The sequence below is a fragment of the Apus apus genome, chromosome 5 (genome assembly GCF_020740795.1).
Source record: "Apus apus isolate bApuApu2 chromosome 5, bApuApu2.pri.cur, whole genome shotgun sequence".
In the NCBI taxonomy this organism is placed as follows: Eukaryota; Metazoa; Chordata; class Aves; order Apodiformes; family Apodidae; genus Apus; species Apus apus.
In genome coordinates this window covers 49,216,475-49,271,312 of record NC_067286.1, presented here as the reverse complement: position 1 = coordinate 49,271,312, position 54,838 = coordinate 49,216,475, and the positions used below count along the sequence as shown (strand labels likewise).

At 41.6% G+C, this 54,838-nt stretch overlaps 1 protein-coding gene across 1 annotated transcript; it reads left to right on the top strand.

The window, feature by feature from the left end:
* Positions 1-208: 208 nt before the first annotated feature.
* FBLN5 (fibulin 5) lies at positions 209-49,320 on the top strand. Its single transcript, XM_051622111.1, has 11 exons — positions 209-655; positions 2,799-2,853; positions 5,180-5,231; positions 6,401-6,643; positions 34,161-34,283; positions 37,502-37,618; positions 39,008-39,127; positions 41,944-42,066; positions 42,601-42,727; positions 46,556-46,751; positions 48,413-49,320. Exons 1-11 carry the CDS (start codon positions 639-641, stop codon positions 48,572-48,574), a joined length of 1,335 nt encoding a protein of 444 aa, XP_051478071.1. The 5' UTR covers positions 209-638; the 3' UTR covers positions 48,575-49,320.
* Positions 49,321-54,838: the final 5,518 nt, after the last annotated feature.

Sequence of the window (54,838 nt, the reverse complement as noted above, 5' to 3'; positions counted from 1 at the left end):
GCATGATATTGGCATGAAGCAGCGAGTGTTGCATATTCATCGTCCGAGGCACCGGCCAGAGGGCCTCCAAAAACCCTGACTTTTTTTTTTTTTTTTTTTTTTTCTCAGAGCAAGGAAAACAATCCCTTCCCTTCCCTAGTCCCTTGATAAGGGTTTCTGTCCAATAACGGTGCTCTCTGCTCTGAGGCACATTTAACTGTGAAGTTTGCAGCGGGAGAGGCTTTCCTTCAAGCTGTTAGTGTTTTATCCTGGCAGGCTCCTCGAGGTTGTTGTGAGGAGTCTAGCCAGTTGGTGAGCTTTGTAATTTAAACCAGCTGTCCCAGGCTGAGGCCCCCATTTGCATTGTTTAACATACTTAGAAAATGAAGTGTTCATTTTTAACATTCCTCCTCCAATTGGTTTAATGCTGAATTACAGAAGAGAACTAAGCAAAACCAGGTGCTTTCTCTGTATTCTCTCCAGTGACTGAGGAGGTACAGACGGCTCCCGATCTTCTCCATTACTTGCCATTTCATTCTCTGGACTATAAATGACTGAGGAACTGAAGTGCTAGCAGAGGGTAATGCTTGGGAAAACTTTCTAGTTATTCATCAGCACAGACTCTGGGTTTTTTTCACCTTTCCCCAACGGTTTTGGACATGCAAGGATTAAAAAGGTAAGTGGCGTGCATGAAATGTCTTCACTTTCTGAAGGGAAACCTACTTGTGAAAAATATCTGTGGCAGGGATTTGGTGTACCAGTCCACTTGCTAAAGCCATTTGCAAAGAGACAGGATCTCAGTGGTCAGAGGTGGGGAAAGATGATCTGTCTGTTATTAAAGCTGTGCTGTCTCTGACAAGTTCCTTCCTGATCTATGCTTATACTCTGTGTTAGGAACCCCGGCATCCACAGCAGTGCTGAACTGAGACAGCAAATGAACCCACTGGCCACAGGGATTGATTTGAAGCTAATTGGTTTCTATTGCAAAAGCTCCTTACTAGTTTAAAAAATTTTGCCTGGTGGGCAAGCTACTGTGACCCGCTGAATATAGCGTTGATAGGTTGTGCTGCGTGCCTGTTAATAATTCTTGAGGAGATTTGAGATCTAAAGTAAAGAGCAAATTGAGATGGTGGTTGCAGGCAGAACATGTATGAGGCAGTAAGGTCACCCCCCCACGCCAAGGAAAGAATATATCATCCTGTAACAACGGAAACTAAAGACTGTCTGGAAACAGATGAGTGTTGTCTGAGCAGTTTTATAGGGGATTTTGTTAGCAGGCACTGCTCTGCAATAATGTGGAGTGTAGCCCAGTTGCTAGATATGTTAATGTTCAGCTGCAACCTGTTGTATTTCCTTCTAGTGCTGTTCTTGCTGTATGCAAAGTGTGTATGCAGTCTTTATATCAGTGTATGCTTTAAAATCTATTCAGAAAGATTTGAGGGAAAAAAAATGAAGTGCAAGCCTAAATGGATAACATTGTATTTGGAATGCTTTGCATCCAACTTTAAGGAAAAGTCTGTGCAGAATTTGCCTTTACTTGTCACTCAGAAGCTGCCAACAAGCCCGATCTGTCTCCACAACACTACGAACAACCATTTTAGGGTTTATGTTTACTTTTCAGAGCTTGTGCCTCTGTCCTCATTTAAAACAAATTTGTTCAAATGTGTTGGTCACTGTTTGTGAGTTTGTCAAATGCATTTATAGGTCCTGTTCAGCAGCTCAGTTTGCACTGGAAATCAGGCACAGCTCTATGAGAGAAAGTTGGCAGCTTGCTTGGGTAGCAGAACTAAGGCTACCTAAAATATCCCTTGCTTCCTGTGCTGGTTTTGTGGGAATGTATTGTACACAATTGCCATTCAGAACTAGAATTGAAGATAAGCAAGATATGGGTCTAATTGTATTGAGAAGAAATTTATAAGACAGTGGCAAAGCACTGAAATCCATAGCACACAGAAAAAAACAGTTCCTTACTGTCCTTTCCTGGTTATCTGTCTGTTAGTAAAAACTTGGGGGTGGGAGTTTAGTTGACCAGAATTTTCATGTCCCAGATGAGGAATTCCAAGGAGTTCCAGCCATAGATCTCTTTTAGAGAAGGATCCTCTTTTTTCAGTTGCAGTGAGGAGACCTAGCAGGTCCCACTAGATGCTGGGGTGATATAGCTGGGGAAGGCTCTATTGAAGATAGCAGCTTCTAGTAGCTGATAAACTGGCACAATGTGTCTAGTTGCAGAGCAACATACTGCTCAGTACTGAGTAAAGGGACAGAATCTGGGCCTAAGGAAATGGATTAATCTCAAATACAGTCTCCTGGGGATGAAATGCGGTTTAGCGGTTAGAGCAACTGGCTTGGATTCAGGACCTCCTGCACGACATGTCTGCAGCCCTGCCAATGTGTTGCACTGTGAGATTAGGCAGGACCTGTGCTCTGGTTTACCCATCTGTAAAATGTGTATAATGTGCAAGAAAAAAAATTATATTCTCTAAAGAAAGGTGTCAGAGAAGGGCAAAAATACTTACTATTACACACTTGTTCATTAAGCAGCTCTTGCATGAGGTACCATAAAAATAGATTAGATAATAGACATGTTGAGTCTGATTCTGATCAGACTTGCATAAAACCGTAGGAAATTAGTGGCTTAGAGATCTGAATCTGGCCCACACGTTTTATTATTCCCTCTCCAGAGGCCAAATTAGTGTTAGCAAATCTCTGTGGAATACACTGAAGTATCACTAGAAATGAATTTGTCCATGTGTATTTAGTTCTATATAATAAGCCTGGATATCAGAAGGTTTTCAGCCTATTTTCTATGCACTTTACAGGATACTGGCTGCTTTCACACTGGCCGTCTGCCTTTCAAGCCCTGGAAGAGCACAGGTGAGAGGTGCACACAGCCATCTATGTACTGCTTTGTGCTCAAGTGCTATATGGCATGAGGCTTAACTGGCTAGCAGGTGAATTGGAAGCTCTGTGGTCTGGGGTTTACATGAAATGGAAGCTGTGTGGTCTAAGGGTTTAGAGGGGAGGACTTGAAGCCAGCAGGATTCTGGAGTTAAACATGGACTGAGCTTATTGACTCATCACTGCCAGTTCAGCAAAACATCCCTGTAGAAACCTGGACCTCACTGAAGACCTGCTTCTGCCTCTGAACAATTCTGGAAGAGGAAATAAGAAAAGCTGATCCCTGGGAGCAGGCACAGCTCAGTTCTATGGTGGGGAATATATGGATAGGTATTTTCTGTCTTCAGCAGGATCTTGTCTTAGGACTGTTTAATTTTGGACTATGATCCTGAATGACTGCATCATAGTTTTCATTTAAATTTATGCCCAAAACTATTTTTTGTTCAAGAGGCAGGGCTTTTGAGGGTGGATAGAAGTAAAGCAGTCCAGTTCTTGAAATAGCAGAAACATTAGTTCTTTGTGTTCTTGGGCTCCAAGTGGACTTTAAATTAGAAAAACAGTTCCCAAAGGCATGTTAAATTTGAATTCCTAGTTGATAATCCAGATATATTCAGTGTCCAGAGCTGTGTTTCTAAACACCTTTGCCAAAAGACTCTGAAATGTAGTTGTTGTTTTTTCTGTTACATTGAAAATTTCCTGCACGTGGTATGCTTATTGATATTTTTGTGAACATTTAATCTGTATGGGAAATGCTTTTGATGCCCCTGGAGAATTTTTGAAATGTCTTTAAGAGTTTGTTTTTATAATTTAAAAAATATTGTTTCCATTGCTATTTTTATAAAAACATCTTGCACCGTAAATCGATTTTGGAAGTCTAAGTAGAAGGCAACTTGAAACCAAGATGACAGCAACAAAATATTTCTGAAGATATTGAAACTGGTCATTTCAACACTATTGGAATATTTTCTAGAATAAAGTTCCAGAAAGTTGTTGAAACCAGTTTTGCAATAGTTTCAGTGCTTCTGAATCATTGTTTATTGTCAAAAAGAAAATAGTTTTTATTAAAATTATCTTCACTTTTCCTGCTAACCTGCCACAGCATAGAAAAAAGAACAAAAAGTAAAGAACGTACAGTCTTTAAAACATGAGACTTTAAAACATTCTCCCATCAGAATATTTTGCCTTTCCACAGCATGATGCCAAAACATCTAAGAATGCCAAAATAAATGAGGGCAGAATTCCTTCGTAGTTGTTTGACAATTCTAGTAGTGGTTTTGTGTATTCATGTGTGCAAGTGGAGGTGTAGTCCAAATAGTGCCATGGCCTGCTCCCACTGACTTACCCATCTCAGCCCTTGCCTCCCATCTGCAGCTTACTACCTTTCCAAACATGAACCAAGCACTCTTCAATTTATTTCTTCCATAAAATCCAGAAGTAAGTGTCTTTGTCATTTAAAACCAACCAAAAAGGAACAATCTTGAGCACAGTCCATCTCTCTGCCCTCTGGTTACTTCAGTGGTTCTTGTTTTCTGGTTATCTCTTGCTTACATTCCTTAGTATAACCTATTAACTGGCAAGATTGTGTGCTTGTGAGAAATCCTTGGCCCATTACTAAATATCCGGATACCCAGTCAAAAACTGGGGAGAACAGGGAATAATTTTAATGGGCTTTGACACAGTGTGGCCAGGACTGTCACTTTTTTAGCACTGCAGAGGGTCACTGATGAGGTGCAGAAGACTCCAGTTTGCAGCCCTGATAAAGACCAGCACCATAGGTTAGGAAGGAACATGTAACCTTAGAAGGCTAGAACATGTGTCATGTAAAGATTTATCCTTTAATATTGAAAATGTTTGGTGTAAAGTAAAAGCCTGCCTTTTATTAAGCTTACTATGTTTTAACTAAGGCTTCAATTCAGTCGGATGGTTAACTTGTTGAGATGTGTGTACTGAATTGTCTGTATGTGGCAGCTTACAGCCTGTTAGAGAAATTACCTAGTATGTTTTAAATGAGCCCCCCTGTTCTGGCAAAAACAAGACCCCCAAATAGAAGAATGCACTTCTGTGTTAACAACTAGTATGGAGCCCATCACCACCTGAGGGAGCTACCTTTTGAGTTCAGGGGCTGGCATATGTTCTGAGGACTCAGGCCCATGTTTGCTGACTGTCCTTTGGGGAAGGGACTTTATTTTGGTGTACTGTAAGTGCTGAACAATAGTACTAAGCATAATAATCCAGATGAGCATTTGACTCTTTAACCCTCTCATTTTACAGTCACTGAGTGTTCTTTGTTTTTTCATTTTAGCAACAATGCACTAATGGGTTTGACCTGGACCGTGCCTCTGGGCAATGCTTAGGTAGGACTTTAATTAAATCTATACATTTAAATTGGGGTTCTTTCAGAAATCCTGATTTTTAAATGAGTTAGCATTGTGCTGCTGCTAGTATGTTTTAGTTGAAGAGCTCTTGCTGTGGGACAAATATGTGTGTTTGTGTATATGTATATACAAAAAATATATGTATGTGTATAAACATCTCTGTGTATTTACACAGCACATGTATATACTGATCTTTGACATTGCTGAGATAATAATAGGCCACCAGTGCTTTTCAAATAGCTGTGATGCATTGAGATGAGTTTGGGAGCCCAATCTAGTTGCCAAATGACAAAGGTTGTTTACTGTCCTCTTTCTCCTCCAGACTATTTAGTATCTTTGTTGGCAGCCTCCACTTGGAGGCTCAGATAAAGCCTACCACTGCTTAGGGTTGAAACTTCAAGCAAATTGTTGAGGCAGTATAGGGAAACACACACTTTGCCCTATAACATCTTTTTATGAATGGCATTCAGCCTCCAGGACAGCATCTTCTGCTTGCAGTAAAGTTACTCAAACAGCAAGGGAAAACCCAGCAACAGATTGCTTGCCCTGTTATAGCAACCTACTGCTTCTGTGCTCTGAGAAGAGAGCGAATGCTCAGTTTGGCTAACTGAGCATCTGTATCTTTCTACATTTAATTTAGCAACTACCTCAATCAGAGCAAGAAAGAGGCCTGAACCAGGTCCCCAGATTGGAACATCCCTAGCTTTTTCTGTGAGAGGGAGCTTGGGAGTTCCAAATCAGGATCCAAGTTTCACAGCTGGACAAACCAAACCACCAGTGTTTGAAATCCTGATCTGCATGTTGTGGTTTGGACAGACCCTCCAGCAGGAATAGGCAGTATTGTGCTGTAGCCATGTGTAAATCGGTGTTTAAACTGAACATTCATAGAATAACAAGGCAGGCTTTCCCCTCTGCCTCTGCTAGTGAAGTAGAAGAAATAGAGCACAGGTTATGTTGAATTTATGGGATGTTTCTTGTTTAAGTGTGCTCTAACTTCAGAGTGAGGCTCCACAAAGAAGGATTAGCTTTTCCTTTAAAAGAGAGTATAATTTTTTTTGTGTGAAGTCTTGAGAAAAACATGCAAACTATGTTTTGATCGGTCCCATTAAGAAACAATCATTCATTTAACTTTTCCAATATCCTTCCAGATATTGATGAATGTCGGACTATTCCTGAGGCCTGCAGAGGAGATATGGTGTGTGTCAACCAGAACGGTGGCTATTTATGCGTACCCCGAACAAACCCAGTGTATCGCTCACCGTATCTGAATCCTTATTCCAATATTTATCCACCGCCCCCAGCACCAGGCCCCATTCCTAACTACCCTACTGCTACCAGGCCTCTGATCTGTCGGTTTGGTTACCAGTTGGATGAAAACAATCAGTGTGCTGGTAAGTAGTAGAAGTTTTTATTCTGTGTTTTTATTTATATTAAAGCTTGTCTGACGTTGGAGAAAGAATTGTCCTACAATTGTCCTTTAATGATTGTATCACTTAAGCCCAGTCTTTTGAAGTTCAGCTGCTTTTTTTAAAGGATATGAGCTCTACATTTCACAGTCATTACTCACTGCAAGCTATGATATGATATGATTTATTCCTATTATTTAATCAGAAAACTCACCTTAATGAGAGCAGTAATGTTTTTTATGAGATAAAGAACCATCTGATGGAAGGTGATTTCTCACTGCATCGCAGGCATGTCTATTGTGATTCTGAATCTGTCCTTGAGAGAGAAAATACATGGCCCTCTGTTTGAAGCATTAGATGGGAACTGAGGTCACCTTGATTTAGTTCTTGGCAGTATGTGACCTTGTTCAGATTTCTGGACTTCAGTCTTCCTCCTTTAAATGGCATAAATAAGAGTTGTTTCCTCCCGTGCTTTGCGTTCCTCACTCAGACTGTGAGCCCTATGGAGCTCCTACATTGCTTATCTGGAGGGTGGTACACAGCTGTCAGCACTTCCATTGCTTTCGTGGCTATTGACTTCAGCTGAGACTGGAACTCCCTTGATTGAGGCCCTGTGCAAACACATGGAGAAAGAATCGCTGCCCCAGCAGAGTGTTGACATTGTTTAACACCTTGGTATTCCCCCGTCTCCAATACAAAAACCAAATAACCCTATGAAAAAAATGTTGTCTTGGTAGTTTTTCTACTTTTGCATCTTTTGCTAGATTTTTATTACACTTACTTAATTTTATACTCTGCTTAACTTGGATATAAGCTGCTCCTGTGTTACTCAGATTTAAGGGAGGTTTAGATTATATCCCTTTGGGTTGCTTGCTTCTGATAATGTCAAATTGTGAAGGAATGGAGAAAAAATTTCTGAACTAAAGCAAGTAAGTTCTACTGGACAAAATATTTCATTTGATGTCGAAGCTGGAATCAGGAGGTCAGGATCAAACTGCTCATTGGCCGCTGCTGAGGGTAGATGGAGTTGTAGCCCACAGGTCTACCACAGAGTTAATCTATAACCACTATTTATTTCTGTGTCTCAGTTTTCCAAATGGTAAATTAAGTTTTCTGTCTGTTATTAAATGTAGCTAACTGTCTGAAGTTTTTATTAATTTTATTTTGGTGTGTGATAGGACTGGTCTTTGACAAGAACAAAATCTCAAATTACAGAGGATAGAAGCTTTCAATAGTGTGTTTTCCTTCTCTGTAGACTAAGGAACTGCATTTATCTCAGAACATTTATTTTTTGAATGCTGCTGCAGAACAACACAAGAGCTAAAACTGACTTGTCTTTTGGGCTGATTCTGCCCTATTGTCTGAAATTTCTGGCAGGACTTAGTTTCAGATGATGCACTTCATTTGCTTCCCTAGTGAGGAGACCATGATGCTTCAAGAGACCTGTGAGACTCTATAGATTTAAATTCAGCTGCTCTGAGATGCATTTTTCTGTATTTAAATCATTGCTGTCATTATGTTCCAAGGTGGGAAAAACATATTTTCTAACCAGTGCTAGCAGTAAGACCTACTGGAAAATTAAAACCAAAACAAAACAACACCCTGTTTTTCTTAATGACAAATTTTGAAATACTGGGATAACAGCTGAGTTTGCTGTATACTATGCAGTGATTTGAAAATTGCAACTAGTACTTCTGATATTAGCAAATTGATCAGCCTTAGTGATTTTATCTACTTTTTTATGGGCTTCCAGGAGTGTTTTCATTTTGCTAACTCTGATGTAGATGGATCAGGAAATGAGGCAGTTAGTGTAAAAATAGGCTGAAGTCAAAGGAGAAACTAAATCCCTGTGTTTGACCCTCTCTGGCCTGCTGCACACAAACTATACTAGTTAAAACAGGTGGATTCTGGAAACTTTTACAGTGGACCTTTCAGCCTGCCAGAGGGCTTATATGTTCCTATCCACACTGGCAGAAATGTGAGAACTAATGCTTTCTTCAGTGAGGGCTGTTCTCTTCTGTCCTTCTAACTTTCAGTTATGGGAATTTAATTGTGAGGGAATGTTTGGTGAATAGAGACATTAACAAGAAGAGGTGGGAGAGGACTGATGGCCATTTGAGTATCACAGTTAGCTGGAAGCATTTTTTGAAAGTCTTAACTCAGGTTTGAATTTGGGCAGATGATGGATCATATTTGTGTTACTGGAAGAAAAACAAAACTTGAAAAAAAGAAGACCTGTTGGAGCAGAAGGGTCTCTGCTGGGGTTAGATGTCATTTTTCATTTACGGAAATCCTCTGGACATATTTCCTGTCTTTATGCAGTATTTATTTTTGTATCCATGTGCCCTGGGATGGAAAGCAGGAGCACCAAGGGAAGTGGTATGAGTATGTCTCACTGTAGTGGTGGTAGGAAAGACTGACCTCCTGTCTCCAGGACTTCAGTTGTAGGGAGTGCAGGGGTAACAAGGGAGATGTGCAGCCTTGTGCTTAAAGGCCTTGGAGATGAGGCACCAGAGAACCTTGATAGGGTCCTCAGAAAACACCAGAATTTCAATGAGTTCATTCAAGAAAGTATGAATTGCATGAGTCATGGCTCTGTCTTTTTACAAGGTAATTGTAAGCATTGCATCAAGTTAACAGTATTTCAGTTGCTCTGTGTTTTCTTGCTTGTCATCATTCACAATACTCTTTGGATATGAAGTCCTTCAAGGGTTGATTCTGCAGTGGAATGGTTGAAAAGAGTAAACTGGAAGCTATTTTGCCCAATAGCTGAGCCACTATGTAACAGTTTAGTTTTGTTGGTGTTCTGGCACTGCTGTCCAGCACCTTCTTATTACTCACAGGTATTTCCATTAGACATTATGTGACTTTTTGCTGTTGACTTCAGGGGGACCAGAGATATTCTAATGCAAATGTTTCTGAGAAATCTCCAGTTTTTAACAGTGTACACATTTTTGTCTGATCAGCTATGGGGTTACAGGTCTGGGCCACATTTTCTATAGTTAGGCCAACAGAAATCTTTACTTTCTCTTTGAATTCCAGTCAAAACAGCTTATTAAACACAGGAACCTTGCCTATGAGATTTGCAGGCTCAGCTTTGAAGCACTGAGCTTGTTCAAGAGACTTCCAAAGTGAAACAGGATAAAAAAATTATCTGAAAACTGCACAAGACTTAACAAGCTTTTATTTTTTTTTTAATTATTTTTTTTTTACACCTCCCCTATTTGTTAGAACTGAGAGAAACATAGGAAGGCTGTGAAAGGGTTGCTTTGTCCCAGCCTGGCATTTGACCTGCCTGCCAAGGCTCCACGTTCCCTGGCTCTCAGAGGAATGTGCACCTCAGGTGGTTCAAGTAACATTCCCTCTCAGAGGGGCTGATACATTCAAACACAGGAAAATAAATAAATTTAAAAAATATTCTTCATCTTTTCAAGCTTTTTGGTCTTGTCCTTTCTGACCTGAATGGTCACAGATAGGGATAGGTGTCCCCCCTGCTTCTCCATCCTCTTCACAACTGAATCTCCAGATCTTGTTCTTTGTGAAAACAAAACCTTTCCTAGCATAAGTCCCTCTCAAAGACACCTGCTGGTGACCAGTTTGCCCACTCCAGTGTCCTCTGCATGGTGCTGTAGCCATTTGTGGCAACAGGCAGAGAAATCTTTTAATTATAATTACTTTTTAAATCTTCTGTGGCTTTGAGTCCTGATACATAGTTTTTTTTACCCCTGGAGTTGCTGAATACTTTATATCTTGTATGTATTAATGTACTGTGTTTTCCACAGCACGAAGTCTGTGTAAACTCATTCCAAAGCAGGTTGGGAATGATTTATAACCACAATTACTGCTGGAATAAAAGACCACATACAGGAAAAGGCAAAGAACATTTTGCACAAGGGCTCTGCTTGAACTGTTTGTCTTCTAATGCTACTTCTCTATAAATACAGAATGGTTAGTCATAATAATGACTTCTTGTTCAAGGAACTTGGTCTAGTAACTGTTGGCAAGATTAAACTGGAGCAAGGGCCCGTGTTCTTGCATTATACATTTGTAAGCTGAGAGCTCTTTCCAATTTCCCTTCGCTCCACCTTGCTGTTTCCTGATTTACAATGATCTTTAAAACATGCCTCAAACACTGATCCTTCTGGGCATTGTGGAAAGAACTCTAATATTTGCCTTCTCTCCCATTAATGCACATGCACAATGGGAGGAGATGATGGGGGTGGGGAGGCATATAAGAGGGTCTAATGGAGGGATCAGAGAAAGTAGAGTGCAAAGGCAGAGAAGCAGATGCTAGGAAAGATACAAGCATAAGGCAGGATGGGTATGACCTAGAGACAGAAAGAAAGGAGGAGGCCAGAGGTGTTAATAAATGTGTGACCCTGACTGGACACCAGGTGCCCACCAAAGCCACTTATCACTGCTCTCCTCATGTTGGCCAGGGGAGAGAAAAATATAATGAAGGGTTCATGTGTTGAGATCAGAGCAGGGAGAAATCACTCAGCAGTTACTGTCACTGGCAAAACAAACTCAATGTGGGGAAATTAGGCTAATTTATTACCAATCAGGTCGGAGTAGGGTAATGAGAAATAAAACTAAATCTGGACACCTTGACCCCACCCATCCCTTCTTCCTGGGCTCAACTTCCTTCCCAAATTCTCTGTCTCCTCCCCACAGTGGCATGGGGGATGGCAAATGGGGGTTGTGGCAAGTTCATCACATGCACTCTCTGCTACTCTTTCCTCCTCAGGGGGAGAACTCCTCACATTCTTCCCCTGCTCCAGTGTGGGATCCCTCCGTGGGAGACAGTCCTCCACAAATGTCTCCAACATGAGTCCTACCCACAGGCCGCAGTTCTTCCCAAACTGCTCTCAGCATGGGTCTCTTCCACAGGGTGCAGTCCTTCAGGAACAGACTGCTGCAGCGTGGATCCCCCACAGGGTCATAAGTCCTGCCAGAAAATCTGCTCCAGGGTGGGCTTCTCTCTCCACAGGGCTACAGGTCCTGCCTGGAGCTTGCTCCATAGTGAGCTTCCCACAGGGCCACGGCCTCTTTCAGACATCCACCTGCTCCTGGGTGGGGTCCTCCATGGGCTTCTGGTGGATAACTCCTCCACCATTAACCTCCTTGGGCTGTGGGGGGACAGCCTGCCTCACCATGGTCTTCAGCACAGGCTCAGGGGAATCTCTGCTCTGCCACCTGGAGCATCTCCTCCTTCACTGACCTTGATGCCTGAAGGGCTGTTTCTCTCACATATTCTCACTTCTCTCTCCAGCCACAGTTGTGCAGTTTCTTCCCACTTCTCAGAAGTGCTGCCACCATCGGCCTTGATCAGCAACTGGTCCCTCTTGGAGCCAGCTGGCTTTGGCTCTGTCAGACATGGGGGGGAAGCTTCTAACAGCTTTTCACAGAAGCCACCCCTGTAGCCCCCACTACCAAAACCTTGTAACACAAATCCAGTACAATTAAAAAAATAAATTAAAAAGAGCATCACCTTTATTTCAAACAAACAAACAAACAAACAAAATAAACAAGCTAAAAAGAAAAAGCACAAAACTAAAGCAAAATGGAAAGATGCTCTTTCCAAGCACTAGAAAGGATTGTTCTACAAGGCCTCATCTGTGCAGCAGTCATTGCTTCACTTTTCTTTGTTTCTCAAAGGCTGCCAGGACCTCCTAAATTTCCCTGCCTACCAGTCCTACATTCGTGGAGTGAAACTCCTTCCTTCAAAACATTACCTTTACACAGATGGGTTTTAGATCATTATAATTTATATTGCAAATATACCTAAACCCCACATCCAAGCCTGCAGTCATACTGACCTGCCCTGTGTGCAACCTCATTCTGAACTGCCTATGCCTAGACAAGTTTTCAAGGAAAATAAAGGAACCAGATGTGGTGTCTGGGAAGAGGGGAGGGTAATGAAGATAAAGGGAACTGAGAGGAGGTGCCCAGGTCTTCTGTCAGGCCAATGCCTGTGTTGGGAATAAAGCCCAAAATTCCTTATCCAATGGCTTTAATAATCATACAGTGAAGTTCAAAGTGAGACAATTTTTAAACTTTACTTCCCTAGTGCACTAAACTGGTTGGAAATCACTGATCACTTTTGTCTGTGCTTCAGCATAGATCAGAGGAGAGGGGAAATCCCAGAACTTTATCAGTATCTCACATTTACTTCAGGAATACTTGTGCTACAAAAGCTTACAGTGGTTATTTGGTCATGTTGTTTTTCAGTCACTCACCATGTACTTATGTTGTGCACATTTCATGTTTTAGCACAATTCAAGATGGTTGACCCTTCTTTGTATAATGTGATGAGACTAGACAAGCCAGGTAAAATAAAGAAGTGGAAAATACAAGCTATGTGCATAAAGACAGAAGACCATATGCCCCATATGCAAGGGAACTAATGGAAGAAGGATTGTTAACATTGCAGGCTACAGGCATACTTAACATAGCCCTGCCCCATAGGATAAAACCACATTGTACAGCTCCAGGCAAACATTTCTGGGCCCCTCAGTTCAAGAAGGACAGGGAACTGCTTGAAAGAGTCCAGCACAGAGCCACAAAGATGATTAAGGGAGTGGAACATCTCCCTTATGAGGAAAGGCTGAGGGAGCTGGGTCTCTTCAGCTTGGAGAAGAGGAGACTGAGGGGTGACCTCATCAATGTCTACAAATACGTAAAGGGCAAGTGTCAGGAGGACAGAGCCAGGCTTTTTTCAGTGATATCTAGTGACAGGACAAGGGGCAGTGGGTGCAAACTGGAGCATAGTAGGTTCCATGTAAACATCAGAAAAAACTTCTTTTCTGTGAGACTGACAGAGCACTGGAACAGGCTGCCCAGAGAGGTTGTGGAGTCTCCTTCTCTCGAGACATTCAAAACCCACCTGGACATGTTCCTGCGTGATGTGCTCTAGGTGATCCTGCTCTGGCAGGGGGCTTGGACTAGATGATCTTTTGAGGTCCCTTCCAATGCCTGTGATTCTGTGTGATTCTGTGTGATAACTATAATTCCTCCAGCCTCAGTGCTTCTGATACAATGGCCTAATCTATTAATAACCCCAACAATCCTAATAAAGGTAATAATGAGCTGACTATAAAATATTAACGAGTAAAAAGATACATCTGAAAACACACAGAGCTACTTCCTCCCTCAGGAAACCAATGCACCAGCACAGAGGACAGGGTGATTCAGCTAGTCCCTACAGTAGAGTCATTCCTACAGAAATCTGGCCACCAATAAGCAAGTCCTCCCCCAGCAGAATTTACCAATAAGAATGAGGGTGGAAATGCTACTTATCACTGAAGTTTATCCATTTGTTGTGGAGGGGTTGGTTTGATAGAAGAGGTGGCTCTATGTGTCTGTAGCAGGGTAAACTGAGCCTTCTGTGGCTTGAATTGTTCCTTCTTCCATTCCTTGCTAAGAGCAGTGTGGGAGGAGTATGGTCTGGTGACACAATCGAGTTCTTCATTGATTTGTGAAACTTCTACTACTCACGACGAAAAGAGTAAAATTGAACCAAGAAATATAACATGCAAGCCAAGAAAGCTGACATGCTATTAAGAAAACTGGGATGTCTGTATACTGGAATGAAAAATAGCAGGCTTCTGGGTATGACAAAGTGTAACAGTAAGTGCAAGTCCATTATTCTGCATGTCAGTGCCTTTCACCCATCACTGACTGACAGTATTAATGTGCAGTGATTTGAGAAGGGAAAATAAAATGAACACAACTGCAATATAGTCACGACTGAACTTGATTGAACTACAGTCATCCTGGGTAGATGGCTGCATAAGTCAGCTGGAGAACAAAAACATCTCTTAGACCTATGATTATGGTCCCCATTGAGTTTGGCGAATATTTTGGGATCTTGCAGCGGAAGTTCTTGCAGTGAATTTATTAGGATTAAGTTAATCTGTCTTGAGCCTAAGCCACTGACCATAGGTGACTCATGGTCAGGGATTTTGGTACGATATTGTCCTCCTGCAAGACTCCTGATATTATTATAAGGATTCCTTAGGTATTGTGGGGGAAGAATAGAAGGCTGGTCAGAAGATCATAGAATCACAGAATGGTGTGGTTGGAAGTGACCTTAAAGATCATCTAGTTCCGACCCCCTCCATGGGCAGGGACACCTCCCACCAGACCAGGTTGTTCAAAGCCCCATCCAACCTGGCCTTGAACACTTTCAGGGATGGGGCATCTGCAACCTCCCTGGGCAACCTGTTCCAGTGTCTCCCCAACCTTACACACATAAGATTACCTTATGATTAAAAACTGTGGCAGCCAGGAGTGTTTGAATTTGCTTCCAACTTCAGCTTGAACAAAACTAATTCTGTGAAAGTGTCATCACTTGCTTATTGGGGATGATTACAGTTTTCTGGGTTCTTCTGTACTGAGGTTGGGAGCCAGGAGGGAAGCACAGTGGCATACAAAGGGGGACAGCTGGATGAGAATGTGTCACATTACAAAACATAGCTGCTTTGTAAACAGAGCAAGGACACAAGCATAGAAGGAACACAAGCATAGGAAGGACAATGTCCTGTCTTGTTAGATGTGCAAGGACCAGTTCAGACACAGGAAGACTGAAATCTCTGTAGACAGTGAACTCTTTAGCTCACGGTGTCTTTCCGTTTTCCCTCTTCCTTGGAGTTGTATGATACTTTGGTATACAAGGTGGCAAGAACCCAGTAATGTCATCTTCCTTGTGCTTTGGAGACCTCAGAGGAAATTGGTATGCAAGGGAGAGAGGTTTAACTGATACACTGGATTTTGGTTGGTTTAATGGCTTCTGTTAAACTTGGTCTCAGAACTTGGCATTATTGGTCTCTGAGCCAGACAATAGGTAAAATTCAGTTGTCACCAAGAGCTAATTGGCAGGAGGTTATATGTGACTCACTTTAGAGGAGCAGCAATGGTGCCCAGCCTGCCAGATCCTCAGGCAAGTGCTGACCAGGGCAGGGCTGTCACCCCAGCTGTTAATCTCTGAATGATTCCTTAGACTGACCGATAACAGTGGGTTTATATGCAGGGCTTTGTGGCTGCCTCGCCTTTATTACATCTTACTTCCAGGGATTTCAGCAGTGCCAGATCAGTTAAAGCCACTATGTATGGGTTAGCCCTGCCTGCTCTGGACAGATTTCATGAGCTTTCCTTTGTGGGATAGCTGTCATGAAAGGCAGTCCCACCAATGAGACAATTACAAGGTTTAAAAAAAAATTAAGTCACTTAATGGTGCTGAAAGATTGACAGACTTCATGAGTACCCTTCCCTAATCCATTGGCTCTGTAACTTGTTCTCTCATCTTCCTATGGGTGTCTGGTTTCAGCTGCGAATGATAGACCATGCCTAGCCTTCTGCTGGGAGCCTCAGGGATGCTGGATATATGAGTGACACCTTCTTTACCTCCCTAATGTGCAGAGTTCAGTACATGATAGAGGGTCCTTTTTTTACCTGGAAGGCTTATTTATTTTCAGTGCCCTTAATAGCACCAGCACTCTACCCAGGCCTCTGTTAATCTTTGCTTGTGTTTGTGGCACCCACAGTGCCTAGAGGTGGCACTGTTCTCAATGACTTCAAAGTCACCGTTTTTCTTGGCCTTTCCCTTATATTTTTTGGGTCAGCTTTGTTTCTTTTTGCTTGGTTCCAGTCTGAAATTGGCCCTGGTTATATGTCACAATCAAAATGTTAAGCCAAAATATATATAAAATATGAATTGGCTCCTTTACCAATATAAATCAACCAGATGGTCTGTATGTTTTGCCAGACTCTAGAGGCAGGAGTAATGTGCTGGCATTGCTCCTTTGTCTTGTCTGTAGGACACCAGACCCGTGACAGAATTGACAGGCAGAAATGTAAGTGCTGCCTGATGTTGTGTGGAGTTTAACATGATCTTACCCCTTCACCTGTTGGTTGACTGGCTTCCCATTTTAGTATTTCAATTAGATGAGAGAATTTTTCAAGGCAAATAAAGTTACCAGAGGGTGAATGGGAGTGACACCTCACCAGTCCATTTTGAGGGAATGGTTTCACTGTTCTGTCTCCTGGGGATGACAAGATGCACTGAAATTCATCTGCAGTTTTAACACCAGCAAAACTCTCTGGTTTTAGTTCTTTTCAACTATAACTCATGGTTGCAGGTGCCCTGTGGTATAAGGCTGTGCTGAAGTGTGAGGAGAAGGATGGTCCAGATTATAGTGCAGTAATATAAGTGACAGGGCAGCTGAGACAAAGGCCCAGGTCCCTAATGCTTGGTTAGATCCCTTGCTCTCAATGGCCTTCATCCTTTGTGGAAACTTAGTGTGTAAATGCCCATTGATCTGGCCTACATTCTTTGCCATAGGTGACCAGTGTGACTTCATACCTCTTTGCTTAATATTATTTTCAGAATTGACTTTTTTTGTGATGCCAAGAGCAGTGCAGTATGGGGCAGTTTCTGGCAGTGGTACTGAGACTTGTCATCCCAGAACAGAAAGGGAATAGTCCTTCAAGACGTTCTGCTGAGAAAGGACCCAACCTACTGACATGAAGTGTAAATACTTTACTACAAAATAAAACTGTAGATAAGTGTATGGAAATTTCAGTATAGAACAACTGTAAATTGGGGGCATTATTGAGGTTGACTGATTAAAAGAGTTGAGTATATTTTAAAGCTTAGGGTAAGATGACAGTGATTGGAACTGTAAATGTCAAAGAAACAGAAGCTGTGTATGGTGAGTGGTACAAAAGAATGACTTTTCCTGAATAGGCTACAATTTGCTGAAATTAAGGACAATTACTTTTAGACTGATCATAGCAAAGCTCTTTATGACAGTGCAGTGTATCAGGTTGTACAAGAATACACAGGGTATGTTGTAGTGGATGAATAGTACAAAATGTGTCAGCAGAAGGAAGCCTTTAAAAACTGCGTGGAACAACCATTAGCAAGAAAGAGTCTTGCATGAGTTGGGGGTGAGACAGATGTTACCAGGTGTCTTTAAAGTTGCTGTGTGTTTGGTACATTTCCAGCTTCCAGAGTGCACAGAGGCACTGAAGAAAACTGTTTGCTTTATCTAACCCTACAGAGAAAGGTTCATAGCATGGCTAAGATCCTCCATCCATTAAATAACAGTTACTGTCCCAGTGGTGGAGCAATGCAAAGCTGAGGTAGCTTAAATGGGTAGCCTGACATCCCCTTTCCATAGAAGGAATCTTGGAGCAGTGCAGAGTCAGTTTGCCAGACTGCCACTCCTTACTCCTGGAGCAGGGAGAGGAGATGGGGACTGAAAGCTACAGCACACTGCTCATTTCCTGGTATCACAACCCCTGTGGGGAATCCCAAACCAGGCAGAGGCTGGAGCAGCCTTGGATCATGCTCATATATTTCAAAGGCAGACTGCAGAAATATATACAACACTTGTTGCCAGCAAATCACTAAGCACTGCATCTGGAACTTTAATTCAGAAGCAGATTGAAATTATTTTAATTAAAAACAGGGCTGACTTTCTGATGGAATAGTCCCTAAATGCAATATATTACCTACATAACATAATACAGGTTTTACAAAACCTTTTCTTCAAATAGCACAGATTTAATGGGGAAGATGCTTCCTAAAGTTGGCATTCTACAGTATTTTGGGAAGTCTGCATTAAACCAACTGATACCTCTTTTATCTCCATATTCCCAAGGCAATTTTGAAAACTCAAGGGTAGATACTATATCAGAGAGGTATGACATAGATGTGTTCTGCATGGACTGGAGGATACCTGTACATGTAATTAGCAGCTATAAATTAATGGCCCAGCAGGTCGTGCCTTCTGAAGCTGATAAGGGATGTATATCATAACAAGTACAAAATACCATCACACCAAAAATCGGCCCCACCAAGCCTGACCTTGAATGTCTCCAGCGATGGGGCCTCCACCACTTCTCTGGGCAACCTGTTCCAATGATCCACCACCTTCATGTTAAAGAACTTTTTCCTAATGTCCAACCTATTGCCAGGAAATATTACCACTGTGATGAACTGCACTGATAATAAGGTTTATGACTAATCTCTAAATACAAGCATTCTAAATATTTTCTCTGAGCCACCTCCAGGAGAGAGTCCATTGTGCTGTGGATTCCTGTTGCCTTCACAGACACCCAGTACTCCCAACCATACTGGCTCCCTGGTGTAAGACAGACATGGGCATATGTAAGGGTATCCAGCAAAGGACCATGATGGTGGTTAGAAGGTGGGAGCACATAATGTGCAAGGTTGAGAGTAGTGGGTCTGCTCTGCCTTAAGAAGATGAGGCTGGTGAGGGTAATTGTGTTGCTTGCTGTCTTCAACTACTTAATGCGAGTGCATGGAGCAGATGAAGGCAGATTAATCTCAGAGGTACGCATGGATAGGGATGGGCAAAAGCTGCAACACCAAAGATTCCTGTGAAGGTGGTCAAACACTGTAACAGAGGCAAATACAGTTTGTGGCTAAGGGATGAGAAATTAAAACTTCAGCTGATGAAGATCCTGAGCAATCTAACTGGATTGCCCATGCTTTGAGTGGAGGCTTGGACTAAATTATTTCCAGAGGTGAACTCCAATATGCCTTGTGCAATGGTTCTAAGATTGCACTGCCTGAAGTGCAGGAGCCTGTGTCTGATACTGGTTCTAGCCTTTAATTTATCTAAGATTTCCGTAAAATGAAAGTGATATTCTCTTTGTCACATAGACTTTGAGTTTTAGCATTGGTTTTAAAGTGCTGTAAGATCTTTGGGTGGAAACTGATATAGTAAAGTAGAAACAGTAGTCAGAAGTGTTATTCTCAGCTTTTCAGTGAAATGAATCTTGAGTTTCATGGAGTTTGAGTTCAGTTAAGACCATCCATACAAATCAACACATCTGTTTTACGCCATGATCAGTACAGGGGAAGAAGATCTGCCTTTATCTCAATTGATTTATTAATTAGGCAATGGCCAGGATTCCTGAAAGTGTTAGATAACTTTTATTAGAAATCACATCTATTCCTGCCTGGGAGTTTCACAGCCATGCAGAACTTGTCATGGTCCTGCTCAAAACCAACTATCATTTGGGCTAAATGAAACACGACTCTGCCTCTAAAGACTCAGAAGATGTGCTTTGAGGGTTTGTTTTCTCAGAATTTCACAAATCTTGAAAGTTTCTGTCTTAATTTATGCATTAAAGGTAATTGAATGGGTTTTAAAAGAGAGAGAGAGAGGGAAAAAGACCTTTGAGCTGAAACACTCCTTTGTCCAGGGAGCCACAAAGTGAGAGTAAGCAGAGCCAGAGAATTGCCAGTAGGCATCCAGATCACACAAGCTAATTGGAACAAAGTAAACCTCCCATAACCACACAGTTTTCATTTATCCAGGCAGGTTTGCAACACAGTTGGCTGGTGGCAATTTTTGGAACATTGCAAGTAAATGTGGCTCAACCATGAAACAGTAAATGCCAAATCTGAGTTAAAGTCAGTTATTTGATCAGGGATTATAGGCAATTTCCAATGATCACCACCACAGAAATAAATAAATAGATGACTTGCTATGTATACACCAAAAGGGGAATGTTGCCCAACATGCATAGCTTTTTGCTATTAACAGTAATGAGGACACAGCTGTATGAGCCTGGAAGCCAGTATTTGCTGAAGATAATTCTCAAAGATTTTTCTTCTCCTCTGGCTTTTGTCCACTACTCATTCTTTGCTTATAAAAGAGCCCAAAAGGCCCTAACATTTATACAAGAATTACCTTAGCTTTGTGGCACTTTGGAGATTGTTATAAAGCATGCTGACACATGGACGGATTTGAAACTCAGATGAAATATGAAAAACAACTTTCTCCCCTGATAAGCTCCCCAATATCCTTAGTGCCAAGCATAACACTCTCTTTGTAGTCAATCACGACAGCTTCTAGAGCAGCTGGCAAGGGTTGCTGCCACGAGCAGAGATCTGAAGCTCTCCCTCCCTAAGAAGGACTTCTAACTCTCATTGTCTGCAGAGCTTGTGGCTGCGCCTGGGCAGACTAGTGATGTGACTGTGGAGTCACATATAACTGCTCAGCTCTACAGAGCATCTAAAGCAAATACGAAACTGTCTCAGCGTCCTGACACATTTTGCAAGGGCCATTGGTGTGCCCAGGCTCATTTTTTTCATTTTATCAGCTAGGTTCAAGGAATAAGGTCTTGGATGCCTGGAGAAAGAGAAAGCACTGTAGTCCTCATTGCATGTGTGTTTGACTCAGTTTAAGGGATGATTCAAATGACATGAGGTAATCTACAGCCATGCTACCTCTGGCTGGAGCCTTCTTCTATGCCCAAGCCAAGCAGCTTTGAATCCAGTCCATTCCTGAATGAGATGCTGGTGATGATTGCTGAAGCTTCATGAGAGGTTAATTAGTAATGAAACTCATTTTACTATTCCACTTCCCCATAATGGAAAGCCCTTGTTTATATATATGTATAGAGTCCTCTTTGTTCTTATATATTAAAGATTTCAAGGTATCCAGTGAGAGTTACTAGAACATCCAGACTGAATACTTTCTGGTGGTATGTACGTATCACCTACCTAGAATCTCTTTTATATTTTCAGGTCTCAAATTTTTCCCTCCCACAATTGTTTGTACAACATGTTTGAGCAATGGTTAAAGCTTTTGTCATGTTGCATGTCAAAATTGGCTGCATTTTAATGGAGGAAGTAACTCTTCCAAGAAGAGTTTGTTTGTCCTGCAGGTGAATATTTGCATCCCTTTGTTTTCATTGTGCCTTTAATTTTTGGATCCATTTGGATCAATTTCTTCTGCCATATTAAAAGTAGGACTGTTCTCCTTTTTACTAGTTACTGTGGTCTATTCACAGACTCAGACCTATTTAGCCTGCCAAAACACTTGGAAAAGGACCTCTTAATGACTCAGTTAAAATGTACGGTCAAGAAGTTCACTTATTAGAGGAAATGTAAACTGACCACCAATTGGCTAAACCAGCTGGCTGGACTATTTGTGCTAGTGATTTCTCAAAGCTCCCTGGGGAGCAAAAGTGGGAATAGCAGTTCTCTTCTTTTAGTTCTCTCATGCCCTGTACCCTAGCAGAAAAGTCTTTGAAAAAATTAATTGGAGGAGAAGCCAATACAATTTCACAGACATGTTTAAAGTCTTTATAAATAGTGCTTTAAACTCCTATATTTTTAATACATTCATTCTTACAGGGTCTTATTAAGTGAACCCATAGAACTGCAGAGAAAATACACAATTCAGCCATTGAAAATTCACTTTTTCTCTGTTAATCATTCTACTTCACTTCTTTGAAATTTTGTGTCTTCTTGAGAGGTTCCTGCATGAGACTATTTCATATGATGCAGCAAAGGGAGGACTGTAAGGACCTTTTGCTAAAAGTATGGTTTAATTTCTTTCTTCCTGGCTCTCACTGCACATCTTCATTTCCATTGCAATATACAGTGTCACCCAAAGGACCTCCCAGCAGCTGGGAGTATTTTCAGTAAGTGCTCACTGGCTCCTTTCACCACCTTACCAGGATAAGATGATGGTATGATACCAGTGTAGCATATGATCATACAAAATAAGTCATTCTGAGAAATGGGTAATACAACAATAATGCTCCATTTATGCAGCTAAAAATGTTTCTTGCTGATGAAGATGAAACCATATTGAGCAGCAACTGCTTGGTACCTCCTAATTCAGTAGGTCTGATGCCGTCAGTGAGATGCTAACACAACTCTGTTGTACTCCAGCGGAGTACTTGGGTCATTCTTGTTCTGCTGTACCTCAGCTACTTGGAGTAGCACGAGTACAGTGAAAAAATAACTGAGATCCCCAAATCATATGCACTGACCATGGATTTCATAGGTTCTGCAGAACCTGCATGAGGAAATCATGACTCCAGAGAGTCATGATGCTCTAGTTATGCTCCAGTCCATGGAGTTCCATGTTTAAACAAAGCCTTTAACTGAAATCAGTAGTTTGTCTCATTTCTGATCTCAGAATTAGCATGGAGGCTGTGCCTTTGTGCACAGGCTCTCATGGGACATTCGGAAGTGTCCACAAAACTGCATGTGACCTTGTACCAACAAGGAGCTCTGGAAATGGGTGGGATTGAAGAGCTATGGCCATGTGGGTGATGCCAAGTGTATGAACTGCACACAGATGTGTTCTGAGCAGAAGAGGAAGAGGCTGGTGCCTCTTTTGTCCCCTTGCTGTAGGCTTACCTGCATGACTATCATATAAATATCAATCAAAAAGGCAGGACTAGAACTGTGCTTAGAGAGCACAGTCTTTTCACAGTTTAGCTGTTTTTTATCATCTTTGAGTAATGCTGAAAGTGTGCTAGCTAAGGAAAGGCTTGGATAGCTGGCAGGAGACCTAGAACCTGTGACACTTGTTGAGCAATTTTCATACCAGGCAGAAGGAGCAGCATTACAGATTAATGCCTCACACTCCTTAGTATCCACTTCCAGGCTGACCATCTATATGAAAAAAACACTTTAATCCTTGCTTAGCAATCAACCAATAACATAATGCACATGGGATGCAGATAAAAAAATAATTCAGCAATCAATGGCCAGTCCTCAGACACGGAAATATGCAATTAAACAGGTGTTTGGGGAGTTCATCTTGGACTGTATCCAAGCTCAGCAGGGTCAGTTGTCCTTGGAAAAAAACACTGACCCCACACAGCAGCAGTTTGAATTTGGCTTCAGTCTGCACTTTAGGAATGTGGCATTGTTATTTCTCCCCTTTTCTTATCAAAAGTAATTACCTTGAGAAAAAAAAAAAAATTGAGAAAACATGTGATTTCACTGAGTAAAAATCTACTACTGAGGAAATTATTTCTTAGTGTCCAAATAAGGAGTGGGGGAGAAGCTTGGAGAGAGTGCTCTGGTCCAAGTAATCTTGGAACTGAAACCCATGTTACTGAGCTCGGATGTTTAGTCCTGGCCTGCAATTATTCCTATAAAAAATTGACATCCAATCTTTGTATTATTTTAAAATGGAGCTCTGAGAGTTATAAATGATTGAAGGAGCATCAGTGTTTGAGCAGACATTCTGGAACAGGTACGCAGCCTTGAGCCTCTCTGCAAGAACTTCGCAACTTGAGAGCAGGGTGAGCAGGGTTGTGATGGTTCAACAGCAAAATTAAAATACAAAGAGCGTAACATAAGGAAGTAGAGCCCCCCAGATCACCCACACCTCCTAGTAGAAGGGGTAAGACTTTCCATGGACAAGTTTGTTCGCTCTGCAAGACCTGTGCTCTCACAACTGTCAAATTATTCCCCAGCCTTACTGTGTTGTACCCCATGGTGCTAATGGCCCTCAAATAATCATAATGGCAAAAGCATACCCACTTTTGTCAGTGCTTGGTCAACAGAAGGAAACACACACATTGCTACTACTATGACCCACAGAAATTTGTGGCACAATTATCAGAATTCATTACTTAAGAAAGGAAGTCATGCATGCTAAGTATGTTCCAAATAGAACAAAATGTAACAGTCCATCTGCGAAACAGCGCACAATGCCAAAAGCATATCGTCTTGGAAATCTGCTTTCCACATTGGCTTCTCACTTGCATACAGAGTCCAAGCAAAGTTTCTCTTCTAATAGCCAAAGTCTCTGAGAATGTGGTTTCTAGCTCAGAGGTGATAAGTCCACATCCTTCCACAGCTCTCTGCTAGGGGCATTATCACCTTGACAGCCAGCAGGGAAAGGAGCTGTCATGGAGGGAATGGAATGGTCACACTATCTTGAGCATGAACCACACCTGTGGAGGGATAAGCACAGTCTTGGATCGGACCACTTTCAACTCCAGTGGATGGACTTAAGAAGACCATAGTCTCCCTTGTTGCTGTAGTGGCAGGTGCAAATCATCTCCTTGGGATGGAGCTTCTTTGGTAAGCTTTCCACATGCGTTTACTCTGTTGTGTGGTACTACATGCTCATAAATATCGAAATTGAACTCATCAATGTATTTGTTTAACTGTCTGGGTTGGTTTTGGTTTTTTTGTTGTTTTGTTGTTTTTCCATTCAAAAGTAGCATTTTGTCAAGACAGCTTTTTTCCTGGAGGACTCTGATATTGTCTCTGATGAGCTGCTCTTAAAGACTCCCTACAAGAAAGACACTGAGCTGCGGGAGCATGTTGAGAGAAGGGCAACGAAGCTGTTGCAGGGTCTAGAGCACAAGTCTGATGAGAAGAGGCTGAGGGAACTGGGGTTGTTTAGCCTGAAAAAAAGTAGGCTGAGGGGAGACCTTACCACTCTTTACAACTACCTGAAAGGAGGTTGTAGTAAGCTAGGAGCTGGTTTCTTCTGCCAAGTAACAAGCAGTAGGACAAAAGGAAATGGCCTCAGGCTGAGCCAGGGGACGTTTAGATTGGATATTAGGAAATATTTATTCACAGGAAGGGTTGTCAAGCACTGGAGCAGACTTCCCAGGGAAGTGGTGGAGTGACCATACTTGGAGGTATTTAAAAGACATGTAGATGTGGTGCTTAGAGGCTGGGCAAAGAGTTGGACTTGATGATCTTCAAGGTATTTTCTGATAAGAATGGCTCTATGATTCTATGACCTTGTTTCCTTCTGCATTCTTTAATTCATTTATGCACAAAGTCCTGTTTTTCTGAGCAGAATAAAAACAGTGTCTTTACTTAAATCTTTTTGAACCTCAACTTCCAATGGGCAGGTGCTTCCAGTTCCTCAGCACCTCTGCTTCTTTTCCTTGTATCTGCTGGTTTTCTCCCTTGGCTTTCCACCTCTTAAAGTCACTTAGCTGGTCAAACAATCTCCTGTTTCCTGCATGTCCCCTTCCCCTAACCTGCAATTTACTCCTCTCTGGGCTCTTTAATTCCATAGATGGTCTGTGGTAGTAACTTGAATTCTTCCTCTTTATCTTGTTTCATGCTTCGTAACGATGCAATCTTTTTACATGTCCTGAAAGGAAGGTGGCTTGTATGCCCAACATCTTTAGGCTGATGAGTCAACATCTTCTAACATAAGAATGTTACCAATATTTTCTAAGTTTTCCATGTTTTTCTGTAGTTACTACAAACATTAGAGGTACACTATCTCTCACTAAAAACCGAATTTATTGATAAAAGTGCAAACAAAGTGTGAAAAATTGCACATACGTGCACTTAAATCTTTGCAAGGGAGAAATCACTTACTGAGAACCTCACAAATTCCTGTTCCCATTTTCAGTAGTTTCACTGACCAACATAGATCCCTTAATGGCTTAGGAAGTGAGTAAAGATGTAAAGTAAGCATAAAATCTCACATGTGATGGTTATGGATATAGATAAAAACCACTAAACACTGAATGATGTTAAACCATTCAGTGAAGAGTGCAAGATACTACTTTACCACATACTCTGTCTTTTTTGTGACACAGGCCATAGCACCTTACCCAGCAATTTCAAGCACATCCTTTATTTGCTACAGCATATTTCAAAGAAGAAATACTCTTCAGGTAAAAAGCCCAAAAGTGAGGGATCATCCACCACATACTTCATAATGTTTTTCAGACAGTTAATCCGTAGTACTACTGAAGTTTGTTTCTTATTTTGATTTATCTTGTGAACATTGAATTTCATCCCATTGTCTTTAGCTAGCTTTAGTGATCATCTCTACCTAAAAATGTTATTTCCATGAAGATGTTTACAGGCAAATACACCTTAAAACTTCTCCCAAATATATTATTAGATGGAGCATTAGCTTGTACTGAGACAAATTTTTGTGACTTGGAAATACTCTTTGGAGATTTCCTGAGCTCTTTGCAATATTGCTTTTTGAAGTGCTGATGCCAGAAATGTATTTCAGTAATTATTTTACTAATGCAATATGTCCTGTGTCTACTCAGTGTTGTCATGTTTATGCTGGTCCTTTCAGCAACACTGTGTTAGGAAAAAATTGTGTTCAAGTGACTATCTTTAATAATCTCAGAGTTATTTTCATTATTAATATTTTTTACTCTTGATATACAGCCTTGCATTTGTCTGCCTTGAAATGCACTTTGAAATGTGTCCACTATACCTGGCAAGTTACTTTTATGTAAGAGTTCTGTTCACTTTTTCAGTCTTAACTCCACCAGCTTGTTATCCTCTGCATTTCATCCCAAATGTGGAAAACAAGGGACCAAAACCAGATCCTCAGAATCCTGTAGACACCCACAGCATGATTCCACATTTATGATTCTCTGTTGAGATTTCTGGTCTCCTAGCTTTAACCTCTTTTGTTTGAGCAGTCTGGTCTTAATTCAGTAGATTAGAATGTATTTTTATTTTTATGCTGTGATTTCTTGTGATAAAAAAATGCAAGCAGCTTCAGCCCTGCATTCTTTGTGGACATGAGTCAGTGTAAAAAATCACTACATCTTCTGATAAGAATTACCCTCCCTGATGTGATGTGGTGTGCTGCAGTTTGACATCTGTGTTTTCTTTCTGTTTTTATTACTATGCTAGCCCATATGTTGTATGCATGGCTTTTAAATAATTTACATTTTTTTAATTTATGGGCAATTTATTAAAGATGTCACTTACTGTTCTATGATGTGGCTAAATTCTAAATAATCCATGAAGATTACTGCTAGCTTTTACAGATAGTAAAACACAGCCAGTAATTTGCATGCTAAATGCAATTAGTTAATTTATTTATTTTGACATTGTAAGTGGTATCTATCCAGTCACCAGGCATCCTGCCATCCATTAAAAATACAATCTGTACCAATAAAAACAAAGCATCAGCACATCACATCCCACAAAAGGCAGCCAGTCAGCCAGAAATATAAAAACCCCACATTCTCCACCCTTCCAATCCCCAAATGAAACCACATTGCCCCAGCCACCTCACCTCTGTCAAAATGTCAAGTAAACAGAAATCATCCCCCGGGGTGGCTAGACCAAACAACCACAGTCATAATTTTTTCAGGCAGACAAGTCGAACCAAGAGAAAGAAGATGTGGTGAATTTTGGAGTATTTGGGCTCAGGCTTGGAGCAAGGGCTGACAAATATATATGGTGATGCCTCCTACCTATTCTTCCATGAAGTCAGTAAATCAAAGATCTTTAAAGCAGATGGTTCATTTTAGGTGGTATTTTTTAGGAGGCAGAGAGCAGCAGTCTGGATGGACTATGTGTTTGCTCTTGGTATTCAGTTGGGAAGTAAAGCCATGAATTGTTACCATTTCAGGTCAAATTTTAATTTCAGTCTAGACTTCTGCCTGAATATCTTCCCTTGGAACTAGCTGTGGGAGCAGTAATGTGAACACAACTGGAAGGACAGATGGCAAAATACAGATGACTGCTAGTTTAATAGCACACAGCAGCATAATCAAGAGCCAAGACATCCAGAGCCAATATTGGCCGAGCATTCCTAGGCAAGAGAAGCCTTCAACAGGGATCAACCCTGCCATGCCTTGGTTCCCTAGTGGGGTCTTGAGTGCTGAACAGCTATTCTCGCAAAATCAGGAACCTCTAAGGAGTAACCCAGAGTCACTAGTCACTTGGGAAAACTTGGAATTATTCAAAATCATTAGGTCTTACAACAATCTTTAGCATTCTCTTGTTTTCATACGTAATTTCACAACAGTTCCAGTACTGCCTGTAAGAGTAAGAAAAGGGTGGAAGCTAGATAACTTTTCCAGTTTGCCGCTGACTGTCAATGGTTTCAGTAGCTACTGGAAGCTTTGAGGTTCAGTGCATCATTAGTGTAGGACAGTAACTCTGTGAGTAGCATATTAGAAACAAGTTTAGCTGAAAGAGCTTTTGATGCTTCTGAGGTCTCCTAGTAGAACATAATGTTTTCAGAATCATGGTATATCTTTTACTTGAGATCTCATTAGCCAATGTAGAGGCTGCACAAAATTTATGAAAAAGTTGTACATTTAAGTACTTATATAAGATGAGCAGGTTTTATTTGGCTCCATGAGGTACTACAAGTCAGCAACATCGGTGATTCATTTTTGCTTCTGTCTTGTTGAATGATCACAGGCTAGTCCCTTAAATTCTTCATCTTGAATTTCTCAGTTAAAATTCAGGAGCAGTGATATTTATAATGAAGTGGGACATTGCAGGGTTTCATTGAACAGTTTGATTTGTACTGGGATTGGAAGACTTCAAATAAAAATGGTCTAATTGTTGACTGACTCTTTATATAAGAGGACAGGCCCTACCCTGAGTAGTTTTACATGTTACATAGTGAGGCAGACTGACTACGATAGAGATTTTGTTCAAACAAAAGAGCAAGGATGAGTTCCTACAGCACATGAACTACACACTGTGATCACTAACAATCTAGTAAGACTCTGAATAGAGGTGTCGTGGTTTGGGCCCAACACAGCAAAGAAATAGCCCCACAGCCGCTCACTCAACTCCCCCCCCACACACATACTCTGGGATCAGGAGGACAAAGCTCATGGGTCAAGACAAAGGACAAGGAGGGTTCTTCACCAATTAAGGTCCCAGGCAAAACAGACTCAACTTGGGGAAAAAATAATAATTTAATTTCATACTAATCAAACACACACAGGACACAGACATCACACAGATCAGGGCTTGCATATGTTACCCCACCCCTCCCTTCTTCCCGGCCCCAAATCCCTTTGTTCCCGGTTTCTCTCCCTCCTTCCCCCCAGCGGCACAGGGGGACAGGGGATGGGGTTTAGAGTCAGTTCACAGGCTGGTGGTTCCTGCTGCTCCTTCCTCCTCAGGAAGAAGGATTCCTTACAGTCCTTCCCTGCTTCCCCACGGGGTCCCTCCCATGGGAGAGTTCTCCACGAACCCCTACTTCATGAGTCCTTCCCACGAGGTCCAGAGCTGCTCCAGCCTGGGCTTCCCACAGAGTCACGGGTGCTTCGGGAACAAACTCCCCTGGTGCCAGGGTCTTCCAAAGCTGTGCAATCAGAGTCCACAGGCAGCAAATCCTCTGGCCACAAAATCCAAGTCCACTGGCCAAGTTCACCCCTCCTGGCGCCTTCAGGGAATGTTCCACCACGTTCCTGCATGAGTGCAGGGGAACAGCTGCCATCTCGCCATGGGCTGCAGGGAAACTTCTGCTTGGGCACCTTCTTCCCCTTCTTCCTCATCAACCACCAGCACTGCTCTCCTTCTCCAGCTCAGCTCTTCTCCTCCAGCACAGCTCTTCTCCTTTAAGTGCTCTCTGCGCAGGTGTTATGTCAGTTCTTTTGTATGTTAATCGCTGAGGGGCACCTATTGTCCCTCTAGTGGCTCCTTGGCTGGGTTTGGAGCAGGGGGAGCTTCTCAGCTTCTTATCGGAGACACCCCTGGGGCCCTTCCCCTGATACCAAAAAATCCCACCAAACGAAACCAGAACAGGGGGGCAGTGGGATTTCTAGGGTGTCTTCCTAGCTTGCTTCACTTCAGTAACTATTCCGCTCTCCAGCTGATTACACTTTGCTTTGGGGCTCAGTCAAGCCATTGCTGTGTGTCTTTCCATGGCGAGGACTGCAACACAAGTTTGTCGAGTCAGAGGCACTCTTCTAGGCTCCAGGGAACTGCATCTTGGAAACTTCTTAGCCACATACACTACCCTTGTATTGACTAGTCCTTACAATTTTTTATCCTATTAATTCATCTTAATCTGCTTTGAACCTACAAATTTATTCACAATTTAGTATCATGTACATTTAGGACCACTGTTTTACTTTAGTATGGCTCAGGAGCACTTACAAGGGCACAGGTGGTATAAGTTGGCTTTGAAGTGTTATTCCCAGGGCAATACACACCTAGAATCTATGTTTCAATAAAGCTGTGCAGCCAGTATAAGAAATTATTTACACATCATTGAATAGCTGTCAGATTGCTTCCACTTGCAATTTTCCACTCAACCAAAAGTGCCCTGCAAGTGTTCAGATACAGAGTCACAGAATCATAGAATCACAGGGGTTGGAAGGGACCTCTGAAGACCATCCAACCCCCCTGTTGCAGCAGAAACACCTAAGGTAGATCACACAGGACTGCATCCAGATGGGTCTTGAAAGTCTCCAGAGAAGGAGACTCCACAACCTCTCTGGAAAGCCTGTTCCAGTGCTCCGTCACCCTCACACTAAAGAAGTTTTTCCTCATGTTGAGGTGGAACTTCCTGTGTTGTAACTTGGTGCCATTTCCCCTCGCCCTATTACAGAGCATCACTGAAAAGAGAGGGGCCCATTTTTGACATCCACCCTTCAGATATTTAGAGACATCTTACTCTTCTCTTCTCAAGACTAAGCATCCCCAGGTCTCTTAGCCTTTCCTCATATGACAGATGTTCCAGTCTCTTAATCATCCTCATTTCTATGCTGGCATTTAAGTCTCATTAATCCGTTATAGACAATATCTCAAAGTTTTATGGCTAATTTTCTCCCTAGTGGAAGTAGGTTTTGTTTGGTTTGGTTTGTTGGGTTTTTTCCCTATCAAATATCTAGTTTTGACTTTATCAGTCACACCATTTCTCATTGTATGCTGCACTGTGTGAATGGTGTGGGCAAGACATGCTCTGTCTCCCAGTTCTGATATTCTTCAGGAGGATACTTAACCATTAGCCAATTGTTACACCAACATTTTTATCAGTGCAAATATCAGCTTTCACTTAGTGAGTCCAGGTAATGTAAATAACCCCTGGCAGACAGGCTGGGATTATACTACCTGTTTGAACTGAGAAGGCTGCTTGCCAAAAATAATTGATTTGATTGCATCACCTTGGCCTGTCAGTGACATTTCATGGCGAGGGGCAATCTTAGAGAAAGCCAGAGACATGTAATACAGAACTAGTTGTGTGCCCAAGCAAAAAGCTATTAGCAAAGCTCTTTATACTTGCTGGTCACATAAAACTTCATTGATTAAATCAGAGAGGAATTATTTGCCATAAAATATAGGGAGTCAAGGAGTTCTCCATAGAGCACTTCAGGATGACCACGTTTTCTAGGGACAGCAGAATTTTCACAGGCAGCCTCTGCTGTAAAAAAAAAAAAAAAAAAAAAGGCAAAAAGAAAAGGCATTCAAATGGAAATATGTCTAATATAACCAGAAACAGTGAAGACTGAGAGTAAGCAAAGAAATCTGTTTGGTAGACAGCAAAAAAAAAGGATCAATGTCTTACTTTTCATGAGTACTGCTTGTTGTGCTGCTGATCATGGAGCTGCTACTGAGATGACTTGGGAACAAAACCAATCCCATAGCCACCCGTTGCTTTTGGTGAAGGATGCTGTTGTATCCCTGAAAGAAAGATACACCACAGAAGAGTGGAGGATCTGTAGTCTTCAAAAAGCATTGCTACCACATATGGTGGTAAGACCCTGACTCTCATTTTGTCTCCACTGTTCTTCAGCTATTAATATTACTGGAAACAGGGAGCATGGAAAATGAAAATATCTTTTTTAAGTTCAGAATAGGCTAGAAACAGCAGAATTGGCCAGATCCCAAGGTTGCTCTCCTTAAATAATAAAAAGCTGTGACAAATAGAAAGCTTTGTCATTTAAAAAGCATTAATGTATTTTTTATTAAATTTATATTTAGATGAAATCTGTATTCAAACGCTACCAATTGTGTATGATACGCTGGATGAAGGGAAGATCCAGAATTTTTAGCCCTAACAGGAGCATCCACTGAACGACATATTTATGCACCTATATCATAGAAACATAGAATAGTTTGGATTGGAAGGGACCTTTAAAGATCATCTAATCCAACCCCCCTGCAGTGAGCAGGGACATCTTCAACTAGATCGGGTTGCTCAGAGCCCTGTCCAGCCTGACCTTGAATGTTTCCATGGATGGGACATCCACCACCTCTCTGGACAACCTGTGCCAGTGTGTCATTACCCTCATAATATTTTTTTTCATAATATCTTGTCTAAATCTACCCTCTTTTCATTTGCAGCCTTTGTCCCTTGTCCTATCACTACAGGCCCTGCTAAAAAGTTTGTCCCCATCTTTCTTATAGGCTCTCTTTGAGTATTGAAAGGTCACAATAAGGTCTCCTCAGAGCCTTCTCTCCAGGCTGAACAATCTCAACTGTATCAGCCTTTCTTCATAGAAGAGGTGTTCCTTTCCTATATAGTCTAGACTTATTATCTTACTCCTTTCCCTCTTCCTCCACCATTTTGCCAACCTTTTCTCTGGCCAATAAATACATGGGAACTGATTTCCAACAGAGTTAATTACCTCCAATTGCACCATTCTTGTTATTTTACCAGCTTTGACTCACTATAAATTGCTCTTGTACAGATGCTGGCAAGATAAGAACTCTAGACTCTCTCCATATAAATAATATGTATGAATTTATTTGTATGTCTGAACATATTAGATATGCTGCTGTGGTAGACCGGATCAGTTGTTTCATGACTGCTGGGATTTTACAGGTGACTGACTATGCCAGGTGCCTCAGAGGCAGGTACTGAGACATAATTCCTGCCTTCTGCTGTGAGCTTCAGCCCAGTGTGTTTGTGAGATACTTGAAAGTCATGACCCAAGAACGTCTGGATTAATACAAGTCAGGGAGGGATCAAGGGAGTAGCATTGCTTGGATGACATACTAACTCAGCAAAGGCCAGTGCACAGTATGCTGGAATAAAAAATAGTTTAGCTATCAATAAATAAAACATAGAAATCCGGGTTGGCTGAAAGAACGACACAATTTATCTTTTGATATTTCCATTTCTGACATCTAGAGGCAAACCCGACGCCAGAAACATGAGGGAAGAGATTGAGTATGGAGGGATTCAAACTGAACTTATGACTCTGAAAGGCATTTTTAATCAGTAAGGTTTCTGGGTCCTGGCTTATATAAATGTAGGAATGCTATTCACCTCCTTGCAAAAATACAAAAATGAAAAAATAAAAAAAGGGAAAAAAAAAAGCGCACAACAAAAACACCCTAAGGGGTTGTAATAAAAAGCCAAATACATTAAAAACAATAAGGATGGTAAAAAAATAATAATAAAAGAAAATAGTTTTATTGTCAGGAAATTGATTCCAGGGGAAGTATACATTTCTTTGTCAGGTAAAGGTTGATTTTGGTTGAACCCCCTGTCAGAAAAATTACAGTGAGATAATCTGTGTTGGTGGGGGTAGGAGGTAATTAGTTTTATGTCTGAGTTGTGTTTGTAGATCTCTCAAATTCCCACTCATCTCTCACTCAACTGTGGGGTTATGAAACCCTTTCAGCAACGTTTCCCTGGGACTGAACGCTGCCCTGTAGCGTGGAAATCACAGTTCAGTGACAAAGCAGATGTGGAAGTAATAAAAATCTCAAGGTAATTCTGTCCCTTTCTTGAGGAGCTCTGAGAAGCACTAGGTCATCTGCAAAAGGGAGAGACATGATGAGCACCCTCAGTTCTCACTCCCCTCAGATATTTATTCTTAAGACGTTTACTTCAGGTTATGGTCATTCTCTCCACTCCACCACACTTTGTTCCTTACACAGGCCCAGTGTACACATTATGAACGCAAGTCTCTGTACAGCCTGAACAATCTTTTGTTGTTGCTATTTCTAATGTTTTCTTGCTGTATTTCTGTGTTGCAGATGTGGATGAATGCGCTTCGGATTCTCACCAGTGTAACCCCACCCAGATCTGCATAAATACTGAGGGGGGCTATACCTGCTCCTGCACTGAAGGCTACTGGCTGTTAGAAGGCCAGTGTTTAGGTAAAAACCTCACACGATATGGTAGTTGTACACCTGTGTATGCATAGCTGTGAACAGCTGAACTGAAGTCACTGCCCATCTTTTGTCAAGTACACTGTTAAGCCTTCAGCTACATGGAAACTCATGTCTTTCATGTCTGTAAGTGCCAACAGTGTGCTCGGCAGGAGCACTCCCTTTCAGAACAAAAATGTAGATATAAATGCCATATGACTAGCATCCATGTAATACGTGGGATTTTCATATTCCCAGTCTGAAGGATTCCCTCTCATAAAAGATCAGTTACAAGCATGTGTACAAAATTATTTGTCACCAAACAGATTGATCCTTTCCACACCATGACAATGTGGTCCTGAAGGTATTTGATACCAAGAAGCAAACCAGTAAATTCCCAGCTTCAACGAACACTTTTGCTTAGGGGTGAGAAAAAAATTATCTCTGAAATGGGTGGCATTTCAGTAGCTTGCAAGCAGTTCTACTTCAGTTTTATTCTTTTCCTTGAAGTAATGTCCTGTTCATTCTTTTAGCTCAGCCCTGTTGAAAAAAAAAAATCACTCAACAAAGAGCACAGGAAAACCTTCCAGCTTGCCTCTCCCCCAGCCCATTCCCTTCACTTCACATGCCCATGGGATGATGAAGCAGTTGTTAATTTTAGGTACACAGATAGGACCTACGAGATAGGGTACAATGGGTTTTTTTCTCTTTTTTTTTTTTTTAAGTTTGCTCATTATTACTTCTTTTCCCTCAGTGCAGGCTGTTTGCCTGCCAGCTCTGCAGAGCTGGACTATCCTGTCTCAAAAGCTCTGCTGGAAGGAGAACAGGCTTTCCCTGCCCATTCATCTCTGGAGCCTCTCCAGTCATTTTCCAACTTTATTCTCCCAAGTACCAATTCCAGTGAAGGACTGACTCACAGCTGGTTTCCTAACTCCTCCTAACAGCTGCTGCATCACTCACCTGGCAGGGACAGAGCTGAGCCTCCTCCAAGCTGGGATCTGTGCAGCCATAGCCTCTTTGAGGAGTCACTGTCTTGTAGTTCCTGCAGGATATGAAGTTTCCAAGCCCTCTGCACTTTAATCTCTGATAATTCCTCTCATCTTGGGAAAAAAAGCTCATGCCAGGGGTTGTACAGATGTATGTGATGGGGTGGGGGTGAGGGATTCTGCTCTGCATCACCTGTTTTGTTACCCATTTACTTCTCCCAGTTACAGCCCAAATGAAAGGGTTGTGTGCGACATCCAGGATTTGGACATGTATCTAAAGTACTTTCTTATTTGATGGATATACCAGAAAATTGAAATGGCTGCACTGCTGAATTGATTCAAGTATCTGCTTATGCTATTTAAAATAGGCAATAACATCCCAGCATTGCCCACTTTAAATAATAATGGGGCAGATTATTACAAGGCAATGCAAAGAACTAAAAGTTAGAGTTGCTGTGTGTGCCCCACATGTCAAAAAGGTCCCAGTTTTCCATATTTTCCACTGGCTTTGGACAAGTGATTTTTGCTGGCATAAAGCAGTAGTAGAGGGCTGGGTTGGGTTTTAGAGACAGGGCATTTTTTGTGCTCTGTTACTAAATCACAGTCAGAAAAAGCTACACTTCTATCTGTTATTATCCCAGGAAAGTTTATACAGGAGGAGCCAATACAGCAGTATCCACATGACCTATCCCCAAAGAGCATCCCCATAAGAGCCCTTAACTTCAAAATGTAGCACTCTTGAGATAATAGCCTTGCAAAAGCCAAAGCATGTCTTTAAAGTAATGCATTGTGTCAGTGAAATAAGGTATTCATTTGTTTAAAACCCATGTCACTTTTTGCAGGATTCGGGCTAAGCCCAAAGCTCAAGGTGGTGTACATAGCATAACTGACCCCAGCCTTTAGGTTATCTTACTAGTAGGGATAAAACTGAGTGTTAGTGTCCTTGTTATTTTACACTGAGAGAGTATTTCCAAGACTTTTGACATTTTCAGAATGGTTTCCTGAGACTTTCTAGGGCAAAACTTCCCAATGAGGCCAACAACATAAACTTGAATTGCAGGATGTAGCTACTTATACAACAGATTCACAACATTGTTGGTTTTATGGAATTACCACATTGTGTAAATGTACAAGTCGTTCAAGATTGCAGTTTCCCAACACATTCTTAATATTTTACACTAAAACAGGAAGCAGCCAACTTAGCTAACAAATAATTAACTGCTGGAATTCATCCAGATAAGAACATATACATGTGAAAGATAGGGAGAACACTGCAACTCTAACTTTCACATGAGTTGGAACCTGTTGTGGGAGGCATTTGATGAGAATCTCTGTTTTCCTGCTTTGTTCCTTCTGGCAAACTGACTGGAGATAATACCCTTGGTCTTCTACTGCACAAGCTTAACTTCAAAGCTTTGAGATTAGCCATTAAAAAAAACATCAAAAGCCAGTTGATACCAAAGGAAATGTAAAGCCTTGGAAAAGACAACTACTCCAGGTGTTTTGTTCTTGTTCTTAGTGCAGGGGCAAAATTCTTCTAGCCCTTAATACCACTGTATGTATCAGAGGGCATTTTCTTGTGCTTACAACAGTCAGTTGTATGTATTGCTAATGCTACAATTCAGCCCAAACTGCTATTTTATCATTAAATGTACTGTTCATATTTTAGAGTCTATAACTTGTCAGTTAAAAATTCATATACAATGTAAATGTGACTATTTGAAAAAAGCTCTTTAAATAATATCCTCTCTAAAAAAGAAGAAATATTTAGTAACAAATACTTTCTGCTTTTCAAGTGAGTAGGTTTGTTATACGTGGACATAAAAAGGTTTCTATCTTCATTCTGACAAAATTTTGCTACCATGTTGGCTGTGCTCCTGCTGACAGGCTGTGCCAGCTCTCAGGTGTGCTTTGAGGCAGCTGCTTAAAGGGACTGACTCTGGGCTCCCTGATGAGATCACATTAATCTGAATATTACAGCAATGACAGTCAATTCATAGGACTGACCAATACTGACATCTGTCAGCTGTGGATTAAAACACATTGCTACATTCTTCTGGGTAGAGATGTATTTTAACTATAACTCTGAGTCTGAACACTTGAAAGTTTGGCTGTTATACCTGTAACCAGTATGGCTAGGTTAGTCCTATGTGATTAATACTGTTGACTCAATGTGCTTGCTGATTTGTACCTGCATGAGAAAAGGCAGACCTCTCTACTTCACATCTTTCCCACCTACAGATATAGATGAATGTCGCTATGGCTACTGCCAGCAGCTGTGTGCCAACGTGCCCGGGTCCTACTCCTGTACGTGCAACCCAGGCTTTACCCTCAACGATGATGGAAGATCATGTCAAGGTACTGTGCATGGTGAACCAGGAAGTCCTTGGTCCTAACCCAGCAACATCCTTAAACCTTGCTTAGTTTTTAGAATATAAAACACCTTCCCAACACTGCTTGTGAAAATGTTCATAGGTTTGTCAGCCTGAGATTTTTCTGCTGTTTCACTGTACCTTGGAGGGGCACAGGCAAGACATAACCATGTGTCAGGAGAAGCACGTACACGGGCCCAAGCCCCCAAAATACAGAGTTACTCAAGTTACTGAAATCACCAGGAGTTTGGGCACTGGATTTACTTTTAAGATCTGAGGCTGCACGACCCACGTGATACAGAAAAACTGTCAGATCAGTAAATTAGATCTGAGTCTCCCAAGTTCCAGAAGAGGGTCCTGAGCACTAGGCCACATTTCGCTGTGATGTGCTACCTCAAAGTCACAGAATCACAGAATCATTATTGTTGGAAAGGACCTCTGAGATCACCGAGTCCAACAGTCAACACAAAAAAACCCCACAACCTTGGCCACTAGGGCATGTCCTGAAGTACCAAATCTACATGGCTTTTGAATGCCTCCAGGGATGGTGACTCAACCACCTCCCTGGGCAGCCTGTTCCAGTGCCTGACCATTCTTTCAGTGTAGAAATTCTTCCCAATGTCCGATCTAAGCCTCCCCTGCCGCACCTTCAGGCCATGTCCTCTGGTCCTGTCATTATTTACTTGGGAGAAGAGACCAACACCCACCTCCCTACAACCTCCTTTCAGGTAGTTGTAGCCGACAATGAAGTCTCCCCTCAGCGTCCTTTTTTCCAGACTAAACAACCCCAGTTCCCTCAGCTGCTCCTCATTACTTGTTCTTTGGACCCTGCAACACAACCTCTTCATAAAGCCTCTCCCTAGCTAATCGGGTAGCATCTTCCCACATACTGCAGGAAATGGTCTGTGCTAATGATGTTCAGAAGCTGCTAATGTCCTAAAAGCAAAAAAAAAAATAAAAATTGTTTTGTCTTAGCCCTGTGTTTCCACAAGGACTATTCATCATTGCATTTTCTTCCTCAGGAATATCCTGCTGTATTTTGTCTCAGGTCTGTTATGACAAAATCAGTTTAAGGGTTTTTAAATTGCAGGATAAAGGCAGAAGCATTTGTAATAAATATTTCATTCCCACCTTCCATGTTAGTTTTTTTTTTTTTTATTCCCCAAACTCTTGATTTCCACACATGCTGTGTTTCCAACATGCTATTTCCAGGCATCAGCCCGAATCCCAATAAACAACATTGACTTGGTTATATTCTTTCACAACAAATAATTCTGACTGTAGAGCTAATCTCTTTGAAATGCTTTAACAGTTATGAACTGAAAATAGAGTTTGGGAAGAAGTCACTGATGCATTGGGCATTGGTTTCCCATAGATGTGAACGAATGCACAAGTGAAAACCCCTGCACTCAAACCTGCGTCAATACCTATGGCTCCTTCCTCTGCCGCTGTGAGCCTGGCTATGAACTGGAAGCTGATGGAGTTAACTGCAGTGGTAACTGTCTTTAGTTTTGTTTGCTTGCTTGTTTTGTTCTTTGTTGTTTTTCTTTTTTTGTTGTTGTTTGGTTGGTTTTTGTTTGGTTGTTTTTTTTCCTCTCTAATTCTATTAAGTTCTCTTTTCCCAATGTATTGTTTTGTACATGCCTTTTAAAAGTTTTTTGCTTTGGTCCCTGGTTGGCAGCAGGATAGCTGCAATTCATATGATCTTATTTCCAGTTAAAGCACACAGCAAATATCCAGAAAAGCACAATGGAGGAGAACTGCAAATGGTTCTAAATAAGTAAGCTAAATATTCAAAAGCTCCACAATACCAGCAAAGCACAAGAAAACACTTTGTAATACTGAACAGGAAACTTTATTAGCGCAAGTAAAGTACTGATAGTCGAGAACATTCTTCCATGATTGAAGAAATATTTTATATAAGAACACTTTTCCATTTGTCTTTAGAATGCATGTATTCTTCTTGCTCTTCTGACTGCATACTTCTGCCTGAAAACTTCCCCAGTTTCCCCTGTATGGCTCTGGCTTCACTTTGGAAACAATGTATGGTTTCTTAGTACAGCTATTGCTAATCTGTTCAGCACACAGCAGAATAAAGTGTGCTTATGTCACTGTACTTTTTCCCCTCTCTGTCTCTTTTTTTTTTTCTTTTATTGCTTTATTTTGATTGAAGGCAAAACTTATTTCTGTGCTTAATGTTCCCACAGCCCAATAAAATTAAAGAATCCAGCCAATATTTCTTGGAAGGAAAAATGCACTGGAAAATACTTGTTTTTTAATTTACAGTAAACAGATGTAACATACTGTTTCTGAAAGAGAAGACATGTGATATGCAGTATGCATATAGATTAGTGTTTGCAAAGCTGTTCTTCCCTGCAAACCTCCTTATTATAAGGGAAAGAGCAACGACACATCTCTCTAAAGGGTCTCATGCACTTAGTATTTAGAGCTGCAACACCTATGTGAAGTTTTCTGCTTCCTAATGGACTTTCTGCTTCTAAGTTAGGCTCCTGCACCTTTTTATGTGCTCCTGAGCTAGTTGGGGATTTGAACCAATTAAGTTCTATGCAAAGTCACATAAACATTGCCCATACAAAATGGTGACAACAGAAGAGGTGGTGCTTGAGCCTCATTCATGGCTGAGAGTTAAGCCAGCAAAAGAGATTTTCCACCACACAGATTTAGATCAGAAAACATTTTCTTGACAATTATGTCCAAGAAAATGCTTGTCAAAGAAGGTCAAACTTCTCTGGATTAAGTTCTTTCACTTCACAAGCAATCACCAGACATTGCGGAGGCTTGCAAAGAGAATGCCTGGTTAAGAAATTCTTATGAGACACCCAGGATCCAGATGTACTTCAACAGCCACTGGATTAGTCCCTGGCCTAGAAACCAAATTACTTAGAAGATGGGAGGCATCCCTGCCCCAATTCAAGGAGAGAGGCAGAGATTTCAACATGACTTTCCCAACAACAGCATTATTTTCTAACCACAGCCAGAAGTGTTTAGGAACAGCAAAGGTGTGTCTGTCCTATGTGGGCTCAGTAGCAGAAATGTAGGACCCTCAGGGCTCTAAGTCCCTCCAGCACTTAACAGCAGCTGAGAACAAGTTATATGAATTCAGTGTGCTGGAGGTTTGTGCTAGGACACCTCAAAGGCTGGCTGAAATGTCATTCCCTTTACGGAGTGTGCCCTTGGTCCATGTTTTATTAGGAAAGTGTCTTTTTCAGCAAACTTGCTGCGGCAATTCAGACAGTAACAGGACTACACAGATGCACACTTCCTTTCATCTCCTTTTTGATAATACAACCATAAAGCCACTTGAACATTTTTGGACTTCCCATCCATCTGCACAAAACACCAAAAGAGGACAAGTGGACTGAGCCCAATTTAGAAAAAAGGGAAATTCAGTCTGAAGAGTGAAAGTGATTTGCCTGGGAGAGTCAACATAGAGCTGGGTATAAAAACTTGGGAGTTCCTGGCTGGGGCTCTGTCCTTTGTTTCTTTTTCCCCCCAAACAGGGAAATAAGGAAAGTATTAACTGCAGCCTCTCTCAGTCTAGCACCTCTGCATGTGTTTTCCTTTCAGTCAACCATGCCTCCATGTGCAGCTCTGAAGTTCATCTTTCTTGGTTGAGCACAGTTCTGCAGAACACAATGACTGGTCAATTCATGAATGGAAGGGGGAAAGGGCACAATTTCTGCTTTCAATCAGAGATTTGACAGACTGCTTAGTTTCCTCCATATCTGCAGGATGGCTAGGCCTTCCAGTAGGTCTGACTCAAGCTGGGATGAGCTCTGTAGTCTTGCTGGAATGCCTTGGAAATAACTGGCTAGAGGCTAAAAAACATAAAACAACCAGGGCTGGCTGCAGGAGTTCTGCTGGGATCCATGTGGCCCTGGGGAAGGGAAGTTTGCTCTCTAGAAAAAAAGCAAAAGAAAGCAAAAGAAAACCACAGCCAACTCTCTTCTTTCAAATTACAGTTGCGGCTTTGTTGTTGGAGTAGCTCTATCTCTGACGTAAAACAGAACTGAAAATACAGCCAACTGGTGACAGGTATTTGAAAGGAAAAAGAAATATATAAAAGCTACACATTGTGTTTAGCAGCAGGCTTGGTTTCCCAAGAAGCAAAATGTTTAACCAAGAACTTGTTGTATAGCAGTTTGCCAGGTTGCTGCAGAGTCCTAGGGAGCTGGAGGGCTCCAACCTCTAGCTGGGGTGATGGGCAAGTGGTCTGGATAGCCACCTGCCTGTGGGACTGCTCTTTTGACTGTAAAGCCAAAGACACTAAAGTTTGTTTTAACACTGCAGACATGGATGAATGCAGCTTCTCAGAGTTCCTCTGCCAGCATGAATGTGTGAACTCGCCTGGTTCTTACTACTGTAGCTGTCCTTCAGGCTATAACTTGCTTGACGACAGCAGAAGCTGCCAAGGTAAGAACATTCCTACGCTGATTAAAACCTGAGGGGAACAGAAAGCAAAGTCCTGTGTCTGGAAAGAGGTTTTCAAGAATTGAGATGCTCGGTCTTGGCTTTGCACAGAGAATACTTATAGGGGCCAATTATGTAATTCTGGTAAGAATGTCATCACGTCAGTAGTCCCACTGAGGTCAACTGGTGTGTTGGTGTGAGACTTTACTCACCAGGAAACAGTTACAAAGGAAAGCCCTCAGATGCTCTCCTCTCTGCTGCACTTCTCTATAGTTTTCCCATTCTCTAAGGTCAGAGAGCTTAAGCAGCCAAGTATTTCTGGTTTTGCAGCTCTTAGCATATGGGAGCACTCCAATAAGCAGAACTGAATGGAGTAAAAATTGATCTTAAAACGGGCCAGTTATCAAAAGGCAACGTCCCATAGTGCAACAGTGTTATGAATTTTGGGGCAATTCTTTAAGATTTTATAAGTTTATAAGAGTAGTATCTTGCACTTGCTTCCCTGCTTTAGCCTTTCTCTTGTTTCTTGTCTTGTAGATATCAATGAATGTGAAAACAGAAACTTCACCTGCACTCTGCAGCAAACGTGTTTCAATATCCCAGGGGAATATAAATGTTTAGACCCAGTAAGATGCGAGGATCCTTATATCCAGATTAATGAGAAGTGAGTAACATACCCACAGCCACAAAAGCAAAATCAATCTGTGTGAAGCATATCTAGAGTGAACTAAATAAGCTGCATTTTTACAACACAGCCATGAAGTGTGTCTTGAGAGCTATACATACATGCTGTTGCTGCATTTACCATTGGTAAGCATTATAAAATAAGAGTAAATTGCAATTCCTTACCAGGTCACCAGGTGGGATGTGATACGATAGTCAGATGTGTGGGAAGTTAGACTGGAAAAACTCTTTATCCGTGAGTAGAGAAAACAGCAAAGTTTGCAAGGTAATAGGAGACATTTACTTACAGTAGATTACTACTGCCCTGGTTTGGGCCCAACACGGCAGCAAAGAAACAGCCCCACGGCCGCTCACTCAACTCCCCCCACACACACACACTCTGGGATGAGGAGGACAAAGCTCATGGGTCAAGACAAAGGACAAGGAGGGTTCTTCACCGATTAAGGTCCCAGGCAAAACAGACTCAACTTGGGGAAAAAATAATAATTTATTTTCACACTAATCAAACACACACAGGACACAGACATCACACAGATCAGGGCTTGCATATGTTACCCCACCTCTCCCTTCTTCCTGGCTCCAAATCCCTTTGTTCCCAGTTTCTCTCCCTCCTTCCCCCCAGCGGCACAGGGAGACAGGGGATGGGGTTTAGAGTCAGTTCACAGGCTGGTGGTTCCTGCTGCTCCTTCCTCCTCAGGAAGAAGGATTCCTTACAGTCCTTCCCTGCTTCCCCACGGGGTCCCTCCCATGGGAGAGTTCTCCACGAACCCCTACTTCATGAGTCCTTCCCACGAGGTCCGGAGCTGCTCCAGCCTGGGCTTCCCACAGAGTCACGGGCTGCTTTGGGAACAAACTCCCCTGGTGCCGGGGTCTTCCAAAGCTGTGCAATCAGAGTCCACAGGCAGCAAATCCTCTGGCCACAAAATCCAAGTCCACTGGCCAAGTTCACCCCTCCTGGCGCCTTCAGGGAATGTTCCACCACGTTCCTCCATGAGTGCAGGGGAACAGCTGCCATCTTGCCATGGGCTGCAGGGAAACTTCTGCTTGGGCACCTTCTTCCCCTTCTTCCTCACCAACCACCAGCACTGCTCTCCTTCTCCAGCTCAGCTCTTCTCCTCCAGCACAGCTCTTCTCCTTTAGGTGCTCTCTGCGCAGGTGTTATGTCAGTTCTTTTGTATGTTAATCGCTGAGGGGCACCTATTGTCCCTCTAGTGGCTCCTTGGCTGGGTTTGGAGCAGGGGAAGCTTCTCAGCTTCTTATCAGAGCCACCCCTGGGGCCGTTCCCTCGATACCAAAAAATCCCGCCAAACGAAACCAGAACTACATTGCTTAATCTTAAATGCAGCTGTTTATTATATTAATAGTTCCTGTAAATATTAACTAGCTTATGCCTGGGTAGTAATTAAAAACATTAAATAATCATTATAGCAGGATACAAGCAGTTTCTTACTGCCTAAAGGTTAAAAGCGTTAAAAAGCCCACAGACCGATTTGCCCTGTCCAGAAACTGGGTATGTCTGGATGGGGCTGTTAACACTGTTACTGTTTAAATCTGGAATTATTTGAGCAAGCAAAAAAATAAATGCTGCATTTCTAAAAATTGCCTCTTTCTTTTACATTTTTGTAGGTACTTGCCTGGGGCTCCAAATATTTCAGCTCCAGACAAATGTCTATATATTTTAGCCCATAGTATTTACTTTTGCACTAAACCAAATTACTTGGAAGCCTAATTTATGTTATAGAAAAGCAAGAGGTGGAGAATGAACTTCTTTCCATTATAATTGATTCATGTCCTTACATTGATTTCTGAACCAAGTCCAAGGGATGGACTCTGTTATTCCAGTTCTGGGTTTACCTGCATTCAGAGGTGGTAGTTTTAAACTGGAAGTTGAAATATCTGAAGCCTGTATCTAAATTCCCCAGGGCCAACTATAGCATCCTCACAGATCAGCCTGCACCAGAACCCTTGATCTCTGTGCTTTGTGTTTGGTGGCTTTGGCTGGTGTCTAGATGTGACTGAATTTAATTTGTGGCATGTCTAGAAGTGGTCAGTATAAAAGCCAAGTGATTTCCTTGCATCTGTGTTTTCTGTGGAAGAATTGGGTGATTATAACGCCAGGAGCCTTTTTATGGGGTGGGGGACATGCCAGACGTGTCTGAAATTGTTGTCAGCAGTGGATGTTATAGAAAAAACAGGCAAAAAGACCCAACTCTTTTCCAGTAAATTCCCCAACATGGCTTTTATAAGTGGACATTCTGCCTCACAACTTGCTGAAGAAATCAGCAGCATGTGGCTAAGGCACACGAGCTGATGCAGTCTGTTTGGGTTTCCAAAAGCTTCTGAAAAGAATGCCACACAAGGTTATTATGGAAAGTAAGCAGCCATAAATAAGAAAGAAGTCCCTGGCTCAGAAGAATAAGAGGATGAAACAAAAAATAAATAGACTATAGTATTAAAATGTCAGTTTTCACAGTGAAGGTCTGCAGAGGTCTGAGCTGGACCTACTTTGTCCAACATATTTGTAAGAAGCCTTGAAAACAGGATAAAGCATGAGGTTGGCAAAGTCTACAACAGCATCTGAGGACAGTAGAGAAAAGTATAGGGAGAAAAACATTGCAGAAGGATCCTCAATGACTGCAATTGAAGTGTCAGATGAAATTCAGTGTAGATTAATGTAAAGTAAAAAGACAATCCCAAATTCACAAGCACTGATGTGATCATAATCCATCCAAACTGAGATTTGTGGGTTGTTACAGATAGCTCCACGATCTGCAGTACTCACTAGAGGTCAGAAAAGCAATCTGAATTTGGGGTGTTTATAGGTAGAGAACATACTTAGAGCATGTGCCATTGTGTACTCATATCTTCAAGACTGTAGATGGTCACATCTGCAGTTCCTTCCTCTCCTCTCAAAAATAATATAACTGGACAAAGGTTTGTATAGAGCAATGAGGATGAGGATAAGTATGGAATAGCTTCCTTGTGAGAAACAACTAAGTTAGGACTCCTCAGCCATGAACAGGGTAAAATACAAAACCCTGAGCTGTGTAAGTAGGATGAGCTGGGACTGACTGGCCACTCTTCTTTCAACAGAAGAGCTGGGGTCAGCAGATGAAGTCAGCAAGGGCCAGTGCAGGGAGAGGTAAAGGGGGCTGTGGAGCTCCTGTCCACCGGGGCCTATGGTTGCCAGACATTCATGTGGGTACAAGGGGAAGCTGAACAAGCTAATGGATAAGAAGTGCCTTAAGACTAATTAATACACAGAAGACCTTGATTTCAAGAATTCTGAGAGTCACAAACAGTTGGAGGATGTTGCTGGAAGTGTTATATGCTTGGCTTGATATCCTGCTCTTCCACTTCCATTTGATCTTTGGTTTGATCCAGGCTGTATGTTTTAATGTCGTATATAAAAGATGGTTAAACGAAGAATACAACATTTATGTAGCACCAGCAGTGAAATGGGGACAGTTCAGTTTAAATTCCTACCGGAATAAACATGTACAGAGTATTATACACTTGCAGAGTTGCTTTAAAGAAAGTACAGATTTTTGAGTGATCTAAGGAGACAAAGGATACCAAGATATTTTAGCCTAGAAGACAAGAAAAATAAGGCAGGGATACAGGTAAGCCAGAATAGCACAAAGAATACTAAAAGTGAGCAAATTAATTACAGGTTTTGTTGATTTCTTTAGCTGGTTGACTACATTATTTGTTTGTTTATTTATTTATGCAGCTGTATTTGCATATAAAGAATCAAATATTACAGCAATTTGTAATCCCTGATGACAATCCTGTCTCTGACCATTAGCCGCTGCATGTGTCCCGCTGAAAACCCCGGCTGCAGAGATCAGCCATTCACCATCCTGTACAGAGTGATGGATATGGTGTCCGGGCGGTCTGTACCTTCTGACATCTTTCAGATGCAAGCAACAACTCGCTACCCTGGAGCCTACTACATCTTCCAAATCAAATCAGGGAATGAGGGCAGAGAATTCTACATGCGGGTAAGGTCTGGTGCTTGTTGAGACAGACCCGAAAGTGTCTTCTTGTTAGCTGAATATCCTTCAGACAGTAGATCCCAGTTTTGACTGAATAGCCTGTAAACATTCAGTATGAGGCATTGTTACATGCAGACATGCAGAGCAGCGTGCTCTTTCAGGAAGGTACCCTACACAAAGCAAACATACTTTTTTTTTTCTTTGCATTTATTTGTTATGTATTTTTTTCACTAAGAACACACATTTTACCTAATACACTGTTAGATAAAATCCAACTACTTAATTTTTTAAATCTGATTTTTCCTCAGATGACATCTCTGTTTCCCAGTCATCTTCAGTGCACTCCTGACATGCAGGGCTGATGGGAAGTGTATGCACAGAATGAGGCACAGCCAGCAGGGATGGTGGCATTCAGAAGGTTAATTTTTAACCCAAGGGAAAAGCTGGCTTTGATATTCCCATTAAGTGATGCTCAGTGGCTATTGGTGTTTCCCATGCCACTCAAAAACCAGGAGTGTGACAGATTTCGGTAGATTCCAGTATACATTCCTCATGAGATTTTCTCTCAGATTTTCACTGTTAAAGAAAAGAAAATATTTCAAAATTCTAACATGATAAGTGGTCCAAGAATGATCATTTGCATCTCACAAGATCTTTCCTGTTGCAAAGTCATTACTGACCGCACCGACCTTATCCCCTCATCTTGGTCAGTCCACCAGACCTGCTATGGCTCCAGCATTGTTGCTCGAGTCTGCCAGTGTTATTTATGTCTCACACAGCCATTTGCTGTGCCACCTCAAACACACTGCTTGCACAAGCTGTGCCTTGCACCCCCCTGGCAGCTGCACCGCTGCCCTGTCAGGCTGGTAGCCAGCAGGTGGTGCCTCCTGGTTGCTTGGGGAACAGGAAGCGCAGCAGGAGGAGAAGGGAACCGTAGCCTTCACGCTCCTCCACACCGCTTCATAGGGCTTCCCTGATCAGAGATAATGCAAGTGCTCATGATAAAATAGGTTTCACTTTTGTGTTTCTGCCGAAAAACAAATTGTTCTTGGTTTTCATGTCAGAAGCTCTGATTTTCAAATGCTCATAATCCACTGTTCTGGCCAGATATTTCAAAGGTCTGCTTCCACTTACTAAAGACAGATTTTTCTGAAGTGCCTCTTCAGAGGGTAAGGTTTGCATCGTTAACATATGCAATTATACAGCCAACCCAGACCCTGCTTACATAGGATCATTTGGTCTCCAAGCTCTGTTAACATAACCCCTTCTTGGTGTTTGCTGCTTCAAAGTAGCATTGCTCTTTACATCAAACAAAATGATATCTGACTCACTCAGGAGAAGGTGTCATTGCTTGTGCATACCCTAAATCCACATTTTAATCTTCTTCCATTTGGACAATAGCAAATATCTCTGTTCATTAGCTCCTTTTATGTACAGGGCTGCCAAAGGCTTTGCAAACTGTAGAAGGTGATAGTTCATACAAACCACTGACATGGAGCCAAAGGCTGAAATGAAGCTCTCTCTCCCATGAATTGCAGTACCTTCCAACAGTGCAGCAGAAAACTGTTATGTGGGCTGCTCAAAAGCCATCATGTGGTCTTACCTGAGATGATTTTTCAAGACCCGTTTTCTAAAATCTCAGCTGTTTCCTCTTGTTTTGTGCACAGCAAACGGGACCGATCAGTGCTACTCTGGTGATGACCCGCCCTGTGAAGGGGCCCCGTACTGTTGAGTTGGACTTGGAAATGATCACTGTCAACACTGTCATCAACTTCAGAGGAAGCTCTGTCATCCGGCTGAGGATATATGTATCACAGTACTCCTTCTAAACCTTGAGTTTGTGCCCTGGAAACATTAAAACACAAGAGACAGTTCCTCCTCTGCAGAACTCTCTCCTCAGAAGCCAGTACGTATAGCAGCTCTAAACCAAACCAGTATTGCCACAGACCCAGTGACCCATGCCTGTCTGAGGAGGGAGGCCTCCTCTTCCACAGTCCGTACCAGGATGCAGACATCTGAAGATCCCGTATGATTCTCTGTGTGGCCATGTATTTTAAGGACTCTTCTTTCCATTGTAAACACTTCTATGGTATAAGTCTATGTTTGAAAGACTGTGAACCTCTGTAGCTCCAAGGCTGCTTAGCAAAAAGCACCAAAGAAACTGAGGAAAAAGCTGGCTTTTGCAATCTTGCCTTTTTTTTAATTATTATTATTATTATAAATGGAGAGCAGACAAGCAAGCAGAAACAGAAACCAAAATCCACCTATTGAAACAAGGGATCTCAGAAGTGCTAACTTACATTTCCAGTTATCTCTGGAATTATTAGTCAGGCACTTAATCTTGATTCACCCTGCATTTGTCTTAGTTTCACCTGTTTTTTTCTTTGTTTCTATTTTATACTTAACAATCATTGTAAATGGATTTCAAAACACATTGTACTATGTAATCTTCTACTTTCTAATGAAGTGTCAGATGTTTGGGTTCCTTCTTCTATTAAATCTTTCTATATAACAGAGTTCATAGATTTCTATAACTGGTTGGTATGTTTTACATTGTTTAGGGTGTTACGCTTGTTTAGACCCAGACTCTTTGACACAGGCCTCCACTGCCAGAATAGTGTCCAGTGAGCAGATAAGAATCAGAACTTAATTTTTACCAGTTTTCCTGAGTGTGGTAGTTGCAAACAGTTTGTACAGGTTATAAGGTAGTGATACTAACTGTAGTTAAGTGTGTAACTAATTAGTTCAAGGACCACTCAGCTCAGACATGTGCAGTCTCTCTCCCACACACCTAACACTGAGGAAAATAAGCTGATATGGACCTGAACCAGTCTTATTGTTCATACCTCTGCCAAAAAGCAGACCCCACTATACCAGTACCCACATCTCACAGTTTCCATAGGTAATGTCTTCTCAGGTATAACTGCTGTAACCAACAGGAAGTTTCTCCTGTAGTCTAATTTGGCTCTCTATTGTAATTTAAATGCATTGCTTTTTAGGCTACTTTCAGTAGAAATAGAGAACAGTTTATCTTCCCCCTTGCAGCAGTCCTTAACATGTCTGAAGACTGTTGTCATGTCTCCCCTCAGACAGTTTCTCTCTAGTCTAAACAAACCCAATTCTTTTGGTCTTTCCTCATATATTGCATTTTCTGGACCTTTGATCATTCTTTTTGCTCTCATCTGGATTCTCTCCAGTTGGTTCACATCTTTCTTGAAGTGCAGTGCCCAAAACTGAAAAGTATTCCAGCTGAGGCCTCACTGTGCAAAGCTAGATTTAGATACATGGTTAAGAGTTTGAAAAAAATATGTATAAATAATTGTATAGTTTGGAGGTATAATGTCTACTGTGTTGAAGCCACTGGCAGTTTGTTCTTTTATTTTAGTAGGGATGAGGGTTCATATGCCTTGTTCTTAATTTTCTCAGAAGCAAGCTGTTTTGCTGCTTACTCTTTTTCTTTACTGGCTCATTTGCTCCCCAGCATCACTAAGGCAAGAAAGATAACGTTTGCCTTATGTTTTTGAGGCCTAGAACTGCTTAATACTACTTGGGAAAAGAGTTTATTATGATGCCAGCAGGCTGAAGTAGAGAAGAAGCATTATCTGAGGTCTTCATTAAAGTGGAGTATTAAATGGGAGAACACAGACACAGGAAGTCATCACAACAGAGACTGCATGACACAATAGCAAGATTGACTCTTCTGTTCCTAATAAGCTTTGTGAGTTAGTCTGGAGTTGTTTTTCCCTAACTTTAGTAGAGACTGTGCTCTTTTTTCTCATGCTCAGCTTGAAGGAAGCCCTGATGCAACGGCTCACAGCAATGAAATGCTGAGTTGAGTGTTCTTCAGCAGCTTCTATTCCTTAATAGTTTAAAGTTTTCTCTATGTTGCTAGTGTCCTGGGATCCCGCAGCTCATAGCTCTGTACACAGGCTCTCCTTTATTGTAAAAGCAAAAGGCTGGAACCTGACTCCAGGGTTTAGTGGGCCAAGCTGAGAGCAGGAAGCCAGTGGGTTTTGCGAGTAGTTGACTTGGAGAAGATAAAGGTAGAGGAAATGTGCAGAGAAATAGCATAAACAAGAGTGTGATTCCTGAGTGTATCATGGCTCATCATATACCACAGTCTTGGAGGGGAAAATAGAGATGACCAAGAAGGAGGAATGCTAGTTTATAACCATGGGGCTAAAAGTGCTCATGTGTCCCAGATGATGAAAGTGAAACAAGGGAAACAAGTAGGCTCTGGTGGCCCAGAGAGCAGACAAGCAGAGGCAGGTCTTGTATGAAAGACATTAAACTCTTAACATGCTGAAAGTTTTCCCAGTGCTTAAAAACCCCCTTTTCACACTTTTGTGCCCCTGTGCTATGGCTTCTTCACGTCCAGTTGATGAGTCCTCTCTCTTCCTGCCATCACATCACTTCGGGAGAGGAAGTGCACCCTGTTAGACATCAGACAGTTTCTCACTTCTGGGCTGTTCTCCCATGGCCCTCACATACCAACCTGATTTAACCCTAGTTTAGAAACATCAAAATCCAGAGGAATTCCATAACAAAACACTCTGTTAAAAAGAGTAAAGCTTCAATACTTGGTTTTAGCAGGGTCCAGCAAATGCTCATAAAACAATATTACACTTTCTATATAAACATTCTGTGCCTTAAAAAAAAAGTGAAAAGTCTGGAAACAAAGGAATTCAGCCACTTCTCAGCTGCCATAACATCTTTCATCACTCACTATCACTCCAGACAACTTTTACTTTGCCAAAAAAATATGCCAATCTCAAAATAATAAATTACTAGCAGCTTAGAACATCTACATTCTCCATTTCCTAGTCAGGGGCCTGTTTGCAATAGACCATTTCAAGCTCATATTTTACAACAATTCTCACCAAATGAAAAAAAGGACTATGCATGTCAGGTTTTTACAGCATGAAAGTTAAAAATGCAAACTTGCAACTGCTGTACACATTCATGTTCTCCTTTGAGGCTGGGCCTCCCTAAAGTAGACAGAATTCCAGGTCTGCTCAGAAAATTATGCTTTATTCTAACCTATTGCAGAGGATTTTCTAACACAAAGAGTTTTACCATATGGCTGATAGACAATATTCTGCCCAGCACCAGATGAGGGCACTGCCCCTGGTCTGGGTGGTTTGGCCTTCCTCCAGTTCTGCTCTGACATGCTTCTTGCTTGGGTGGGCAGAGCAGTTCCCTGGTGAAGCTGAGAAAGGACAGCTCTTTGCTTCTCCTGCCTGTCAGCTGATGTGTCTGTTTAAAGGAAGGTCCTCAGGATAAAGATTACCTCTCACTGTTTGTACAGCACCTATTGCCAGCCCAGTAATTGGAAAAAAGCAAACAAAAGCAGGAATGGCAGTAATCTTTGGTACAGATCACAATGATTGGAAAGGAGAATCTATTTCAGTAAATGAACCAAGTGATTAATGCTAGTCCTGTAAGGTGCCAGAGGGAGAAAAATGGCAAAGAGATGAAGGATCCATTGCTGTAGAGCTGAATGGGTCCTATCATCTGACTTACTTGACTTTGAGATGTTTTTAGGGGATTGATTTTTTTTTTTAACTTAAGAGTCTGCTGGATCCCACAGAATTGTTTTTCAACTTGTGCCTCTCTGACAACAATAACTTTGTTGAAAATAACTAAGCCCCCATCACTGAGTGTAGTGTCCAGGGTCTTTCACATAGAGCTTTCTCCTTTTCAAGCTGGGGGCCTGTACTTGTATTTAGCTTTTTTTTTGCTCAGCTTTTGGAAGAATTAAATTTCCTTGTCTCATAAATATGGTATCACCATCAGCACAACTTACATATTTGTTTTTTCTCACTAAAGCAAGAAGAGTAATAGAATCAGTACAGTTTGTGGTCATTCAAGTTCTCCAGTCTGGCTCATTCACAGACTATGCTACTGAGTATCTTCTGTAGCATGCAGCTGTATTAGAACCCAATGAAAATTTCATAGCACAAAGATGTTAAAAAAAAAAAAAAAAGGATTAAAACTATGCCTGGCAGGCACTATTGTTAAAATACATCTCTATCCTGGATGGACAAAACCCTCAGCTGGTGTTAATTTGCATGACTGCTGCTCTTTAATACAGAGACACAAAGCGTCCTTAGGATCTTCCTTGTGTGTGTGTAAAGCAGTGTGCATGTATCTGTATACATGGAGAATTTACAGACACTAGAACTACTTGTAGTAGTGTGGCTCTGGAATTCAGAGTTGTAATATGACACAGCACAAGTAAATTGCATTTTCTCATGTGACATGAGACCAGACAAATGATTTACGCCTGTCACTTCTTGTTGTTTTAAGTCTTGGAACCAATTCTGAATAGCTCAACCCCTAGGCAGGTGCCATGCAGGAAGATTGAGGCTGATGTTTATAACCAGACTTTCAGGGATTCTGCAGGAAGCCTGCACAGAAAGGTGACCTGTGCTGAAGGGTTAATGCTGTAGGGAGTGTAACAGTCTAGAGGTATTTGTGTGGGGATGTCTCTGATCTTTCAGCTGCCTCTTCCCTCACCTGTTTCAGTGCAGATTATGTCTGATGTTTGTAAGTGTGTAGATTCCCTCCTGTATCCCAGAAGTCAGTCATTCTTCCTTTTGAGTTTTCTTGGACAAGTGATCTCATTGTGGCCATGCAGTGCATGCACATTTTGAGTGAGTTCAACTTCTTCTCTGGCACTTTGTAACATTTTTTGCTTTGCTTTTCGGAGACCAGTTGTAGGCCATGTGTCTGTTCTAGGCTCTGACTGACCACAGTTGATTTTCTCACAGCCAAGGCAGATCTGTCATTTCCCTGCCAGTTTCTCTTCACTCACCATCTGTACAACAAGCTCTTCATGTGTTCCACTGGAAATGCAGGCATTGCTGTTGGCCCACCTGCTGGTTTTGTATTCCCCTCCCTCTGCAGTGTCAGTAGGCAACCTTACAGCAAATATTAGGTCTGAATGGCTGAAGGGATCATCCAGCCTGCAGGCAGAGCCTGGCTTCATGAAGAGGAACTCAAAAAAACCACAAGTCAACCCCCAGTTTTGAAGGTCATAGGTGCTCTTTTAGGTCCTGATTAATCACTTTTCTGCTGAAATTGTGTTTATATCATGCTGGCTTGATTGTCTCAAGGCTTTTTAGGAAGCCTGACATGGACTCACTTATGTAATACATCCTTAGGCTCTTTCACACCTTGGATGAGGCTTTCCCAGCTTGCAAACAGAGTATTTGACCCAGTCAGAGAGGGTGCAATATGATCACCACTATGCTGAAGTTAGTGATTGCTAAGCACCTTACATCACATCTGGATTTAGCCCAGTTTTATTTTAAGATGTGAATCTCAGTGTCAGTAGGATAAATGTAAATAGATACTAATTATTTTTACAGTAGACCTGAAAGATTTTTTCCAGTAAATAAACAGTAGCATGATTGTAGTGTCTCTTTCCGTGTGGGCACTATCTTTGGGTGGTTTAGGATTTCCTGATATATCCTTTGAAACTTTAAAATATCCTCTGGTATTTCAAGCCATTTATTGATGTGTTTCCTTGAATGATTCCTCACTTCTGCTCTTCTAAGGCCAAAACAGGCACTTGACTCTACATGTTGTTAAAATAAGCCACACCTAAGCCTTTGCAGAGTCACAACTCATGCATAACTCAGAAATTGTTCCTCTCTTTAACCTATAAAGGAAAATGTTGACTTCCTTGAGATTCTGCAGTGTTCAAAATAATGCATGTGCATATGTTTTTCAAGTCTGGGACCTTAGTCTGGAGATAGTTCATCATTATCTTGCTGCAAATGTTCTGTATTCAACATGTGAAATCATAGCTACAAAGGTTAGTTTTGTCAAAACCATCAAAACATATGGTGTTTCATGCCTCACTACACATAATGCAAACACAATTTAAAAGTCTATAATCAGAGTTCTCCAAAATTCCTAAGAAATCACTGTTTTTAAGAAACATTTGGTCAGTAAACTCATTTTGTAGATTATGTGAAATGGAAACAGAGGCAGAAGGCTTGCCAAGATTACACAGATTTGTTGTTCAAATCAGTATCCCCAAGAAAACCTGAATCTAGTTCATAATTTAAAAATACTCCTTTGGA

Coding starts and splice junctions, on each gene's coding strand:
- FBLN5 (XM_051622111.1), top strand. Junction 34,284..37,501: donor GTTAGAAGGCCAGTGTTTAG/GTAAAAACCTCA, acceptor TCCCACCTACAG/ATATAGATGAATGTCGCTAT. Junction 39,128..41,943: donor TGATGGAGTTAACTGCAGTG/GTAACTGTCTTT, acceptor TTAACACTGCAG/ACATGGATGAATGCAGCTTC.